This window comes from Callithrix jacchus, chromosome 1 (assembly GCF_049354715.1).
Source record: "Callithrix jacchus isolate 240 chromosome 1, calJac240_pri, whole genome shotgun sequence".
Lineage (NCBI taxonomy): Eukaryota > Metazoa > Chordata > Mammalia > Primates > Cebidae > Callithrix > Callithrix jacchus.
The window spans coordinates 73,951,001-74,023,089 of NC_133502.1; the positions used below are offsets into that span (position 1 = coordinate 73,951,001).

The 72,089-nt window shown below is 44.7% G+C and overlaps 2 protein-coding genes across 2 annotated transcripts; one reads left to right on the forward strand and one right to left on the reverse strand.

Moving 5' to 3' along the window:
- Window positions 1–1,891: 1,891 nt before the first annotated feature.
- On the forward strand, window positions 1,892–57,963 carry LOC100895811 (uncharacterized). The gene is made up of 8 exons (XM_078345290.1): window positions 1,892–1,903; window positions 8,604–8,712; window positions 12,043–12,612; window positions 13,176–13,319; window positions 41,097–41,204; window positions 41,933–42,028; window positions 55,139–55,202; window positions 55,305–57,963. Exons 1-5 carry the CDS (start codon window positions 1,892–1,894, stop codon window positions 41,162–41,164), a joined length of 903 nt encoding a protein of 300 aa, XP_078201416.1. The 3' UTR covers window positions 41,165–41,204; window positions 41,933–42,028; window positions 55,139–55,202; window positions 55,305–57,963.
- LOC100408406 (spermatogenesis-associated protein 31E1) lies at window positions 28,183–30,754 on the reverse strand. The gene is given in 2 exon segments (XM_035299730.3): window positions 28,183–29,518; window positions 29,521–30,754. Coding segments are annotated over 2 exon segments (2,355 nt in total). The 5' UTR covers window positions 30,619–30,754; the 3' UTR covers window positions 28,183–28,261.
- Window positions 57,964–72,089: the final 14,126 nt, after the last annotated feature.

Consider the following 72,089-nt stretch of genomic DNA (forward strand, 5'->3'; position numbering starts at 1 on the left):
GGCCCACCTTAGCCTGTAAAGTTGGGATTACAGGCATGAGCCACTCGCCTGGCTGAAATTTTATTTTATTTATTTATTTATTTATTTTGAGACAGAGTTTCGCTCTTGTTACCCAGGCTGGAGTGAAATGGCGCAATCTCGGCTCACTGCAACCGCTGCCTCCTGGGCTCAGGCAATTCTCCTGCCTCAGCCTCCTGAGTAGCTGGGACTACAGGCACGCACCACCATGCCCAGCTAATTTTTTTTTTGTATTTTTAGTAGAGACGGGTTTCACCATGTTGACCTGGATGGTCTCAATCTCTTGACCTTGTGATCCACCCGCCTCGGCCTCCCAAAGTGCTGGGATTACAGGCGTGAGCCACCACACCCGGCCCGAAATTTTATTTTTTACAAGCGCCCAGCTGATGATAGTTTGTTGTAATGGTACAAATGGATTAAGATGATTACCATATGTGGTAAAAAGGATTTTGCAGCTGTGTTTTGGGTAAGGCTCTTGTGATGGGGAGGTAATCCTGATCATGTGGTGGGTATTAACTGAAATCACAAGGGTCCTTATAAGAGGGAGGCAGGCAAGAGCCAGAGAAGATGTGCAGATGGAAGCAGAGATTAGAGTCATGTGAGGTCTGAGTCAAGGAAAGCAGATGACCTCTAAAAACTGAGAAAAGCAAGAACACCGATTTTCATCTATATCTTCCAGAAGTAATCTAGCCTGCCAACACTTTGATTTCAGTCCACTGGAACTAATTTTGAATTTCTGACCTTCAGAAACGCAAAATCCTAAGTCTGCGTTATTTTAAACCATTAAGTTTATGGTAATTTGTTACAATGGCAACAGGAAATGAATACAATTGAGACATCAGCACAGACCATGCACACCAGAATCTCTGGTGCTCTTTCCTCCCTGCTTCTCCCATTAAGAAGCATCTCAGTTTACAATGGTCAAGTCTGAGTTAACACCAAATTCATTTCACGGATGCACAAAAACTTTACTTCTATGATCTCTGCTCCTCCTTCCCACTTTCATGCTGCTGTTGTTACAGATTACATCTCTATACATTGTGTGCCTGTCACTCAAGATTTATAATCTTGCTTTATGTAGTGGTCATTCAAATCAGATAGAGAAAAAGAGAGAAGTGGCTGGGTGCAGTGGCTCATGCCTACAATCCCAGCATTTTTAGAGGCTAAGGCAGGTGAATCACCTGAGGTCAGGAGTTCAAGGCCAGCCAGTCCAACACGGTGAAACCCTATCTCTACCAAAAATACAAAAAGTAGCTGAGCACACTGGTGTGCGCCTGTAATCCCAGCTACTTGGGAGGCTGAGGCAGGAGAATCACTTGAACCCAGGAGGCAGAGGATCACGCCACTGCACTCCAGCCTGGGCAACAGAGCAAGTTTCCATTTTTTTTTTTTTTTTTTTAAAAAAGGAAAAAAAGAAAGAAGTTACAAACAAAAGTACATTTATACTGCTTTTTACTTTTACCTATGCTGTTACATTAACCGGGCCTTTTATTTCTTAGTGTGGACTTGAGTTTCTGTCTAGTTTCCTTCCATTTCAATATGACTTGTTCCCTTTAGCATTTCTTGTGGAGAAGATCAGCTAGCAACAAATCTCTCAGATCAGGTCATCTTTTCTTTTTTAAAATTATAGCATGCCTCAATTTCTCCTTTGAAAAATGGATTTGCTGGATGTAGGTATTATGAGAAGTCAGCCTTTAAGGTTACCGAGGCTCCTTTGTGTGTGAGGAGGTGTGAAACAGCCAGCACCTCTTTATTTCTCACTCCTGATCTTGCCGGTGGGCTGTGGCAGTTCTACTGCAGGCCACAGGTGGGTAGAGCAGAGATCTGATTCTCCTGGATTTCCAGGCTGAAGGTGAAACACTCTCTGGGACGCATGGCTCTGAGCGTAAGAGCACATAGAGTGAGCCCAAAGCAGCATGTGTGTTTGGCTCTTAGCTTGGATAGGTACATCCATATCCACTCACATGCCAGCAAGCCAAAGCAAGTCACCCAGTCCTTTGCTTCTGGAACAAGGATGTACATTCCTCCTGGGCAGGGTTGCAGGTGCAACAAAAGGAATAAATTTTTCCTGAGCTACAATACAATCTCCCACCAAAAGTCATGCAGCCATTTAGTTAACAACTTTTCTTGAATAGTTCGGTTATCATCAGTGATCCAAATATTGATAAACATGACTTAACCTTTGTCAGATGGAGAGACTGGAAAAATGTTCCCCATTCTGTAGGTTGCCTGTTCACTCTGATGACAGTTTCTTTTGCTGTGCAGAAGCTGTTGCTCTTTAGTTTTATTGGACCTGATTTGTCAATGTTTGCTTTTGTTGCAATTGCCTTTGACATTTTTGTCATAAAATCTTTGCCCATGCCTATGTCCTGAATGATATTGCCTAGATTATATGCCCAATTTATTGTTCTTTTCTGACATCCTCAAAACTCCACCTCATTCAATCATGGCTTTGAAACCTGGTTTAATCACCCCTCCTCATATCCACCCTTCAGCCTGAATTCCAGCAACACAGACTCCCAGTGCTTTAATTTGTAGTGTGGTTTTATCCTCTCTTGTTTCCCCACTACCAGGTTCCACTCTGTTCTTTGTCTTCACCTAGAATTCATCAACCTTAGAAATCTTTAGCTCCAACATTAGTATTTTATACTATTTTCTAGAAGCTTCACTAAGCTCCATTTATTCTCAGAAATTCTCTCTAAGGTGAGCTTCATGGGCAGAAAGAAGAATGAGTGAAAGTGGCAGTCTGACAGTAAAAAGGGCTGGAATAAACAGAACAAATCATTATCCTTTTCTGCACCCTTATTTCATTTGTGTGAACAAGTTTGCTTTCTGATTTGTAACCAGAACATCTGGCCAAAGAAAAAACTGCCTGTCATCTTAGCTCCAGAAAGCTGCTGTCATCTTATTGCATCCCAAGTGGCTCCTTTTGCAGGATTCCTGGAAGGATAATGTGAGCTCTGCTGTTTCACTGAAGAGTGACTTCACTGGGCCGGTCCTGTGTCCTTCCCACAAATGTGGTTCCAGATTTCATCCAGCGTAGCTCTTTACTGTGGTGCTGACTGTAATTTGGGTTTACCATTACTCCAGTGGAAGCTAAGAAGTATTTACCCTCTTTTTATTTAGCACTTTAATCAGAGTGTAATGATATCAAAGTCCATGTAAACTGCTGAAGAGAACTTTAAAACAGCATCCTGAACGAGAACACATGCCCTATTTAATCGTTGTATGAGTTTATTCTCATTCATGAAAAGGTAATTTAAGAAAGGACCACAAATTCCTCCTTCTCTCCTAAGCCTGCCACTGCAGCATCTCTATTTTCATTGTCTAGATTTTATGTCTAAACATTCTTTTATAATTTATAACATTGGTGAATGTGGGCTCAGGTCTTTATTTCTGTGACCTTAGCCCCCGAAACTGCTGTCATTCATAAAGGTATTTTAAGACCCCCTTACATCACTATTTAAAGACAGACACCTTCAACTGAAATGCATTGCAGGTGATTTCCTCATTTCAATGACTAATTTAATTGCAAATATATTTATTTAGAATAAAGTGAAAGGTTCTTCATGCAGTTATATTTAATCTGTTACTTCTTCATTAAAGAGCTTCCTCTGAGGAAGTTACCAAAGTAAGTGGCTACTTTGAATAGCAGAACTGGCACGAGCAGCCTATCGGTGGAAATACACTAACACTATGAATTAAAAAGGAAAGAAGAAAGGTCTTGTGTTTGATCAAATATTTATCTATTAATGTAGAAGTTCTCCTTGGAACTCTGGATGGTGTGATTGCTTTTAACAGTAATGAGAAGAAAGAAGCAAATTTATCAGAGAATCTCCAAATCCCAAGCAACTGTGATCCCCGAAGCCTGGTTCTCTTCCCAGCTTGCTTTTATTCCGTTAAGTGCCTTTGTGGCCAAGTCACAGTCCTGGCAGCTAATGGCATGACTCATGCAATGAACACACCTGCTCAGACTGGATTCAAATCAGGAAATATTGGACACTCTCCTTGGAACTATATTTATAGCAAATGGAAGCTGTCAAAACAAAACTGTTTATTAGCAACATAGCTTGGGTCTCCTAGAAAACAACTCAAAAGTAGTGCTCCTCGGGACTCTGTCTCTGTTGAAGTAAGAATAACTTCACTCTCAACCAACATGACAAAGATTTCCATGAGAGCACTGGCTGCTATGATACACCAAACTTATTTTTCCAGTTAATGTGTACATGTCTTTACTCAGCCAAGGAGCTGTGATAACAGATTTACCTTTGACGACAGAGCTGTCAGTGTGAATTCCTTTTGCTTTCTTCTTCTTCTATCTCATTTCAGACTCCAGGGCTTTGTACATAGCCAGGATTTCAGTTACCGTGGGATATTTCCAAATTTAATCTCCAGCCAAGGTGTGGATATTTATGAGTATTTCATAATTCAGTCAGCTTACTAGATATAACCATTTGATTTTAACACAGATACCTAAGTCCAAAACTTAACTTTTTAAAAATTTCTTTAACCTCGCTTCTTTCTCTGTGTTCTCTAGTTTGGTTAGAAACACCACTAACTAACTAAGCAAGACTTTTTCTTTTTTGAGACGGAGTTTCGCTCTTGTTACCCAGGCTGGAGTACAATGGCACGATCTTGGCTCACCACAACCTCCGCCTCCCAGGTTCAAGCAATTCTCCTGCCTCAGCCTCCCAAGAATCTGGGACTACAGGCGCGTGCCAGCATGCCCAGCTAACTTTTGTATTTTTAGTAGAGACAGGGTTTCACCATGTTGACCAGGATGGTCTCTTGACCTCGTGATCCCCACCTCGGCCTCCCAAAGTGCTGGGATCATAGGCGTGAGCCACCGCGCCCAGCTTAAGCAAGACTTAATAATCATTCTTTCTTCCTCTTCCTCCTTGTCATTGTCATTTCTACATGCCCACTGGTTTCACTCTTCCATACAGGCACCTCCTAAACCCTTTGGGACTGGTTTCCCTGCCTCCCTTTCCCAGGCCTGCCCGTCCCACTAGAGGCTAAGCTATCTCTCACTAGAAGATTACAACAACCTACTACGGTGACTCAGCCCTCGGAACATGGACTCTGTGTTGGTTGGTTGGTTCATGTATAAAACCCAGGAAAGTATTTGCTTGTCCTTTTCTTCCAACTGACCTTGTGCTCAGGACAACTGTTATGTTTATATGACCACTTTGCTGATTTTTGTTGTTGCTGCTGTTGTTGATGACCCCCTCAGGCAGGAAGTCCATCTAGGGAAGCCACTGTCTTTGTGAAAACTTCACAATGCAGCATATGGGACCAGCATCTCAGACTTGGCAAATGTCAGCCCCAACCCCTATGTCCCCCAGATCTGTATTTCCAGCATAAAGGGGCTGGTTGGAGGAAACAGACTTCATTCAGACATATCAAAGGAACGTGAATGCCGCAAAGAAAATAGAGTCCTATGACTAGTAGAGAGGGAAGACATCAAAGAAAACTGTCATCAGAGACTGCATCCAGTTGAGCAAACTCGCCTTTCAACTTAGTAAGGGTAATTACTATGCATGTGTGTGTACTCACCAGGAGTAAAATCTCCAGGGACACAGAGGAGACATTCCAGGTCCCTTGCCCTGGCCCCCTATGGCTCTTTGCACTGTGTCTTCTGTGTTAAAATGTACCTGAAATTTGTCTTAAACAGGTATGTTAGGGCACACAACACAGAAATAATTGATATGGAAGAAGAAGATTTTGCTCACAGTTCCCCAGAAACAGGAAGTGCTCTATGCTGGAGAGGCACCAGGCTTGGCCAGGAGGCACAGGAGGCAGAGGGAAAAACATGAGAAAGTGCTTTTATTGTGGTTTTTACAGGAAGAAATGGGCAAGGCAGAGTAAGCTGCTTAGAATTTTCTAGTTTAATTCCCATAAACTCTGGGCAGAAGGGCTGTCTCTAGTTATCTGCTACTGACCCTGGGATGACTAAGGCAGGGGAACATTGCCTCCTGTAGTATAAGAGTCAGGCAGAGGAGGTGGTACGGAACACAGACTATGGATTGGTTGGTTTGTGTATAAAAAGCCCACTCCCAGGAGAGTCTTTGCTGTCTGTGAAAACTATTTGGCCCTGAGAGCAGCAATCTCGCCCTAGTCATGAGTCCCTATCTTAGTCCATTTTGTGTTGCTATAACAGAATACCAGAAAGAGAGTAATTTATAAAGAATAGAGGTTCACTTAGCTCATAATTCTGGAGGCTGGGAAGTCCAAGATCAAGCAGCTGTATCTGCTGAAGCTGTATCTTCTTGCTACATGATCCCATGGTATCCTATGGTGGAAGGGTGGATGGGCAAGTGAGCACTTGTAAAGGAGAACCAGGCTGGACTCATTTGATAACAATCCACTCTTGACTAACTAACCACTCCCAAGATTAACCATTCATGAGAGCAGAGCCCTGATAACCCAGTCACCTCTTATTAGGCCCCACCTCCCAACACTATTGCATTGTGGATTAAATTTCCAACACATGAGTTTTGGGGAACACATTCAAACCATAACAGTCCCCACCTGTCAAAGTATGATAAACAAGAAAACAATAGCATCACCAGGCTTATCTTGGGCTACTATGACCAACCCCAGAGAATGCCCTGTGAACACGCTTGCCATTTGCCTTGTTTGCATCTCAGTGACTCACACTTTATAGCAGAATCTGCTCTTGCCTTGCCTAATTTTCCAGGCCTTATTATTTAGAACACTCCACTGACTTCTGACTTCCAGCATCTGTGTATTTGGGCCTTTAGGAATTCTCCAAAGCCAAGTTAAAAACTACACTGCCCTTCTAAAGAAAGGCCAGGTCTGACCAATGCCAGTGGGCTGCAGTATATGACTGTATAAATACCCCAGCTCCCTCACCTCTAGGTGTGTGCTCTTCACCATTTCCCAGTTTCCCTGTGAAATTAGATTCCAATTGTTCACTTTGCTTGCCAACTTTATGCTGTATCTTTTCTCCAGTTGCCTTTCTTTTCTTCAACATTTTCTCATTTACCTACCTGTGTTCCCTACAGTCCCATATAAACTTCTTGCACATCTTTGTACTGGGATCTGCTTCTGGGGGCGTACAAACCAAGTCATGTCCTCCTTTTCCTCTGCCTAGAATGTTGCTCCTTTCTTTTTGGCCTGAGGAACTGCTAAAGAGCTTTCAAATTGTATCTAAAAGTGTGACATCTGTAGGCAGTCTTATCTGTCACTTGATGCTGGCTTTCCCACTGCTTTGTCTGTATTCTCACAGCATTTTCTGTATACTACCTACCAATTAATATGTTGTGACTTTGTACATACATTTTTCTCCCTTTTAAGACAGGAAGTTTCATGAAGGACGATTGTCTAATTCTTTTCCTTTGTACCCAAAACAGCATGGCACATAAGTAAGTGGTGTATAAATTCTGGGCAAATTACAGAATCTCTAAAATCAAATATCCATTTATTATATACTTTTCAGAGATTCACTTCTGTCCTAAAATCTGTAATAATTTGCCTCCCTCTGCACCTTACTCTGATTATTTTATTATTACTATTACTATTATTATTATTATTATTATTTTGAGATGGAGTCTTGCTCTGTTGCAATGGTATGATATCGGCTCACTGAAACCTCTGCTTCCTGGGTTCAAGCAATTATCTTGCCTCAGCCTCCTGAATAGCTAGGACTACAGACACCCATCATTATGGCCAGCTAATTTTTGTATTTTTAGTAAAGATGAGGTTTCACCATATTAGCCAGGCTGGTCTCAAACTCCTGACCTTGTGATCTACCCACCTCAGCCTCCCAAAGTGCTGGGGTTTCAGGTGTGAGTCACTGCACCCAGCCTGGTTATTTTTATTGTAAAAAGATATGTTTGGGAACCAAGAGACAAAACTCACCATTATATATTTTTTAATATTGTCTCTTTATTGCCTGCAAACACATTGCCAAATGATAAACAAATACTGCCTCTTTTTTGGTTACAACCTTTGCCAAAAGGTGAGGATCTTCAATTGTCCAACGATCCTGGGCTTGAATGCATGTGTCACTCCAAAATTCCTATGTTGGAACTTAATTCCCAAGGTGATAACATTAATAGGTGGGGCCCTTGGAGGTGATAAGACCAGGAGGGCTCCACCCTTGTGGATGGGATTAGTGCCCTTATAAAAGAGCTTGAGAGATAATATTTGTCCCTTTTCTTGATCTGTCCTTCCACCAGGAGAGGATACAGTAACTAAGCACCATCTTCAAGTAGTATCCCTCAGCAGACACCAAATCTGCTGGTACCTTGACCTTGGACTCCCTGGCCTCCAGAAATGAGAAATCAATCTATTTGTTTATAAATTATCCCATCTAAGGTGTTTTTGTTATAACAGCAAGAAGGGACCAAGGGTACATGAAAGCGTCTATGCTAAAAGTCTTAACTCTCCAACCCCATTGAGGACTTTAAGAAATACCTTAATGAAAACATATAAAAGGAAGCAAGCAACATTTCAAGAGAAAGCAGAGCTTCTAGCAAAGAATTTGCAAATATTCCATGTTCTTATCATCTGCTGTTTATACAAGAACCAGACTTTTGATGCTCCTTTTTCATTCCCAGCAGCTGGTCAATGTGCTGAAGAGAAGGAAAGACAGTTTTTCAGGCCTATACGGAGAATTTCCTCGAGGGTCTTTCAGGAATGAAATACTTCAGGAAAGAATTTTCTATGGTAGTTTAATCACACACTTTTTACTACTAAATCCTCAGATACTCATTAACAATAAAAATTAAAGCTCACTCTAATTTTTTTTTTAGTATTTCTAAAATTAAAAACAATATGCAGTGTCCTTACTTCTCTCCTTGTGTCTGGATGGACCATTGGCTTAGTAGGACTTGAGACTGGGCCCCATGGGACGCAATGGCCACGAGGCTGAGATGGGGAGTGGGAGAACAGGGATGGGGCCAGGCTCTGAGGGTATGTGGGGCTCCTCTTTGCTGAAGATGGAGCCACATAACAGGCTGAGGATTCTTCATTTGGGGCCAGGTGTTGGGGTCTCAACTATGCCTAGAAGAGCTCAATGAGAATTTGAATGGCAACCCCAGAACTACACTGGGCTGCTGTGTGGACACACAGGTGTTTCCAGGTATGTTTTACAAGGCTGGTGCAGACTTGTCTTAGAATGTCAATATTTTAATCCAACCATTTAAAAATTGTAGCATACACTTCCCATGTTTTTGCCCTTGTGTCATGAATAAACGTCTTTTAAAATGTTTGTATCTCGGCTGTTTTGAGAAGTCAGTTCTGACAGATCTTTGCTTCCACGAACATGAGGAACTTCTTTCGTTATCTTGGTTGTGTCTGTTGGGCAGGCTGTCAGTATCAGAGTCTTGACAAAATTCAGGTTTGTGTTTTTCAAAGCATGTTTCAGGGAACCTTATTCTCTTCTAGATGTTTCCTTTAAAAGTTAAATAAAATGTCTCCATAGCTAAATGAATTTGGATAATTTTGTATGTACCATGTCAATCTGTTGGAGATTCACAAAGTTCTCAGTGAAGTAACCTATTTTAACTTCATGGAACCTGACATTTCTCAACCTGTCTAACCATTGCATACTTTTCTTGGTGATATCTGCTGACATCACTCAGGGGAGAGGAACCTACTTTGAGAATTGCTCCTCTTGATTCTGTCGGAAGGACCCTCCCAAGGTCTCTATCTTCTCCCCATTCTCTGGCAAAAAGCACAGCAGAACTGTCTTAGGAGAATAGATTACCTAAGCGAAGGTTCCCCATCTCTTCACGGTGCCTCGAGGTCTGGGTGCAGCCAGGACATTTTTGTCTTCAGTAGCTTTTGCTGTTTTGATCCAAAGTGAGATCTAAATGTACTGACAACAAATGCGTTTTTTTTTCTTTGCAGAACATAAAAACAACAAGCAAACAAACAAAACTCCTATGTGTATATCATCCATTAAATTTAATGCAAATTTTTTTAGGAATTGCATATTTTTTTAGTTACAAAGAGAGGCGTTACTTTCAGAGTTTTCTCCTCAGGTTTTAACTAATTTCTAAGTGCAGAAGAGGTGGCTTTCCAGACAGTATTTCTCTGCAGAGCTGAGGCCGAGTTTCGGCATGCACTCAGTGTTTCTCCAATCATTGTAAAGTGCCCAGTGCCCTAGGTCTTAGTCATCATGAAAATAACATAAGGGATGAAACCCTGAGTGTGTGTGTGTGTGTGTGTGTGTGTGTGTTAGCATTCAGATGGGATGCCTTCGTGCTAAGCAATACAGTTAGAAACAAGAGAATCCTCGTTGTAAATATCATTTCTATCCTAAGTTTGGACATCCAAGATGCTTGGCCAACAGACTAACACCTCAGTTGGCTATTAAGACTTCTATGCTGTTGAGGCAGCTTGTTGTTACTAATAGATCCAACCTCTTGAGAATAGCAAAAGGAGTCGGGAATTCTCTTTCCTTAACTTGCTGTTGCAGGTGAGAGTGATTCCATGTGTTATCTTATCTGAATGCCCCAGTCTGGCATATTTTTGAAGCCATATTGGAGTAATACAGCAAGTAACTAACCAATCTTATAGAACACCATCCCTGAGCAGAGAAACATGTGGTGGAAGACCCTCTGTCACTGTAGACCCTGTTCCACTCTCTTTGAGTACCAGGGTCTCCCCTGTCTGGCTCCGGTTACCTGTGGCCATGGAGAATTGCTCTGAGAAACTCCAATGGCTGGAGCTGAGTTTCTCACTGCTGGGTTGCTGCAGGCTGGCCATTCCCACTCCTGGAGGCCGCAAGGTTGTCTGACAACCTTCTCCAAACAGCCACCCTCAGTGGGGTACCAGATGATGGTAGCTACTCCCTCCTATTGCCTCTTCAGGGCAGGGCTGATAGCCTAAGCATGCTCCATTCTTCTGTGCCGATTTTTCAAAATCATGCCCACATATTTGTTGAAAGTACTTTATCAATTTTTTTTAATTACTACTTGAGAATGGCCACCTCTTTTCAGCCTAGACCCTAACAGATACAGATAGCAACATCCCTTTCTCTGACACATTCTCAATTGTTTCCTTTGTCACCTGGTGCAAAAAGAGACTTACGTAGTTTCTGATATAACCATCGATCACCAAGAATACACCCATGCTTATGTTAGTCTGCATGCATGACATATGCATGCATGTGTGTATATTAAATGAAAGAAAGGAGAGAAATTTCTATATACATATTCCTTGAATTCCACCCACTGTAGCTGACATCAAGATCAGAGAGACTGATGCTAACACATTAAAAAGAAATTTTAACACCTCATGAATCTGCATCATCCAAGGTAGTTATTAGCATTTCCACTAAACAAATGACACCTCGCTAAATCCGGTGAAAGCATTAGACAAGAAAGTTTAAATACTGTAAGATATTTGTGGGAGAACAAAGAATAAGAAGGCTGACATATGTCTTTCTAAATAAAGATGCCAACTGTAAGAAAGACAAATCCAGCACATGTTCAGCAACTCCACTGATTTGTTATGCATTTACAGTGTTTTTAGGGAATGAGCAAAATAACAGCTAAAAATCACTGGGCATAAGCTTTGCTTCCCACCCCACTGTTAACAAAAATCATGAGTACTTCCACTAGGCCAGCAGATGTGCCCGGAGTTCTCTCAATGGTTGGATCTGCTCTCTGTATGTTCAGGCCTCAGAAAGCACAGCTTCTAAGTGACCTTTTACATAATTAATAAGCACAGAGAAGGTAGAAAGTAGTAGAAGTGTTCCCTGTTCTCCACGGAGAATGGGGAAAGAGGCCTTTAAAATGGTCAATGAACATTGACGTATTGCCTTTGGCCAAGCAGTCTTGGAACAATTAGCACTTTGTTTTCAGAGATTACTGCAAAGGCCCTGATGTACTTTTTTTGTAGCAGTGGAAAAGAGATTGGACAATTGGTCCTCCTACTTGACTATAAGCTCCAGGAATGGACCATGTACAATAGTCCTCCCTTGTTCATGGTTTCGCTTTCTGTGGTTTCAGTTACCAGCAGTCAACCAGCACCCAGAAATATGAATAGGAAGTTCTAGAAATGAACAATTTATCAGTTTTAAATTGCATGCTGGGCGAGTGCCTGCCAGCGTGTGTGCCCCTACGGAAGCTGAGACTGCGCTTCCTGTGAGGATCTGGCAAGAGCAGTGGCACTGCTTGAGGGAGTCAGAGGAGACAGTGGCCCGGGCGGGGCAGGCGGGAAATCAGCTGAGGTGGCAGATCCGGCCCAGTCCAGCCGGAGGGAAGTCAGCGGAGGTGGCTGCTGCAGCTCCGGCCTGGCCCGGCCACAGGGAAGTCAGTGGAGGTGGCAGCAGCCCCAGCCGGTGGGAAGTCGGCGGCTGCAGCGGTCCCAGCCTGGATGTAGAGAAGTCAGCGGCAGTGACGGCAGCTGCCCAGCCAGAGGGAAGTCAGCATAGGCGGCAGTGGCTCCGGCCCGCCCCGGCTGGAGGGAAGTCAGCAGAGCAGGTGGGCGCCCTGGCCCGACCAGAGGAAAGTCAGCGGAGGCAGAGGCGGCGGCGGTGGTGGCGTGGTCAGACCGAGTTTCTTTGGAGAAGCCATGGTGGCTTCCACGTGATGGTGAAGGAGGCAGTTCTCTGCGGTAAGTGGCAGGGACTTGTACCCCACTGGGAATCCTCCAGACCTCCCTGCTTTTTCTCCATGGCTCCCTGCTTTGTCTGGGATGGGTTGGTGGCACTATGGGGTGCAACACTGCCAGCGGCAAGGGATGGGTTCAGGGTGCTGTCAGGTGTTATGTTGCCCCCAGTGGTGGGAAGGTGTGAGATCCACGACATCATTGCCTGTGTCTGGGAGCTGGTTGGGGGCACTATCCAAGGCTGCATCGCCCACATGGGGAGTGGGTTGGGGGCACTGTCTGGTGCTGCAGTGCTGGTGGTGGAGGATGGTTTAGGGGGTGCTACACTGCTGGTGGGGGGGAGTGCCCGAGCATAGCCTGGGTGGTCCCAGTGGTTCCCATGGAGCGGGAAGCCCAGGCACCATGGTGTCTCCAGTCTCTACTCCCTAGCCAGTTTGGGCCAAAAAGAGATGCTGTGGCCTTTGGAGGGTGGGTGTGAGTGCCTTCACTGAAACTGGCCCATGCCACCCAGTGGCTAGCATGACAAGGTGGGGGGTCTAATGCTACCACTCTCTTGTGTCCCATTCTAGGCTTTTCTGGCTTTGCCAGCCCAGCTGCTCCATGCCACAAGAAGGAAGAACTATCTGCTGCACGCTGGAGGCTGGAGCCTGTGGCACCATGGCTCGCCTCACTGCAGTGGGTGGCAGCGATGGAGACTGCAGAGTGCCAGAGAGGTAGGAGCATGGCTGGCTGCCACCAGGGCAGGGATGGGTGCAGAGGTGGCTAGGTGGCAGCCTCTCAGGTGGCCTTTGTCCCTGGGCCCCCCCCCCTGCTGTTTATGACAGGCAGAGCTGGGGTTGCCACCGCTTCTGATGCACTGTGTGCAGGTGGCAGCTACAGTTGAGCTGTAGGGTGGCAGTGCTGGTTCCCACCCTTCTGTTCCTTTTTGTCTCTGGTCCAGGGCACTGGTCGCAGGCGCTGGTTACCTATAGCCACTGGGATGGGCTGGGAGCCAGTTCCAGTCCTCCTCCTGCTGCAGGGCCTGATTTACGCACCGCAGCAGGATCTGGCCTTTAGGTCAGCATTGCTGGTGAAAGCGGGCAGGATCAGGGTTGCCACCATGCTGCTGAATGCCATCTCTAAGTAGCAGATGCAGCAGAATGCACAGGAGGCTGCAGGGATGGTCTCAGACAGCCTGGGAGTTGCTCAAGGCACCTCCCCCCACCCTAAGATCATGCTTCCTTGGCCCAAGCCCAGAGTGTGGGGTCACAGGCTCTGGGCCCACTGCAGCACCCAGGATGAGTCTGAATGTCAGTTTCCATCACCCTGTAGCTGCACCGCCGACCACCTAAATTAGGCACCATCGTGACATCTGGCCCTGGGATTCCTGCTGCTGGTGGGGGAGGACAGGGCCAGGGGTTGCCACTGATGCTGACTTGCGCCATTTCCAGGTGGCAGCTGTGGCTGAGCCCATGGCAGATTCTTGTGGGGCTGTTCCCCAAGGGCATGGGGGTCGGGGAGTGTACCGCCATCCCACCCTAGGGTCCACTTTTCCTTAGGCCTGGCCCAGAGCACAGGTTTGCAGCCACTGGGCACTGTGCAGCCACAGAGTTGTGACTGAGTGCCTCCTGCCCTGCTGCACCTGTGGGCTGACTGTGGCATTTTCTGGTCCTAGGTTCCATGCTACTGGGGTCAGTGTCCAGGGATGCCACCGCTGCTGCCCCATGCCATGTGTAGGCTGCTACGGCAGCTGATCCCAGAGCAGAGGCTGTCAGAGCTGGTCCCAGATAGCCTGAAGGTCGCCCAGTGCACCAGCCAAAGGGTCCGTTCTTTCTTGGCCCACACCCAGAGTGAGGATTACAGGCTCTGGGCACTGCACCACTGGCATGGGGAGACAAGTGGTGGGGGCTCCCTTACCTGCTGCACACAAAGCCCAGGTTGTCGGGAGTCAGCTCTCTCTCCAGCATGCCCCAGTCTCATCCTTGGTCAGCCCAGAGCACAGAGGCCCACTCAGTCCTGGCTCCATATCTGTGCCAAGCAGGCACAGAGCCCCAGAGCCTCAGCAGCTTTGTCTGTGGCTGGGCTAAACTGGTGCCTGCCTCATCTTGACCATCTGCCCAAGTGGGCACAGCCTCCAGCATTGCTTCCCAGACAGCTCCAGGGTGCTTCCTCCCTGGCCCCTTCTTCTGGCTCCCAGTCCCAACAGCAAACCACCCCCACCCCAGGCAGCACATCTGTTTCCCATGGGGCACTTACTGCTTGGCCTCCCAAAGTGCTGGGATTACAGGCATGAGCCACTGTGCCCAGCCTGTGGGAACTGTTTTAAATGTCGGCTGAGAAGAGGAAACATTGAAAAGTGGCAGGGAAACAGCATTTCCTGACCACACACCCCATACCAGGCATCTATCGGAAGCTCTGCTAGGAAAACATATTCAGAGAGGTCTGGTAACTTGCATCAGGTCACACAGCAAGTGAGACGCAGAGCGGTAGGCAAACCCAGGCTTCTGGGCTAGTTTCTCCCCCTGTCACATGGCCCTGGGCCACCTCTCAGGCACAGCAGAAACCCACCCAGGAAGACAAACCTCGAGGGCTGACAAGTTTGGAAAGTCAGGAAATCTCTCGTGCAAGGCTGAGACCTTTGACGCCCCTGGGGGAGTGGACTAGGGGAACTGGGCCAGGCATGTGAACACCAGGCTGATGACACTTACCAGCTGCCTCCTAACGAAACCCACCCCAGGGCCTTTGCCCTTGCTGCCTCCTCACCACAATCACCCCAGGGCCTTTGCCCCAGCTACCTCCTCACCACACCCACCCCAGGGCCTTTGCCCCAGCTGCCTCCTCACAACACCCACCCCAGGGCCTTTGCCCCTGCTGCTTCCTCACCACACTCACCCCAGTCAAATGGTATTTCTGGTTCTAGATCCTTGATGAATTGTCACACTGTCTTCCATAATGGTTGAACTAAAGTAATATTTTTCTTAAGCTGCTTATTGGTGATATGTACTCTCAAAGCAGAAACAGCCAAGTATGTTATTTTCACAGATGGCAGACTACACAAGTGTGTTTCCAAAATCTCTGGTTACTTGGGTTTCTAACCCTTCTCCTAAACTATGTAGATGGTATTCTAGTGTTTCCCTGAATTTTCTATCACAGAGGAAAAGCCAGGGTCAGCCTGATTTTCATTCATTTCTAAGTACTTTTCTCAGATCCCGGAATGGTTTAAAGTTTTCCAGCATTTCAATACATATTCTGCCAGGATATGTCTATGTTAGGATTTCTTTTTATAGAACATGATTTTTTTAAAGGTCAAGAAAAAATGTTCTCTTTGTTGTTTTTTTCATTAGTTTGTTGTTCTACTCTATTCTGAAAATGTTATTGTATTAATCTTGGAGTTTTAAAATTGGGTTTCACGGAGCTCTCGTCGTCATCACTTTCATTCTGTTACCCTTTTCCTCTACATTCTTGGAGGACTTCTCCAATGTATTCTGAATATCACTGATTTGATTTTCTTTTCTTTGAGGTATCAGTCTTGCTGATGAATATCTTCACGTGGATATTTAAATGCTCTTTGATTCCTTGCAAATCTTTTTGTTTTTTTAATTGTACTTTAGGTTCTGGGTTACATTTGCAGATCATGCAGGATTGTTACATAGGTACACACAGGGGAATGTGGTTTGCTGCCTCCATCCCCCCTTCACCCACATCTGGCATTTCTCCCCATGTTATCCCTCCCTGACCTCCCCATCCTCCCCTGCTGTCCCTCCCTTGGCCCCCACAACAGACCCCAGTGTGTGATGTTCCCCTCCCTGTGTCCATGTGTTCTCATTGTTCAACACCTGCCTATGAGTGAGAGCATGTGGTGTTGACTTGCTGTTCTTGTGTCAGTTTGCTGAGAATGCTGGTTTCCAGATTCATCCATGTCCCTACAAATGACATGAACTCATCATTTCTTATGGCTGCATAGTATTCCATGGTGTATATGTGCCACATTTTCCTTGTCCAGTCTACCGTCGATGGGCATTTGGTTTGGTTCCAGGTCTTTGCTATTGTAAACAGCACCATTATGAACATATGTGTGCATGTGTCCTTATAATAGAATGATTTATAATCCTCTGGGTATATTACTCAGTAATGGGATTGCTGGGTCAAATGGAATTTCTATTTCTAGGTCCTTGAGGAAGCGCCACAGTGTCTTCCACAATGGTTGAACTAGTTTACACTCCCACCAGCAGTGTAAAAGTGTTCCTATTTCTCCACATCCTCTCCAGCATCTGTTGTCTCCAGATTTTTTAATGATTGCCATTCTGACTGGCATGAGATGATATCTCAATGTGGTTTTGATTTGCCTTTATCTAATAATCAGTGATGATGAGCATTTTTTCATATGTTTGTTGGCCTCATATATGCCTTCTTTTGAAAAGTGTCTGTTCATATCGTTCTCCCACTTTTGGATGGGTTTGTTTGCTTTTTACTTGTATATTTGTTTTAGTTCTTTGTAGATTCTGGATATTAGCCCTTTGTCAGATGGGTAGATTGCAAAATTTTTTCCCATTCTGTTGGTTGCTGGTTCACTCTGTTGATTGTTTCTTTTGCTGTACAGAAGCTCTGGAGTTTAATTAGGTACCAGTTGTCTATTTTGACTTTTGTTGCCAACAATTTTGGTGTTTTAGTCATGAAGTCCTTGCCTATGTTACATATATTCCTTTTCATTTCCTTCCATTTCATTTTTCTTTCTTTCTTTTTTCCTTTTTTTTCTTTTTCGTGAGACAGAGTCTTGCTCTCTTGCCTAGGCTGGCATGCAGGGGTACAATCTCAGCTCACTGCAAGCTTTGCCTCCTGGATTCAAGCACTTTTCTGTCTTTGCTTCCTGAGTAGCTGGAATTACAGGTGCCCACCACCACTCCTAGCTAATTTTTTGTATTTGGGAAGTAATTGGGTCACGAGAGCAGGAACCTACAACACAGGGCTGTTTCCTAAATGCCGGGGCCAGTTTAATTCTCACAAGCTCTCATTTTGTGGAGGAGGAATTCCCACCCGAAGGCCCCACCACCAGGATGTGGAAAAGCTGAACCTGAGCTCAGGTCATGCCAACTAAATCCAGGTTCCTGTCACCCCATGACGCAGCCTTCAAGCCCCTTCCCCCTGGAATGATGACATAGTGGTGGGCTTGGCCATGCACTGCCTGACCCTGGCCGGCAGTGAACCGAGGAGACCACCCAGCTGGGACCCAGGGAGGAGGCAAAGAGGAGACCCCTCAGCAGGGTCTGTTTCTCCTGCCTGGGCTTGTCCTGCACCCAGGGCCAGTGTGGTCCTAAGGGGTATCTAGAACCCTCCCTTCCTCTTCCCTCTAAGTCTCCCCAGAGCTTCAGAAAAGTCCATGCTTAAAGATTCAGTGAAATCATTTTCAGAAAAAAGGATACATACATGCATACATACATACAAAAGCAGGAGTGTACAAGCCTGGGCAACATAGCAAGACCCCACCTCTACCAAAAAAAAAAAAAAATTAGCCAGGCATGGGGATGCATGCCTGTTGTCCCAGCTACTCAGGAGGCTGAGTCAGGAGGATCGCTTGAGCCTAGGAGTTCAAGGCTGCAGTGATCTGTGATTGTGCCGTTGCACTCCAGCCTGGGTGACAGAGCAAGATTGTGCCTCTAAAAATAAAAATTTTTAAAAAGGAAAAATAAATAAATAAAATTGCATGCTGTTCTGAGCAACATGATGAATTTCACATTGACATGCTCTATCCTGCCTGGGACATGAATCATCCCTTTGTGAAGTGTTCCTATGCTGTCTATATAACCCACCCATTAGTCACTTTATAGCTATCTCAGTTATCACATCAAAAAAACACTATATATATGGTCCAGCACTATCCTAGGTTTCAGGCATTTGCTGGGTATCTTGGAACAGATCCCTTGTGTATAAAGGGGGACTACTGTGTTATATTTTTTGACTTAACGGTTTCCTGGAACAGAAAATACATGTTTAGAGAAGGTTGAATTGATAAATGTGTGCATGATTTCTTGTGCATAAGTAGTTTAGATCAGTGTTTCAAAATGTAGCCTAAAGTACAATAGCGGTCCTGAGTGTTCCTTAGTGTCCCTTAGCTTGACTACTTGAAATCTGGCCAAACCTACCTCTTCTTCATTCCATGCATTGATCATTTGTTGGCCTTGAGTTTAATAAACCCAGACATCACAGACATTGCATGCCTAGGGGTTCAGTCAGGACTATCTTGGGATTCCCATTCATTCTGGTCATCCATCATGCCCTAAGAGTTACTGAGAGGGGTCTCGGCTTGAGAGAGAGCCACTGGCATTGAGATGACTTTGTGGAGGGTGGAACATGATTCATGGCTCTGATGATACACTTTAAAGGAGAACTGAGGACAGAAGACCTCAGGGCTAGTTGTGTCTCCCAGTGGGAAGAAAGATTGCTATTGCAAATTCCAGACAATCGACCCGCAGAGACTTTACATTAGACTCTGAGGAATATATATCATAGAGAATGCACCAAGCAAATGCATGCTTCGTATCACAAACTGGGCATTTCTGCTTACTGAGTCAGCTGAACTGGAGTTTCTATGGACCCCAGGCTAACCTTGGTCCCTTTAGCTTAGGACCCAGTCTAGAGGCATAGGACCCCGTTTAGAAACACTGCCAAATGTCTTCTTTTTAACTCCCCAGCATAGCCTCCACCTTGGTTGTCATTAATTCCCAGTTCTTCCTCTGGCCACAGTACTGCCCACAGTACACCCTAACTTCACAAAAGAAGCCAGAATTAGAACTGCTGATCTGCATACACCCAACAAACCAGTCTTATTAGTTCCAAAATGCTCTGCAGCCCTGGACATCTTAGCCATCATCTCTAGACCAACATTGCGGTGGTTAAGGGCCTTGTTCACTCCCCAGACTCTTCCAGTTGCTCCCTGCAGAACCCACAGACTTGAAGCCTCAACCTCTTCTCTAAATGGGTCTCCCACTAACTAACTAATTGAAAATGGTTTCTTTCTTAAGGGCTTTCCTTTCCCCTTGGTCATCTAAAGTGGTGCTGATTTCTCTCACACTCCTTTATCCCTCGCCCAGAAGAGGAAAATGTGTTTCTTCTTCCTTATTAAGACTTCATGACTATCATCACTCCTCCCTCACTACCTACTGTCTGACTTTGAAGTCCATGTCATAAGACTTGTGCCTCCTGCCACTTATTTTGGTGATTATTTACATATCATTCCCTGTTATTCCTTAAAGAACTTAGCATCTGGCTTTCTGCCCTCTCTCTATCACACCGTCATTATAATTCATCAGCATTCATTTAGACAAAAGCATCTTACACCCACACCCCTTCATTTCTGCATCTTCTCCCTAGCAATGCTCTTTCCTGCCACCTCATCTCAGAAACACAGTCCCCTGGTTAACTTCTAGACCTGATTATTGTCAATAGCAGCGTTTCCTCCAAAATATTAATTGTGAGATTCTTAACCTTTGACCACAACCTCTCGGTTTTCCAGACCACTTTCTCTAGTTCAACCATTGCAAACAATTTTTCTCCATGGAACCCACCAAGCCATTGACCATTATTGATCTATTATCTTGTTCATGTATACACTGTCCTGGCTAAATGTGCTGGTGCCACACAGCAATCATTTCTTTGGAAATAATCTCAATGCTCTTGCCTCTTTCTTCCTATGGTATACTTGCCCATGAAATCCCCAGCACTGGTTAAACAATGTGCTTAATCTGTGACAAGAACCCATGAGATAAACATGATAGAACCAAGCACACAGTCATGACATTCAGTCACATTTTAACTTCGTGTTCACCAACATCAAGTGGAGTCCTCAGCACTGCCTAGCTAGGCTGCCTGGAATTCTTCATCTGTCTTCTCTCTCTCTCAGACAACTTATCCTTCTTACTTCCCAAATCTGCAAAACTTCCTGGTATGGTTTGAATGTATCCCCTCCAAAACTCAGGTATTGCCAGTGTGGTAGTATTAAGAGAAAGGCTTTTAAGAAATTATTAGACCATTAGGGCACCTCCCTTATAATGGGCTTAGGTGCCCTTATGAAAGGGCCTCAGTGAGGGATTTTGTCTTCTCTTGGGCCTTGCCACCTTCTACCATGTGAGAATGCAGCAAGAAGACCCACACAAGACACCAGCACCTTGATTGTGGACTTCTCAGCTTCCAAAACTGTGAGAAAATATCTTTCTGTTCTTTATAAACTATTCAGTCTTATGTGTTTTGTTATAGAGCACAAAATAAGTGCAAACACTCCCCTTCCTTCTCTCTCTAAGCTTCTTTATTTTACCTCTAAAAAATGAAGTAAAATCACATCTACTTTTGGGCACAGAAACATGTTGTAATATGTCCTATCAAATTAATTAATAAATACAGACCCTCAGAGAGCCCAATGTCCTTTCTACTCTCCTAGCTACTTCTCCATTTGCCAAACCTGGATTATAAAAACAAACAAAATAGAAAAAGTTGTTTTCTTTAACCCAATTGAATGAGACTTGTTTGTTAAATTAGCATCCCATAACAATTGCTCTTAAGTTCATAAACAGTCCAGTTCCCACATTATGAATTCCAAAGGTTATTGTTCAGTCATCACCTGATGATCTCTTAGAAACATTTGGCTCATCTGGTCACTCCCTCTTTTATAAAATGCTATAGTCTGAGGTCTTCATCCTCATGGATTTGCTGCATTTCTGAAAAAGCCTCCCCAGTCTCCTGTGCTAATTTCTCCTGTGGTTCCATTTCTATAAAGTTTCACAGCAAGCAGAGTTCATTGATGGTGACAAAGGTCTCAATTGTAGTTGCCTCCCTGAGCGGCAGTTGCTCAGGGAGCCCCAGAGATGTTAGGGACATCTTATATGTGGACTTGAGATATGTACATGGGTAAAAATCTATTGAAATACTATCCAAAATACCATCCACACTTCTTCCAGAGTCTGCAAAGCCCCACATCTAGCCTCTGCCTTCCTGTTTGACCTCATTTACCATCAATTTCTGGCTCATTTACCTTGCTGGGGTGCTGGTGACTAATTGCTGTTGTATGAACATTGCAAACCTGCTCCTTCCTCAAAGCCTTTATCCTTGCTGTTTTCTGCACCCAAACTGTTCTTCTCCCAGACAGACACTTGGTTTACAGCTTCGCGTCATCTATGCCTGTTCAAATGTCATATCCAAAGCTTCCCCTAAGTGCTTTGTCCAAAATTTGCACAACCTTTGCTCACTATCCTCTTACTGTTTCCCTCACCTTGTAACATTTATCACTATTAGAAATTATAATAAATATTTACTTATTTATCATTTATCAGCTGACTTTCAAATATGTGAGAATATAAACTCCATGAAAACAATCTTTGATTTGTTGACACCAGTATGCACTGTGCCTAGTTTACAGTAGACACTCAATAAATATTTGTTGAGAAAATAAATGAACGAGTATATAAAGCTCAATTTTGATATCAGTTATTTCTAAATACTCTATAATTTCTATTGCAATTTCCTTTTCATTTCCTGATTTCCTTAAACACTTATTATCTAAATATAGATGTTTTAAAAGGCTATTTTTATATTGTTAATTTCTGATTTAATTGCATTATAATCTAAAAGATATCAATTCTGTGAAATTTCCTTTGTAAACAAGTACATGGTCACTTTTGGCAAATATTTCATGTTGAAAAAATAAGTGTTCTCCATGAGATAATGGCAGGTTTCTACGTGTTTATATATTCTCTATGAATACATATCAGATTTATTATTTGTGTTGATATAGCTTACCCCTTAGTAAAGTATGGTGTATTTGGTCTGTCAGCTTATGATTTATTTGAATTAACCTCTCCTTTGGTGACTATAGATTTATTAAATTCTCTTTGCAGTTCTGTTTTTCTTTCTGTATTTTGAAACTTTGTGTGATGCATACCAGTTCTTCTTTGCATATTCTGATGAATTTATTTTTGTTTGCTTTTGTGTACTGTCCCTTTTTAATAATTTGGGCCTTTATTTTTATATTGTCTGATATAAATACATGCACAACAGCTTTATTTCTATAAGAATTTGCTGACATTTTGTTTTTTTAAATATTCAATTATCTGTGCCACTATATCCAGTCTAACAGTAACTGTCCTGTCTTAAAGTAGATTAATCATAGCTTTATTGGGATCACTGATAATACTTTTATATTTTAAAATTTTTTTCTTTCTTTCTTTTTTTTTTTTTTTTTTGAGATGGAGTTTCGCTCTTGTTGCCCAGGCAGGAGTGCAATGGTGCATTCTCGGCTCACCGCAACCTCTGCCTCCTGGGTTCAAGCGATTCTCCTGTCTCAGCCTCCCAAGTAGCTGAAATTACAGGTATGTGCCACCATGCCTGGCTAATTTTTTATATTTTTAGTAGAGACACGGTTTCACCATGTTGGCCAGGATGGTCTCGCTCTCTTGACCTCATGATCCACACACTTCAGCCTCCCAAAGTGCTGGTATTACAGGCATGAGCCACCGCGCCTGGCCAAAACCTTTCACTTGTGTTTTGCTTTTCTTCATTTTCTTTCTTGCCTTCCATTGGCTATATAAAGCCTTCTTTATTCTGTTTGTTTTCTCATTCTGGTTTGGAAGTTATCAAATATACTTCTTGTATATGTGTGATTATCTTTAAAATTTTAACTTGCTCATCAAACTTCATATGGGCATCTCTCACTCATATTAGTGAGCCCAAAACCAAATGTACTGCATGAAAATGCTGACTGTGAACCTAGTTCCATTATTTTTCTGAACATTGACACATTATACTAGTTTTCTATTTACTTTTATAACAGATTATTACAAACTCAGTAGCTTAAATGGTATAAATTTATTGTCTTACAGTCTGGAAGCAATATAAAATGAGTTTCAGTGGGTTAAATCCAAGCTGTTGACAGGGCTGTGTTTCCTTCTAGAAGCCATGGAAGAAAATGTTTCCTTGACTTTTCCAGCTTCTAGAAGCACCCACATTCCCTGGCTCACAACTTCTTCCTTCATTTCCTGCCTTACCGTCTTCTTTTGTGTTTAGATACATTTTTTCTTGTAGTGAAACATTTAAATTTATTTCTCATTTCATTTTGTGTATATTCTGTAACCAGCTTTTGGTTATCTTGTGAGTACATTTACCATCCTAAAGTTATAATACTCTAATTTGAACTTAGGCTATCGTAAGTTAAATAATGTCCAAAAATATGTCCTTTTAACAACTTTGTCTACACTGTTCAGTTGCTGATATCACAAAACTATATTTACATACATTGCTGCCCAAAAACATAAGCTAATAATTTTTATGCATTAGTTTCTGAAATTATATAGCAAACAATGTGAAGTTACAAATCAAGGTGACCATAATCTAGCTTTTAGGCTAATAATTATTTTTTTTAATGTGTTAGTCTTGTAAATCATGTAGAAAGCAAAAAGTGGAGTTAAATAACTAGCTTTTGTAATTGTCCATGCACTTACCTTTACTGAGAACTTTACAGATTCTTTAGGCTTCATTCACTTTTCTTGAATTTTCCCTTTCTGTTCCTCAGATTCAATAATTTATGGTGCTTTATGTTCATAAATTCTTTCCCTACCTGCTCAAATCTGCCCTCTAGTAAATTTTTTGAGTTACTACACTTTTCAGGTCCAAAATTTCTTTTTGGCTTCTTTTTAGGTTTTTAATGTCTTTATTAATATTTTCATTTTGTTCATACATTGTTTTCTTGACAATTTTATGCCCTACTTTAGTTATTTGAGTGTCTCTAATACAAGTGTTTTGAATTTTAAAGTATTCCTTGTAGCTCTGCCATCAGGTCTTTTCCAGGGACAATTTCTGTTGGCTCATTTTTTTTTAAATCTTTGAGTGGACCATATTGTCCTGCTTCTTTGTATGCCTTTTGATTTTTTTTTATCAAAAATTACATATTTGAATCTAATAATGTGTTAACTCTGAAAATCATATTTTCATCCTTCCCCATGCTTTGCTACTTTAAAAAATTGGTGTAGCTTGTATCTTTGCCAAGGATTATCCTGACATATAAACTTAAACATCTTCTTGGGTCTTTTCTGAGTCTCCGTTTTCCTCTGGACATTTGTAGTGATTCCCTAATTTCCCCCCATATTTCAGCATTTTAGATGTGAAAGTAAATATATAGCTGCTCCTTATTTTTGGAAGAGTGGATTTACAATGTATATATTTGTGGCAAGTTGTATATCTGTTGGGCGCATCACTTACATAGAGAGAACACCAAGCAGGCTTCGTGTGGGCAATGAGGTTGTTTCACTTCATGCTTGGGTGCAAGCAGGCCAAGTCCAAAAAAGGAGTTAGGCAAGGGGAGTAGGAAAGGGGACTGCTTACATAGGTCGGGGCAAATGGTCAGTTAAAGGTGGTCATCTATTTTGGAGAAAGGAAAGGGGTCACCCAATGCATGGTCACAAGGGTAGGGCTACCTATTACAAGCAGGCATGATCATAAGGGTGGGGGTTATTGGTTGCAAGCAGAGGGGAGGGTACAGTAGATTCCATAGTTACGAGGGTGGGAATCTTGAGAAACCTAATGTCTAGGGGGAAGCTTTGAAAGGCTGAGCAGGAACAACGGTCGAAGTCTGCAGAGGGAGAGCAGTCAGTTGAGGCAGGAACCAGTCTTTGTGGCCGTCTGGTTACTTCGGACTTTCTGGCTCCTGAAGACCATTAGGAGGTAAACCATAGCTGTGTGACCGAGGCTATGATGGCCAGGCTTGGATTTGGAGGCTTGACAAAAACTACATCTTCTTTGGTAATAGTTTTTTAAAATAAATTTGTGGCACATTAGAAAAAATATTTTGAAGCAAAATTGCTTTTCAGTTTGTATTCTCTAAACACCAGAATTTTACTTTGAAGGATTAAAAACCTACAAGAATATTCATACCTGACCTATAAAATAAGTAACTTAGATGGAATAATTTGAATTTAGAAATTTCTTTATGCACTAAATTTGAAGTATCAATGTCATTTTATTCTTATGGATTTTCCTTAAAACATTATATTCATTATATTGGGTACTGAAAAGAGTTCAGACCCTTTATGAAAGGATGATTTTAGTGATGCAACTTGTGTATGAGGTAGATTGGGAAGCACTGACTCTGCCCATTAACTAAGAAGATTTTATGAAACAATTTGTAACAGGGCCACAGTAAGTTCCGGAAGTGTGGTCAGGCATGCCTCCTTCCTCACAGGGCCCACAAGAAGCTTTCAGGGTTCTGGGAGAAAGATGCCCAGGGTGCAGAGGCTGTCACAAGGAAATAAGGGCCAGGGTGGGGAATCCAGCACAGGGGGCCTGGCCTCACAGGGGAGTCGGAGAAGGTTTTCTGAGGAAGCTGTGTCCAAGCTGAGATCCTTCCCATTCCATGTGCTCCAGTGCAAGGCCTGCAGGAGCTCCATGAGCAAGGCCAACCAAGAGGAGCCAGGGGGATTCCCTTGGCAGTGAGGGAAGGGCATGGCCTGAGGAGCTGAGGGCAGTCTCAGAAGGATGGCATCAGAGGAACTCTCACTGTTTCTATTATCAATGCTTACAGTTTTGTATCTGTATGGGGGTTGTGACTGGGTGATATGAGGAAGGGTCTGTCAGAGGGTCAAGGGTTTGCTCGAAGTTGGACGCTGTCTGATGAAGGAGGCTTGTCTCTAAGTTGGGCACTGTCTGATGGAGGAGGCTTGTTGCTAAGTTGGATGCTGTCTGATGGAGGAGGCTTGTCCATTGTTCGATGTGTCAAGGAATCTTACCTAGAAGAAGGCAGAGGACCACCGGGAGAAAGCTGTTGCTGGTAATGAGTTAGATGCCGCTCAATTAACCAAGTGAGAGCAGTGCTTGGTATTTTAGCGGGTGATAAAGTGACCTTGATATATTTTCTCTTGGAGGTCTCTGTTAGAGTCACTGTGGGGTGGGGGGGTCTCCGTGGGGATCTCCATGTTGGTTTTGAAGGTCTCTGTGTGAGTCTCTGTCAGGAGTTTCTCTGGGGGGGATTCCTCTGGGGGATCTTCATGGGGGGCCTCAGTCAGAATCTCTGTTAGGGACTCAGGGGGTCACTGTGGGGAATCTGAAAGTCTCTGTGAATATGGGGGTCTCTTTGGGGGTCTCTGTGGGAATCTTCAAGTGTGGGGCTCTACATGGGGTCTCTGTGGGATTCCTCTGCTGCAGGTCTCAGGACCCTGTGTCCCATAGATGCTGGGCCCACACTGGAGCTGCCCAGGTCACCATCCCAGACAGAAATTGTCTCCAGCAGTAGCCTGGGCACCCAAAGGGACACCAGAGCCTGTTCCCAACAGGTGCCCTGCATGGGCCCCACCAAGCCCCCTGCATGGGTCCCACCAGGCCTGGGGACATGCCTGTCCCCTTGTCCTCAGCCTCCCTAATCCCTGCAGATATAAGGCGCTCCCTGGCAGAAGGCCCCTAGGTACAGCCCTCTGGGGAACTAGCTCCTGCCTGCCCAGCCCTTGCTCCTGCTTGCCCTGGGGATGCCCAGGAGGGACCAGAACCAGGATGGAGTGGGTGCAGGACCCTGCCCTGTGGGGACTGTCCTGCCAACCATGTGACCAGATTCGTTCAGGCCCCATGTGTTCCCTGACAGCACCTGGGCCTGGAGCCATAGATGTGCTGTGTGACCCAGGCCAGCCCTTGCCTTCGGGGTCCCCCTCCCCTGGGAGTGGCCCTGGCCACTTTTGATTATAGTGGTCACCAGAGTGCAAGGACCCTGGTTACAGCAGCGGGCAGCTTGTGGATCCTGCACTTGCAGACTTATGTTCATCTTCCCTGCTTCTTCTCCCACCTCCCACCCTGGGCTTAAGGTCCCCTTCAGTGGTTCCTGACCACAGAGTCACGCAGGGGCAGGCAGCAGCCCTGGGTGCCCCTGACATGCCAACCCACACTCATTAGTGGGCTGGGAGGCTTATCCTGGAGGCCTCTCTGGAGAGTGAGTCGGGACACCAGACGCGAACACAGGGGTGTTATCAAGGCTGAGCCACGTGCTGGTGGGGCCCCAGTCCATCCCGGAATGAGCAAGAAGGGAAGGGCCTAGGGAAGATGTCATCTCTTCCCCACCAGGAGATCGGGGAAGGAGCTGTCCCGCCTCTGACCCAGGACCAATACAGGACACCCCCACATTCCCAGGCTACCACGGGTCAGGGAGGCTGCTGCCCATCACTTCTCCAGCCTGAGGGAGCCCACCACCCCCTCAGTCCGTGAGGCCTCTACAGACCCAGCCCCTACAGCAGCTCAGAAGTCACCTTAGTGAGAATGGGGGATGCAGTCAGCTGGAGCCCAGGCGGGGTCTCTATAGGGTTTGCTGTCCTTCAAAGGCTCTGGGTCATGATCCAGTTTGGAAAACAGACACACTGTGGGGACAGGGAGAAGAGGGGGTCCCTCATGTACCTGTCAGCCTCCTCCAGGCCCAGCCCTTCTGGAACTCATTCTCAGAAGGAGTGGATGCTGAGCCCTTTCCTGTACCCTAGACAGAAGCCACCACCTCTGCAGGGAAAGCAGGTGTGTTGGGAACCTCTCCGCGAAAGTCATGAACACGTGGGGGCTGTAATCACCCACGCGGGACAGGTTTGTTCTATAGGTGTCCAGTTTAATTTGAGTAGAACCCACTGTCTCCCCCAGGAGAGGTGTGAGAAGCCTGGTCTGGTTCAGCAGAACCTCAGTTTCTGCGGCTGTGGATGGGGCTGCCCGAGGTGATTGCCACCCATGGCGTGTGGTGATGGTGACCAGCTGGGGACACAGGCTCCTTGGAATGTGGGGTCCAATTACTGTCTCTGCTGCTCCTGCTTTTGACAGGACAGTCATGGCCCTTGGGGGTGGCTTTGGGGCTGCAGGTCAGAACACACATCTCTCTGCTGTGTTCTTGGTGGCCGTAACCTCTGTGGCAGCAGGAACACAGATTCTCCTGGGAATGGAGGTCGCCTTTGTGGTAATTGACCTTTGAGGGACCATGTCCCTGCTGAAGCCCCAGTTTGCCCACCAGGATTTGTCCCACAACTCTGATGATAGCCCGGGCCTCATCAGCCATGCTGTCCACGAACAACCTTGCTGGGCCAGACTCGAGGCTCTGGACACGGTCTGACCCAGACCTGCCTTTCTGCAGAACATCTTCCTGCCCTGCACCTCTTTTCCTGGGGGGTAGACCCTGTAGAGGGTGGCTGATCTGTCTCCGGAAGTTGCTTTGTGGTGGTGCCTGTCCCTTCTCCGGCTGAGGGTGGACGTATATCCCTTCTTGTTTGTCTCCTATTTCCCTGGCGTGGGCAGGGTGGCTCCTCCCACTGGCTTCTGAGGTCCTGGGTCTCTTGGTCCTGTGTCCCGGCTCCCCTGATCTGGGCCTCCTATGGGCCTCGCCCTTGTCTGCAGAGCCCAGCGCCTTCTGGCTCTTCTGCAGGGACTTCGCTTTTGGGATCCCAGGCTCCTGCTGCCCCAGGCCTTTCCCGCCCTTCCATAGGAGGTAACATGGCCCCTGGGAAGCTGTCGTGTTCTTACTGGACACACACTGGGAGGTGGGCAGAGGGGTCTGAGCAGGTGGCATGTCTGCGGCAGAGAGCACGTCCATGTGGCGGCCAGGAAGGCACAGGCTTGTGGCGCCGTCCTGGAGGAGGATGCCAGAGGCACGGCCTGGCAGCTGCTCCTCTGGATCCACCTGCACTATGAGCTTGATCTCACTGACCACCTGCACTCTCAGGCACAGCTGTCCTGGATTCTCAGCAACACAGACTGTGGACACTGAGGGGTTACTAGTGGTCCCCAGAGCCCCTGATCTCAGATCCACCTGAATGCTTCCCGAATTTGCCTTCATGCTGGTTTCCAGGGTGACTTCCCAAGCAGGAGGCTTCTTCTCCCCCACCTCCAGGGGCTCCAGGGTGTCCTCGGCACTTGCCCACAGGGAGCCTACCTTGAGCTCCTGCAGGACAGGACTCTGCTACTACAGGGGTCTCCCAGGGATGAGGTCTCGCTCTCAGGCCACAGCTCATTCCCAGTCATTGCTGGACTCAGACTCACCTCTAGGATGGTTTCCCTGGATCCTGGGACCATCTCCCTGTGCCAGGTTCTGCCCCCAGGGCTGCATGTGAGGGGCTGAGACTCCCTGTCTTCCTGTCCAGTCGGAGACACCTCTGATCGCCCACGGATGTCAGCTGACTGGGACCCTCTCGGGGCCCTCTGGACTTCCTCCTGCTCAGGTGATGGGGGAGGGAGAGGGCCACTCATGGTGGGGACTGACTTGCTTGTTGTCCAGCTGTCTCCTAGACCATTCTGGGGAGGATTTCCCAAGAAAGTGGCAATCTCAGCTACAGATTCAACCTGAGATTCACAGGAGGCCAAGCGGGGAAAGGTGGAGTGTGGGAGGGGCAGGGGCTGAGCCTCACGTGACTGGACGTTTATGGGCTTCAGGGACCGGAAGTCTGGACCCCACCTGTGCCTCACACGAAACCTTAAAAGATGTGCTTCCAGCATCTGCTGGGTGCAGGGATGGAGGAAGGAAAGCTCCTGGGAGGTGTTCACGTGGGCTTTCCCACCTCTCCTGGATGCCAGCTTTCCAGGGTCCTGGTGGGTGTCAGACTTGGGAAAAGCACATTTGGCCATGAACTGGGAGCGATGCACAGGCGTGGGGATCCAGCACTCCTTGATCTCCCCCACCTTCCTGCCCAGATGGACTTGCAGCTTATTCTCCGAATGCTTCTTCTCTGGGTCCCCGGATGCGGAACTTACTGATTGGTTCTTCCAGGGCCTCCTGAAGTCGCCTTCTGCCTCCTGCTTGTCTTCCTCCAGAAGCTTCACTGAGGTCCTTCCTGAGCCTCTAGGTAAATCTGCTGGGGTCCTCTCCAGCTCTTGCCCTCGATCCTGGCTTGGGTCTGGCTCTCATTTGGACCTTAAGCACCCCTTCCCAGAGAACCTTCCAGAGCTCCTGAATCCTGTCTTCTGCCTATCTTCGCAGAAGTGGGCATGGTGACAGGGTGGAGGCCAGGAGGAGCCGGTGGGGACAAGCTGGTGGGAGACGGGTCTTGCATACATTTCCCATGCCCCTGGGGAGCCGGCGCAGGTGCTGGTTTGCAGACGTCACCCAAGGGGTCTCCACCTAAGGATGGATGGGAGTTGCCCTCACCTGCGAGCTTCCTCAGGTGGCTGCAGGAGACAGCAGGCACAAGCTGCAGCCAGGGGCAGGGGGTCCAGAGGCTGGGACAGTTGGCACCTGGGTCCCACAGCCCTCCGCCTCCCCCACGGCTGGCTTCACAAAGCTCTGCCTATGTCCACCCCAGGGCTTCAGTCCCCTCCTGTCCCCTTCCCAGGGCCTCCCCTCCCAAGTCTCCACCAGACCCTAGGGTTACCTCAGAGGCCCTGATAAGAAGGAGGACATGGGAAAAAGGGGACACTCCTCACCTTTCCAGAAGATAGGACAGGTCCCGAGTCTCCTCCAGCTCCCTCAGGAGGGTTTGCAAGCTGGAAGTCGGGAGGCAGGGTTATGTGGGGAGGCCGGTGGATGCCTCTTTAGGGCCACCGTGGGGGATTAGACCCTGAAGCCCACGCATCTGTGTCCAAGACCACCTGACCCCGATGGTGACAGCAAGGTGTGCACCATGCAGCACTTTGTCATTTGCAGACAGGGCTTCCACAGACACCCCCTCATGGGTGTCACACCATCTTGTGGGGAGAGTGGACTGGTGTGGTCTCTAAGAGGAGTCAGCCATAGCCGCGGTGAACAGCTGTCCACATGGACCTGGAGCCTCCTTGACCTCCCCCGCTACCCAGGCAGGGACTGGTCCATTCCCCACCCTCTTATGGGCCATATCAGGTCCGGCCCCCATGGCTTCATTCCAGCAGGGAATCTGAGGAGGCCCCGGGGTCTGACTTCCCTTCCAGCAGCTTCCCTCTCAGGCCTCTGCAAATGACTTCCTAAGGGCCAGGCGATCTCAGTCACCTCTGGGGAGTCCCAGGGACCGGCAAAGCCTCACCTTTCAGAGCTGGGATCTTCTTCCTGCTCCTGGATCTTCCCCTTCTCTTCCTCTGATCCTGAGAGGCAAGAAAGGGTGAGGGGCTGGGACCAGTTCTCACTCTCCTCTCCCCGGACCAGCTGCACTCATGCTGTGCTCATGAAGGACTTGGCTTTCTGCCTCTAGCTCAGGGAGCTCCGTGTGCATTTCTTTTACCCATGGTTACCCTGCATGAAATGTTTTCTGTTTTCCTACTTACAGAACTGCTAGGAGGGTTTTCTGTGTGACTCCACCCTGGACTCCCCAGTCCCTGCTCCTCCGATCAGGGAACACCCAGGCTCCCCTGAGCTGCCAATAGGATTCTGCTTCTGAGTCCAGAGGTGAGTCCAGGCTCTGTGGGAGGCTCTCAGGGGCTCAGCACAGCTCCAGATCACCCCACACAGAGGAGGCTGGGCCCCAGCACCTGCCCCAGGAAGGGCTGATGAGCCAGGGCTTGGGCCTGTTTCCCACAGAGCCCTCACCCCTCTCCTGAGCCTGTCCTCGCCACTGAGCCCAGTGTTGGTTTGTGCCCTGAAGCCCACCCCACAGATGGTCTGGGAGCTGGGCATGGAATCCTCTGCACACTCTCACCCCTCCTGCACTGCCCTGCCCTGAGGGACCATGAGATTTCCCATCACAAGAGGTAGCGCCATCACCAGTATTTTTCTTGGAAGGGCGGGAAGTAAAACCACATCTGAGTAACACTCAAGAAAATATTGTTTATGTCCAAGATGATGAATTAATCTTTTTTTTTTTTGAGACAGAGTCTCACTCTGTCACCCAGGTTGGAGTTCAGGGGCGCAATTGCACCTCACAGCATCCTTGACCTCTCAGACTCAAGCCACCCTCCCACTCAGTCTCCCGAGTCACTGGGACTACAGGTGCACCATGTCTGGCTAAATTTTTTATTTTTTGTAGAGACGGGGCTCATTATGTTTCCCAGGCTGCATCTTTATTCTTTTATCCCATCCTCAACCAAGGTCATATTACTGTAATAGAAGTGAAACACCACAGCTGCGTGTGCCTCAGCAGGCAGGGGCTGCCAGTGTTCTTCGTATGGCTGAGTATGTGAAAGCAACCTTGACAGCTGTTCCACAGGTGACCTCAGGGTCCCTGAGACTGGCTCTTGGAGGTGATCCAGCAGGGTTCTAGTAGCTGAGCTCGTCCAGCAAGTTCACACTGGCACTGAAAATGACTTCTGGGCTTGGGGTTTTTCTTATTCCAAATTTGGGCCCAGCCCCAGGGTGGACTGAACCGACACAGGACAACCTTCTGCACCCACAGCTGACCCCGGGAGACATGCTGTCCCCACAGGGCAGGGAAGCTGGAACACAGCCACACCCTTTGCAGGCCACACCCACTTTTGCTGAGCACAAAATTCCCTCCAGCTGGGCAGACACAGGAAAAGCAAAACAAATCAGTAGAGCACGTGGCACATCAGCAGGGAGTTCTACGGAGGAAAGCGGAGCAGGAGAAAGACAGGACGGGGGACACAGAGTGTGAGCTGGGGCGCAGGGGCAGTGTTCGAGAGAGTGATGGCAAAAGTTGTGGAAAGGCTGACATTGGGATGTGGTTCTGAAAACTGAGGATGGTGGGTGGCTGTGTGTGGAAAGGGCACATCAGGCCTGCCTCGGTCTCCCAAAGTGCTGGGATTACGGGCTGAGCCACCATGCCTGGCCCTCATTTATTAATTTTATGGCATGTTTTAAACATAGTGCTACCTGTATTTCAAAGCAACATTTCCTGTCACCATTTTTTAAAGAATATAGAAATTTGTTTCATAAATAAAAAGAAAAATTCACTTGAAAGCAGAAACCCAGCTATAAGTATACGAGCATTTTATGACATATATTTTTTTAAAAGCATTCCAGGCTGCTACTGGAAAGTGAACAGGTAAAGAATTGAGGATATAGACCTTGATATCTTCTTGAGGAATTCTGCAAGGGCTCGTAATTGATCGCCCTGCAGAAGAAGGAAACTCTCTCTTGGCTGGTGGTGATGCCACAATCCAAGGTTTTCCCTGCCTGGAAAGATGCTGAAGATCTTAGTGGAATAAGGAGGACTGAGAGTCTATTCCTAGCTCTCCAACAGCCTGGAGGAGCTGCTGCTGTTAGGCCCATGGCTTCTCCCAGTGGCTGGAAGGCTCCTGCCCCAGAGTTCCAGGGACGCTCTGGCACAGGTGGTAGTTAAAAGTGAAGGCTCGGTGTGCAGGCTGGACGGTCGCCCATCTGCAATGAGCAGGCCTGTGGGAAAGGAGGAAGCCATCCCTGGACTGCAGGATGGGATGGATCAGGGAGGGGCATTTTGATGATGGCATTGTGATACTCGATCATTCAACATGGGCTTTGAATTATGAAACTTCAGAGGGGTGTGGAATATGTGCAAATGTGTGTGTGTGTGTGTGTGTACGCACTATATATGAGATATATTAATATATATACAATTGTTGTATGTATACAATTTCTGCTTTTCATATATTATACATGAAATATCATATATATTATCATTTATATCATATACACTAACATGTATGAAAAGCAGAAATTGTTATAAGCTTTTTCCTGTTTTTCTTTGTTGAGGTATTTCTTTGGATAACCTTTAATCTTGATATAATTTCACAATTGTGGAAAGTATAAGAATAATACAAAGACCTCCTCTACTTTGCCCTATTTACTTTGTCATTCTCTCTCTCTATATATATATATATATATGTGTATATATATATATATATATACACACACACACACACACCACACATATATATTTACATTTTGTGTGTGTGTGTGTATATATATATATATATATAACATATATGTGTAATAACCTACAGATACTCTGCCCTGTTGCCCCTCAAATACTTGATAACAAGGACATCTCTTGCATGACGACAGTACAAGATAAAAACCTGGAAATTCAACATTGACGCGACACTGTGACTTAAAGCTTAGTCCATATTCAAATTTTGTCAATTGCCCCAATAATGTCGTTCATAACTATCCTCTAATGTGAAGATGTTCCTTAGGCTGTCTTTGTCTTTTATGATCTTGAAAGTTTGAAGAGACCTGTAATTCCAGCACTTTGGGAGGCTGAGGTGGGCAGATCACGAGGTCAGGAGTTCAAGACCAGACTGGCCGATGTGATGAAACAAACCCCCGTCTCTACTAAAAAATACAAAAATTAGCTGGGCATGGTGGCTCGTACCTGTAATCCCAGCTGCTTGGGAGGCCGAGGTAGGAGAATTGCTTGAACCAGTACCCGGGAGGCGGAGGTTGCAGTGAGCTGAGATCGCACCGCTGCAGTCCAGCCTGGGCTACAGAGTGAGACTCCATCTCAAAAATAAAAAATAAAAAAAGAAAGAAAGTTGGAAGAATACAGACCAATTATTTTGTTTGAGTTAGTCTGGCCTGTCTACATGATCCACGTTAAGGTGTTTGGGGAGGAATATCAGAAAACTGGCGTTCTCCTGAGCGCACCCTGTAGGGAAGCACTTAACTCTCATGCCATGTGCCTCAGGGCCCTTGGGTCAGTTTGCCTCATTTTGGTAATACGAACTTTGACTGTTGGGTTAAGGAGATGTTAACCAGGTTTCCCCAGTGTAAGTTTCGTTTTTTGTCCATTTGTAGCTAATAAGCTGTTTTATGGGAAAATATCTCAAGGCTAACATACCCTGGCTTCTGTCAAACTCACCCACTGCTCTTTCTAACGTGAATTATGCGTTTCTATGGTGTTTGCCATGCAGAGCCCTGCAGGCATCATTGCTTCTGCAGTCAGGAATTGGTATTCTCTGCAAGGAACAATTTTTCCTTTTCTCTTATTTATTATTTGTTCATTAGTTTACCTAAGCATGTACTCATAGGCTCCTATTTTATTTTATTTATTTTGATGCTTAATTGTCTCCTGTCTTAGCCCACTCCTGCTGCTATAAGAAGATACCACGGACTGGGTCATTTACGCAGTAACATTTTATTTCTCACAGTTCCACACACTGGAATTCTATGATCGAGGTACTGGCAAGGTAGACATCATTCAGAGGCCTCTTCTTTTGACTTGTAGATGGAAACTGTCTTGCTTGTGTGCTCATGTGACCTCTTCTTTGTGTTTGTAGGGAGAGAGATTGAGAGAGAGGGGATGGCAAGCTCTCTGGTGTCTCTTGTTATAAGGACAATAATCCCATCTTCAGGGTCCCCCTCATGACCCCATCCAATCTTAATTACATCCCTATGGCCTCACCTCCAATACCCTCACACTGGGTGATAGATAGGGCTTCAAAACATGAATCTGGGGAGAACATAGACCTTCAGCCCATAACATCTCCTCCAGCCAGTTATCCTATTGACTGGAGGGGGACAGTTCAGGCCAACTCCTGTGTCCTTTCACAAGCTCCCATATTATTGGGTACTTAATTACTTTCTGGTATAAGATGTGTTGAGTTATCTTGTCTCTTCTGTGTCCCATGCCTAGAATCAGGCATTTTCCAAGGATCCCTGTTTCCTTTATGGGGAGTGGTATTCAGAAGACAATGTCTGCACACTGCATGTGAGCGCATTGCTTCTGGCTTGTCATTCTTCTGGGCCCTCTCAGCAGAGAGAACTGGATGCACGTGCACACACACACATACATGCACATACACCTCACATATAAATAACACTCGTACACATCCCCACACATACACATGTATATATACACTCATGCACACACACACATGCATGCACATACACATTGCATATAAATACACTCATAGACATCCCCACACATGCACATATACACTCATGCACATACACACCACACACAAATAGACACATACACATGAACATACACACACACAAGCCCATACATACCACACACACATGCACATACAGACTACACACAAATACAAACACACCTACACTCCCCACACACATAGACATGCACACACATAAATACATCCACACCACACACAAATACAAACACACATACATACCCCACATAAACACACACATGCACATATACCCCACACACAAATACAAACATACATACACACCACACACATACACACACATGCACATACACACCACACACAAATACACACATATACACCACACAAATACACACACATGAACATGCACACCACACGAATAGAAACACACACCACACACATACACACACATGCACATACAGCACCACACACAGAAATACAACTACATACACACCCCACACACATACACACCACACACACATACACAAATATTGAAAATTTGAAAATCATGCATCTTTTCAGGATACTGTGGAGATGAATTTTCTAACTTTTTGCTTGAGTGAAACTAACACATCTTGTGTTCACTAACACATCTAGATAGGATAAATTAACTAGAAATCCATTGGAAAAATGCTTATCCTGTGCCCCTGGGAGAAGGAAGGAGGAAGCAAAGGAAGATTGTGTGGGAGGACTTTTGGCTGCAGCACAGTTTAAGGCATGTTTGCCAAGGATATTGGGCGTTCTTAAGCCACACTCTCCTGCCCAATCAGCTCCCAATCTCTCAGAGTCAGGCCAGCGTCCTATCCCTACTGAGCTCAGCCATTGGCTGGGAGCAGTGTGTGGGAATCACAGCGTTGGCACAAACACAGTGATAGATGTCAGAGTGCAGCTGTGGAAACCAGTCGTCAGTTACACCCCTAGCAGTTGGAGAGAGCGGTGCGTTCTCACGGCCACCACAGATGGTAATTATAGCCCGCAAACACTTCATTTGAAACAGTGATCCACTAAATGGGTTTAGCTACAGGGTAAACCAGAAGAAAGGATTAGTGAACAGGAAAATGAGCGAACACAAATATTTCAGATAGAAGCCCAGTGGGGGAAGGAATGGGAAATACAGAAAATTATGAAAGTACCACATGAAAAACAGTGAATATGTATAACATGGTGGTATTGGAGTACACGAGGAGAGAAGAGAGAACTGGACAAAGCCAATGTTAGAATACTGGCCAAGAATTTTTCAAAATTATTATCCAATCACAGAGTAAAGATACTCTACAGAGCTTCTGTAGTGCTTGGACGTTCTGCAAACCCCAAATCTAATAAACACAAGACCACACCAGTCTTATCTTACTAAACTGCTGCAAATTCATGACAATGGGTCAGGGTGAGGGTGGGGACACTTTGCTTTCAAAGAACAACAGTAAGACTTTTCCACAAAAATCATGAAAGTGAGAAAATAATGGAGTGATGTCTTTGAGGTGCTTAATGAAACTGTCAGCTTATAATCCTATATGTGATCCAGGGGTTGGGGTGCTGATGCCACATGCAGTCAAAAATCTACAACTTTTGACCCCCCAGAAACTTAACCCCTTAACTACTACTGACTGGAAACCTTACCCATAATATAAACAGTTAACACATATTTTGGATGTTACATTTATTCTCTGCTGTATTCTTACAATAAGGCTAGAGAAAGAAAATGGTATTAAGAAAATGGTAAGAAAGAGAAAACGTATCTACTATTAAATGGAAACAGAGTGTCATGAAAGTCTTTATCCCATTACCTTCACGTAGGGTAGGCTGAGGAAGGGAAGGAAGAGGAGGGTTGGTCTCACTGTCTTCGGGTGGCAGCGGTGGAAGAAAATCTACACATAAAGTTGGCCCTGAACAGTTCAAGCCCGTGTTGTTCACAGGTCACCTGTACTTCAGAAATGAAAGTGGTTAAAGCTTTTCACTCAAGCAAAAAGTTAGAAAATTCACCTCCACAGGCCCACACTAAAAGAAATACTAAAAGGAATTTTTGAGTCAGAAGGGATCATAGATGAGAATACGTTAATGCAGAAAAGAATGAAGAGAACCAGCCAGGCGCGGTGGCTTATGCCTGTAATGCCAGCACTTTGGGAGGCCAAGGCGGGCGGATCACGAGATCAAGAGGGAGAGACCATCCTGGCTAACAAGGTGAAATCGTCTCTACTAAAAATACAAAGATTAGCTGGGTGTGGTGGCACGCGCCAGTAGTCCCAGCTACTCAGGAGGCTGAGACAGGAGAATTGCTTGAACCCGGGAGGTGGAGGTTGCAGTGAGCTGAGATCAAGCCATTGCACTCCAGTCTGGCGCCTGGCAACGGAGCGAGACTCTGTCTCAAAAAAATACCAAAAAACCAAAAACAAGAGAACCAATATATGGCCAGTAAAAGGAAAAATCTAAATAAGCAGTGACTATTCAAACAGCAGTCATAACAAGGGCTTTAAAATATATGTGGGCATAAATGATAATATCACACACACACAAAAAAGACTGCAATATGTTTACTTTTTTTTTTTTTTTTGAGACAGAGTTTCCCTCTTGTTACCCAGGCTGGAGTGCAATGGCGCGAACTCGGCTCACCGCAACCTCCGCCTCCCGGGTTCAGGCAATTCTCCTGCTTCAGCCTCCCGAGTAGCTGGGATTACAGGCACGCGCCACCATGCCCAGCTAATTTTTTGTATTTTTAGTAGAGACGGGGTTTCACCATGTTGACCAGGATGGTCTCGATATCTTGACCACGTGATCCACCCGCCTCGGCCTCCCAAAGTGCTGGGATTACAGGCTTGACCACGGCGCCCGGCTGCAGTCATTTTAACGCTGCACCCAGCGTTAAAATGGCCAAGGGCAAGGGTTTACTCTCTCCATCCCGAATCCAGCAGGGGACGTAATGGACATAAGGTAAAGAATTCCTGGAGAAACTTTCCTGTATCCCACTCGACCCCGCCCAGCCTCCCGTCAACCAGTGCGCAAGTGCGAGGAGGCGGTGCCCAGCGCTGCGCCGCCCCGCCTTCCGCAGAGGCGAAGACGTCACTGAGCAGCGACGCGCACTTTTACGACGCGTTTGTGACCCGTTTTCCGGAAGGGATCCCCAACGGCTAACTGTGGCGACCGCCACGGAGCAGTGGGTGCTGGTGGAGATGGTATAGGCGCTCTACAAGGTGCCGCGCTATGGTGGCCCGCGACTGCACCTGGGCCTGGGGAGGTTGGGACGGCGCGTGTGGATTTATGGCCTGAGACCTCGGCGGGACTGGCTCGGTCATGCCAAGACTCAAGCGTCTCTTGCTGGAAGGACTGCCGGGATCTTCCAGTCCCAGCGGTTCAGTATAGGGAGAAACGGGCCCGGGCTGAGACCGAGGGTCTCGGTTTGAGTTCTTTTGCTCCGGGTCCCCTCGAGGCTCGGGAAAGGAACACATGTAAGAGGACGCAGGAGACAGGTCTGCAAAAACCAGAGTTTAGACGTTCGATAAAACGGAGTGGTGAAAATGAGTGGAAACCCTTCCTCTGGGAAGGTCCTAAGGAAGTCAGTTCCTTGGAACTGTGGAACAGTTAATTGGGGAAAAGATTTTAATAAATTGAAGTTTGTCTGTTTTTGTCGGAAAGAAACCAAGTTATTTAGGTGTTGTAAATAAGTTGTCATTATTCCATGTACATCAGCTGTCTTATAAAGATACAATGAGTTTAGTAGATTTTTCTTTTTATTCTATTTATTTATTTATTGAGATGGAGTTTCACTCTTGTTGCCCAAGCTGGAGTACAATGGCTTGATCTCAGCTCACCGCAACCTCTGCCTCCCGGGTTCAAGTGATTCTCCTGCCCCAGTCTCCCAAGTAGCTGGGATTACAGGCATGAGCCTCCAGGCCGGGCTTATTTTGTATTTTTAGTTGAGATGTGGTTTCTTTATGTTGGTCAGACTGGTCTCAAACTCCTGACCTTAGGTGATCCGCCTGCCTTGGCCTCCCAAACTGCTGGGATTACAGGCGTGAGTCACCGCTCCCTGCCTTAGATTTTTAAAGGAAGAATAGTTAAGAGTTTTTTTTTGAAAGGCTAGTAATTTCAGATACATAGGATAATATGAAACTAGAATGTCAGTTTTAGTGTTCATTCATTTATGAGATTCCTCGCGCTGCCCTGCAGAACTTTCTGAATCTTCTCTGAGCTATTCATTAGGCACTATCTGGTCAGATAGTTTCTCAACTTTTCTTAAGTTGATTTCTTTGTGGAGTGGGTTCTAACTACTGGCTTGGGCAGTTTGCCTGCTAGAATCCAACTATTGAGAAAACTGAAAGAGTATTTAGACTTATTCACAAAGGAATTATATTCAGGGGGATCAGCAAATTTTAAAACTCATCTTAAAGAGAAACTTCTTACTCCCAATTCTTACGCACATTGAATGTAGAATTTGAGTATTCTTGTATGTTGTACCCAAAAATGAAATAAGCACTGAAATTAAATAATCTGATAGTTGACATTGTTTTAAATATTGAGATTCTGTGTTAGATTTTATTTTTTTTTTTAGTTTTAATTTTTATTCCCAAAAAAGTTTTAAAAGCCAAAAATATTAGGGGTTTTTCATGTGAAGGAGAAATTGCCTGCCATTAGAAATGGGGAAAGGAATGAATAGAAATTAAGGGAGCTTTGAAAGTAAGTAGTAAGAATTAATAGGCTGAAAGTCATGGGGGGCAGTATATGTAGGTGTGGTAACTCTTATGTGCAGATTTTAGAAGTGTTTGTTTCATTTCTTAATTGTTTTTTACTCACAGGCTCCTGCTTACCATCTTATTTTGGAAGGGTTTCTAATACTCTGGATAATCAGACTTCTTTTCTCTAAGACTTACAAATTACAAGAACAATCTGATCTTATAGTCAAGGTAAGAAATTAAATCTGTTTCATTATTGGGTATGGGATTATAGTTGCTATGTCTTTCCAGAAAGGATTTGTGGTGGTTCAACTATATGTGTTAAAACATTTTCTGTAATGTAAGGAAATCAAAGGGAGTGAAATAATCAGGGTAGGCAAAATATGAGGAAATCTAGAAATAAAGTCAGTACCCAAATGAAGAGCATATTATGGTCTTGGATACTTTGGTAGGACTAAACAGTCTTGCCAATAGATGGGTAGAGGGAAGCATGAGCAACTACTGGAGTTTGAATGTTCATGTGAGGGTTGTGTGAGTTGCTGCAGAATAGCACAACTATTCTCGGAAGTTTGAGAGAAGGTTTCCCCAGTGGTCTTCTTAAAGGAGAGTCAGAGTAGAAAAGAATCCTACTCACACCTACCTCAGATCGAATTTGGATGTGTTGTGTATAGTAAAGGAAAAAGAATCCTAAGCATAGAAGTAAAATTTTCATAAATTGTCAAGTCATCCACAAAACTACATTGAAAAGAGCCTCTAGCAAGTGATAAGAAAAGAGGTGAGGGTGGTAAGTGCCCCAAACTCACAAGTGATTCTGTTTTTATTCTAGCCACAACTAGACATGGTTCTTCTAGCAGTGTATTCACTGTGACTTTTCCATTACAACAGACAATTTTGGTATTGCTGAAGTTGATGTAAAGTGACTACCCCTGTGCTATATTTTAACTCTTTTTCTCCTGTAGGAAAAGGAAGAACTGATTGAAGAGTGACAACCAGAACCTTTTGTTCCTCCTGTCCCAAAAGACCATCCTGCCCCTCAACTACAACATCGTTTCAGGGTAAATTGATTTTGCTACTGGAAGTACTTATATTTGGTTTCTGGTAGTAACCTACTGTATATAGTGCTTTGTATATAGTGTTCCTTTTTTAGCTGAAACAAAACATTTAGAAATTTCCAGGAGTAACAGCTTTAGCTCCTGATTTTAAATTTATTCTAGGAATTATATAGGAATTTTTTTAAGTCTCCAATTTAAACATTAATGTTTGCCCTTTTTTAAAAAAATATATATAAAATATATAAAAATATAAATATATATTTTCAAACTAATGTGCATGTCTTAATATTTCAAATGGTCAAACACTTGAAAAGCAACAGATTCCTTTTTACTCACCTGGTGGTTTTCTGATTTTAAATCTGTTGCAGGTTGCCTTCATAATTCTAGATACTGTAGTATGCTTAACTCCTGTTTTCTGATTCATCAACTATAAACAATACCTGTTGACCCATGTGGTGTAAACTTTGGAGCTTCCACTCACACCTTTTCCCTCCTTGCTTCCATTGTCTCATCTATTTACTTTTTGTACTCTTGGCTATCTTTGCTGTATTGTATATATTTTCATTAATTAAGAAATATTTTAAGAATACAGAAAGTTGATATTAGACACCTATATACCCACCACCCAGAATTAATAGGCATTAACATTTTGCTATCTTTACTTCAAATTTATTTTTACAGATAGATACAATGTTACAAATACATCTTAAGGAATACCTTCTCATCCATCACTTACTCTTGCTTCTCATACACATGACTACTGTCTTGAAGTTGGTGATTGTCTTTCCTTTGCTTATGTTTATAATTTTGCCATATACGTCTGTCACCATGAAAATCTTGTTTTTTTATTTTAAAATGTGATGCAGGATATTTTCCTGAGTATATAATTCTGATCTTATCTAAGAGGAGCTTTTATTCTTCACTGCTGTAGATCTCTGTAGTCTTATAAAAGTTTTACGTATTCTGAAATCAAACTTAACAATCTCCTTTAGTTTGGTCTGTTGAGGTCTTAGGGACTGCTTTCCTACCCTAAAGGTCTAATTTGATTGTTTTCTGTATGATGGTCAGTTGTCCCAGCATTATTAGTTGAATAATCCAGTGTTTACCTACTGCTTGGAAATCTCCCTTCTTTGGTATGCCAAATTCCCTTCTAAAGGATCTGTTTCTTGCTTTTATTTTTATTCTTGGGATATATTTGTATCTCCATATACCAGACACTCATTCATATTAATATCACAGCTTTATAATAAACATTGATTAGAGTGTCTTTCTACTTCTATGTTCTTCAAAATTGTCTAGGCCGTTCTTGACCCACTTTGCTGTGGGTTTAGATTTAGGTGATCATATTTGACCAAAAAACTGTGTTTGGATTTTTTATTAGAAGTGTGTTGAATTTATGGATTAATTTAGTAGGCTTGGTATCTTGCTGATGCTTAATCTCAGTACCTGTTTACATGGTATATATTGCTTGTATACTTGGGTCTTTTATTTTCTACCATAAAGTTGTCATAAAGAGTTACCTTTTTGTTTTTACTTTTTATTTGGAAATATTTATAGATTGACATACAGCTGTAAGAAGTAATTCAGTGAGATTCCTCATGGCCTTTATCTACGTTCCCCCAATGGTAATGTCCTGTATAACTATAGTGCACATCACTGATGGGAAATTGACATTGCATATCTTTTAATAGATTTATATCTGGGTACCAGAGAGGTTTTATTTCTATTGTGAGATGCATCTTTTTATTCTTGTTCCTTGTCTTAATGCACTGGCTAGGCTACTTTCCCTTCGTTGTGGAATAGGAGGGGTGATGATGGTCTTCTTTTCCTGTACTGGGTGCTTTTTAAGAGATAACGTATATTGAATTACAGATACTCTTTTGTTTTTCTTAGTATACTAAGGGAAAATTTTTGATAGTTTCTTAAATCAGAGTATTACATCGAATATGTTTTCTGCATCGCTTTCTATAATCATAACTTTTCTAATCAGTTGCTGTATTACATTTTACAGATAGGTTCTTTTTTGAGACAGAGTCTTACTCCATTGCTCAGGCTGGAGTGCAGTGGCGCAATCTTGGCTGACTGCAACCTCTGCTTCCCAGGTTCAACTGATTCTCCTGCCTTAGCCTCCCAAGTAGCTGGGATTATAGGTGTGTACCACACACCTGGCTAATTTTTGTAATTTTCTTTTTTTTTTTTTTATTTGAGACAGAGTTTTGCTCTTGTTACCCAGGCTGGAGTGCAATGGCGCAATCTTGGCTCACCGCAACCTCCGCCTCCTGGGTTCAGGCAATTCTCCTGCCTCAGCTTCCTGAGTAGCTGGGATTACAGGCACGCGCTACTGTGCCCAGCTAATTTTTTGTATTTTTAGTAGAGACGGGGTTTCACCATGTTGACCAGGATGGTCTTATCTCTTGACCTCGTGATCCACCCACCTCAGCCTCCCAAAGTGCTGGGAATTTTTGTAATTTTTTTAGTAGAGCTGGGGTTTTGCCACGTTGACCAGGCTAGTCTGGAACTCCTGACCTCAGGTGTTCCAACCACCTCAGCCTCCCAAAGTGTTGGGATTACAGACGTGAGCCACCATGCCCGGCTGATAGGTTCTTTTAATTACTTATGCATATTTAATTTTTTTTTTTTTTTGAGGCGGAGTTTCGCTCGTTACCCAGGCTGGAGTGCAGTGGCGTGATCTCGGCTCACTGCAACCTCTGCCTCCCGGGTTCAGGCAGTTTTCCCGCCTCAGCCTCCTGAGTAGCTGGGATTATAGGCACATGCCACCATGCCCAGCTAATTTTTTGTATTTTTAGTAGAGACAGGGTTTCACCATGTTCACCAGGATGGTCTCCATCTCTTGACCTCGTGATCCACCCGCCTCGGCCTCCCAAAGTGCTGGGATTACAGGCTTGAGCCACAGTGCGTGGCGCATATTTAAATTTAAAATTTTTGTGAGAAAAACCACAATCTACTATGCCACCAATTCTCCTCCCAGGTTTTCACTCTTTAGAAGTAACAGCTTTCTATTTCTTTAGCTCTTTGTCTGGTATTTACCTGTTTGTCTTTTTTTTTTTAGAAACTTGCTTATGTTGTTCTTTATTTTCTTCCCCCCCAGTTTTTTTTACAGTCATGCATTACTTAATGACGGGGATACACTTTGAGAAATGTGTTAGGTGATTCTATTGTCATACAAGCATTGTAGAGTGGACTTACATAGACCTAGATAGTAGAACCTGGTACACACCTAGGCTATATTGTATAGCGTATTGCTCCTAGGTTACAAACTGTACAGCATGTTACTCTACTGAATACTCCAGTCTGGCATGTGCTGCGCTACACAAGAGTTCAAAGACCTAAGAGGGAATGGTGGGGGATGAAGAAAAACGCAAAGACGAACATAGAAAAGCGGGGCCAGGCAGTCCAGGAAAGTGAAAATATTGGTTTCTCCGGCCCTGTCCTGTCTCAAAGTACTTTATTTTATATGTTCCCAACATAGCAGAGGGAGGGTGCAGTTACCCACAACAGCCTGTGGTTATAATTCTCATACTTCAGTTAACAGACCTTAACTAACAACTATCTTGCAGCAAGGTCAATGAAAGTTGGTTATCTATCTCTAGGTTCAACTGCTCTTCTCAGAGACATGTACATTCCCCTGTTATGGTTTTGCTTCTGTTGGAGTTCACCCAAAATTCACAGTAGCCTTGCTGCTGATTCACTGAGAGGGGGTGGGCTACTCTGGCTCTCTACACTTGGGCTCCCTCATAAATAATTTCTCATGTTCGTGAGAATATTAATGTGCCTTCTGGGCTCTTCTAGTGTGAATGAGTAGGTCTTAAATGACAGATCCACCCTAACATTGGAATATTGCTCTGCCTGTGAATTCCATCTGATACATTCCACCAAAGCAGGTCTGGCATTGCCCGTTTGCTCACTGTGGGCCACTTTCTGGTGCATGTTTCAGATGACAAACCAAAGAAATAGAGCCCTTTCTACCTCCCTGAGCTACAACATTCAATGCAGAACCTCTGCTGAGTGATCCTAATCAACAAATTCAGCGTGACCCAGTTCTGTGTTCCTTCCTTTATTACCCTTCTCCCACTATTCATTCTCACACTTGTCCCCTGGATTTCTGTCTTTATGCATTAGAAAACTAAAGTAGTTATTTTGGAGCTTAGCCCCTCCTTGGATTACACTTTGTTCCTCACCATGAGGGGCCTGCTGGGACTTCAGCCTGGTTATTGGTCTAGGAGCAAAGAGGGCTACTGGGCGTGGGTCTTGTCTTAGCCTTCATTCCTGTATTATGATGCTTTGCTGATGAAACAAAATACCACAGACTGAGTGTCTTAAAAAGCAGAAGTTACTTTCTCGCAGTTTGGAAGGCTGGGAAGTACCAGAGCTAGTTTCTGGCTGTTCCCATTTCTGATGAGGACTGTTTCCCTGGCTCACAGATGGCCACCTTCTCAGTGTATCCTCCCATGACCTTTTCCTGGTATGCCTGTATGTGGAGGATGGGAGGCAGCTCCCTCTTCTTCTGTTTATCTGATTAGAACCCCACATGTATGACCTAATTTAACCCTAATTACCTATTATATCCAAGTACTGTCACATTCGGGGTTGTGCCTCAACATTTACATTTTGGGGAATACACTGGTCCATAGCAAAGTTCCATGAACTCATAAATTGAAAAAAGCGCATTTTTATTTTTCACTCATCTTTGAGCAAAAATTAGCATTCTATTCAACTATGTATGTTGCCAACAAACCAGAGCACTGTCAGCAGTACCCGTGACTTTGTCACTGTGAGAAATAGGATATTGGTCTCGATATCTTATAGAATTGTTCATGCTTGTCACTATTTCAAATTTACACCATTCAGAAAACCCCACAGGAGGCACACAGAGAGGCATACTTATTATCATATTGCCAATTTAATTTTTATATTTTGATATATTCTTTATTATTCCTTTTAAATGTGCTTTATTTTATTGAGTCATTTTTAAGCATTATTCTGGAAAAGGACCCACGGGCATCACGGACATCCAAAGATGCCAGGGCTGATGATAGCCTAGGCCTCTCACCAGCAGATGACTTTTGTTTGTGATGATAAAGTCTAACCTCACTCTGTAGGGAAACCTGTGTGTTTAGGTGGTTGGATGCTGGGTTTTGTGCCATGGGTTAAAGTAATCAGAATCACCCAGGGAAGTTTTACAACGGGCTGGAAAGTTGAGGTGACATTTAAACCGTGAGGTCCCACTGATAAGAGTTTAGTGACCAAGTGCTCTGAATAAAAGCTTACTGGACATTATGCTTGCTTGGACAAAAGGCACTTAGACCAAGGACAGCATGGTCATAGTCGAGAGCTCTGTCATTGGATTAAGGAGTTTTGAAGCCTTGAAAACAAGTGGGGGATGGTCAGTCTGCAGCTGGAATTATTACCAACCTTCCTATCCTCATAGAATTACACTTCATGGAATTTTTTTCTGACATAAACGGCAACTTATTCAAAATAGACAAGTGATTATTTTTGAATTGCAATTCATAGATCAAACCCTTTTCCCTTTTGAGTAGGCGCCTCTCAAAAAAGATACACAAGTGACAAGCAAGCACATGAAAAGGACCCAACATCATCAGTCATTAGGAAAATACAAATTAAAACCAAATTGAAATAGCACTGCACCGATTAAAATAAATACAATTAAAATGGCTGATATTTCCTAATGTTGACAAAAAACCAATCCACGGGAGTTATGGTTGGAAGTGCAAATGGTACATCTACTGTGGAAAATTGTCAGCTTCTTATAAAGTTCAAGTTATACGCCTCCCCTATAACCCAGTAATTCACTCCTTCGTATTTACGCAAGAGACATGAAAGCATATCTGCAGAAATGCAAAATAATGTTAAAAGCAGCTTTATTTATAATAGCCTAAATATAGAATAAATTCAAATGTCCATCAAGAAGGGAATGTGAATGAACGAGTTGTAGTACCTCCATACAATGGAATGCTCTTCAGCAATGAAAATGTGTGAACTAGAGATACAGGCCACAGCATGGATGTGTTTCACAGGCATTAAGATGAGTGAAAGAAGGAAACACTGCAGAATGAATACTGTGTGATTCCATTTACATGAATTCAAAATGTGCCAAAGTTGGCCGGGCATGGTGGCTTACACCTGTAATCCCAGCACTTTGAGAGGCCAAAGCAGGTAGAGACAGCTCCCTCTTCCAGGAGTTCAAGACCAGGCTGGCCAACATGCTGAAACCCTATCTCTACTAAAAATACAAAAATCAGCTGGGTATGGTGGCGCATACCTGTAATTGCAGCTATTCATGAGGCTGAGGCATGAGAATTGCTTGAACCCAGGAGGAGGAGGTTGCAGTGAGCCAAGATGGCACCACTGTACTCCATCCAGCCTGGGTAGCAGAGACTCTACAATGGTGGACAATATCAGGACCGTGCTAACCTCAGATAGTGCAGGGGTGGGTTACTGACTACAAAGAGCACAATGGAGCCTCTGCCTGTCAGGAGGGATCTTTATTGCCTGGGCTACTGTTGGGGCTGGTGGGAGTAACCCTGGCTTGGGATCACTCTCTGTTCCACACAAGCTGAGCTTTGCTAGCACCAGATTCCAGCCTCAGGGGTAGAATGATGCCGCCAATAGGCGCCGCCAGCCCAGGGATTCTAGGAGGGAGGTGAGGTGAGTAGGAAGGAAGGCGCATCCGTGATGTGCTCATGAGCAAGCTGCTGGCTGAGTTTCCCAGAGTGGAGACTTCAGGCTTGGAGTGGGCCTGGGCATCTCCTCTGAGCCCACACAAGGAGCATAGTGGGTCTCCACCAGCTGAGCTCTTCCCTGGGAGAAGCTCAGGGACAACCAGAGAGGCCCATATCCAGGACCTTCAGAGTCTTCTTTCACTTTCCATCCCTGACCCCAAAGTTCAAGACGGTTCCCTCTCAAAGGGGGCCATGTGAGGGGTGTGGTGGGCAGTCAGCATCACTCATAGACTTCCAGAGCCGACCCACCTCTGACCCCTTCCCAATTCCTAGGAATCCTCGGGTCCCACTGAGAGAATAACTGTAGTTATCTTGCCACACAATACAGACCAGTGTTCCACCGCTTCTTTTTCCCCATTATTTATCTCTTAAGGAGACTTTTAGACATTTGTCATCTATTTACTCCTTTCTAAAGAGAAATTGTAATACCCCAGATAAACTGTATATCTGTGCATGTACCCTCTATCCCCAGATAAACTGTGTATCTGTTCATGTACTGTCTATACCCAGATAAACTGTGTATCTGTTCATGTGCTGTCTATCCCCAGATAAACTGTTTATCTGTGCATGTCCCCTCTATCTCCTGATAAACTGTATATATGTTCATGTACCCTCTATCCCCAGATAAACTGTATATCTGTGCACGTCCCCTCTATCCCCAGATGAACTGTGTATCTGTTCACGTCCCCTCTATCCCCAGATGAACTGTGTATCTGTTCACGTCCCCTCTATCCCCAGATGAACTGTGTATCTGTTCACGTCCCCTCTATCCCCAGATGAACTGTGTATCTGTGCACGTCCCCTCTATCCCCAGATGAACTGTGTATCTGTGCACGTCCCCTCTATCCCCAGATGAACTGTGTATCTGTGCACGTCCCCTCTATCCCCAGATGAACTCTGTATCTGTTCATGTCCCCTCTATCCCCAGATACACTCTGTATCTGTTCACGTCCCCTCTATCCCCAGATACACTCTGTATCTGTTCATGTCCCCTCTATTCCCAGATACACTCTGTATCTGTTCATGTCCCCTCTATCCCCAGATAAACTGTGTATCTGTTCATGTACCCTCTATCCCCAGATAAACTGTGTATCTGTGCATGTCCCCTCTATCCCCAGATAAACTGTATATCTGTTCATGTCCCCTCTATCCCCAGATAAACTGTATATCTGTGCATGTACCCTCTATCCCCAGATAAACTCTGTATCTGTTCATGTACCCTCTATCCCCAGACAAACTCTGTATCTGTGTATGTCCCCTCTATCCCCAGATAAACTCTGTATCTGTGTATGTCCCCTCTATCCCCAGATAAACTCTGTATCTGTGCATGTCCCCTCTATCCTCAGATAAACTCTGTATCTGTTCATGTACTCTCTATCCCCAGATAAACTGTATATCTCTGCATGTACCCTCTATTCTCAGATAAACTCTGTATCTCTTCATGTACTCTCTATCCCCAGATAAACTATATCTCTGCATGTACCCTCTATTCTCAGATAAACTCTGTATCTGTGCACGTACCCTCTATCCCCTGATAAACTGTGTATCTGTGCATGTACCCTCTATCCCCAGATAAACTGTGTATCTGTTCATGTACCCTCTATCTGTGGTTTACACGTAAACAGAGCTAACAATTTTTGTCTTATCCTCCCCACAAATCAGTTTGTGCCCCTGTGAGAATGCATGACGTTGATGAAATGGGATGCCATGTTTTAGATTTAGGCCAGAATGAGGGATGACAAAAGTCCCCAGAGGGGCTTAGAACACCAGTCCCAGTGAAGTGGGAATTTGACCCTGCAAAGCGGCTGCAGAGTCTGCATTCCTGCTTGATAACTTGTGCTAGTCCTGTAAAGCCTGAGAGGGACTGTGGCTCAATGTTTCTGTCCTCCTCCCCAAATTCATGTGTTGTCCTCCTAACCTCCAATGTGATATTAGGACTGGGGCCTTGGAAGGTAATTAGGCCATGAGAGTGGAGCCTTCTGATGGGATCGGTACCCTCATTAAAAGACCCAAGAGAGCTTGATTTCTCACTCCCTGCTCTTCACCCTGTGCAGATGCAACGAGAAGATGCCCTTACCAGAACCCAGGTGTGCTGCCGATTATTCAAATATTGTTTTTCTGGAGAAAAAAAGAAAAGCAAATACCAACAAAAATGAGATTTCTTGTTCCCTTCTTGGATTTTAATTGTGCCAAAAGCCGAAACCACATTTTATATCCAGTCCAAAATACAGGAAAAAACATGCCTACAGATGTTGATCTCAGCTTTATTTGTAATAGGATAAAATGCCTTAGTGTTTCACAGTAGAAAACTGGGAAATGACAACCTTTTTATATATAGTATTCTGCAGCCATTAAAAGTGATGTTTCTGAAAAGCTAATAACACTGAAAAATACTTATGTGATAATCTTAGGTTATAATCTAACTTAATTAAAATATTTTAAAAAGCAGGACAAAAATTCAACATTTTGTAGGATTGTTCATACGTTAAAATATGTCTAGAAAATAGAGCCAGAGGAAATAAAATCATTGCCTCAAATTGCCCCAAAGCCCGGGGAACTGCCCATGGCCAGGGAGGGTGAGTCCTGGAAGCCGAGAGGCTGCTGACTCCCAGCCCAGCAGCAGCTGGAACCTCAGCCACCAGTGCCTGGTTTCTCCTTTCATGTTAATCCAGGTCCCAGCGTCTTGTGATTGATGGGAGCAGGGACTCGGGGACTGGCCTCTCCTCTTGGAAGGCAGGAAGATGCTCATGGATGCTGGCCGTGAGGCAGCCTGAGGGCTCTGCAGATCTTTTGTGGGGCTCACACGGGGGCTGGAGCCTCAGCCTCTGAGACCTGAAAATGGAGTTGGCGGGATGGGTGGGGCAGAGAAGAAAGTTCTCGAGATGTCCTGGTTAGTCACCCTGATTCTGGGAAATGCACACTCATGACTGAATCAGGAAGAATCGAGTCTCTTGGCCAGAAATACAAGTCATTATGGCCAGAGAGGAACTAAGCACACACAAATACACATATGTGTGCACCCACAATCACAAGGACCTACGTGCATGATACACACGTGTACATGCACGCTAACTCATTATACATATGAACATGGGTGCACACAACACACCCGTCAACATACACTTATGTACAGATACCCAAATGCACATGTATTGAATCTGATCTCCCTGAATAGGTTAAATCTCTCTTCTTACAGGGCTTTTAGTGTTGGGAACTTTTACTTGATAGCACTTAGTGGTTGATATTTGTGTAATTAGTTGTTGAATGTCTGTTCTACTAGAACGGGGATTAGCCAGCTTTGGCCTGAAGCCTGATTTTGTAAATAAAATGTTATTGGAGGAGATCAGGTGCCTACAGGGTCACATTGCTGTAGATGTGAGTAACTGATCAGGATCAACATATTTTGGTTCATTTGGATGATGAACTTAACAGAGAGCTTCTCTATGCTCTGAAGACTTGCATTTTTAGTGATTTAAGACTTTTTGGGGGCCAGGAAGTGACATATTCTTTGTTATAGGGAAATATTTTTTTTTAAATGCATAAGGAGTTAATGTGAAATACTGTGTTCTTACCAAGTGAAGGCCAAAGGATGTAGAAAGAGCCTCTGTGTAACTTGAGGGATGAGTGGTGGAAGCATCCAGTTACTGCAAAGCATGCCGCCGCGGATCTCAGAAGAATCTGCACGTGTGCAGGGAGCACCACTTTCTCACGGCGGAGGGGAGTGACTGTTCTGCCTTTCTCAGCACTGTGCTCAGCTCAGGGAGGCCCTCCCTAAATGCTAGTTGATGAATGAAGGAGTGAGTCATGAACTATTACATGCTGTGGAGCCTCCTGCTTCTCCCTGTGGGACTGAGAAAGGAGAAATTGACGGGGATGTTGTGACCCTGGCCCCCTTTGCAGCATAGAGCTTGTTACCTTGTGATGTCCCTTCTCCCATCCTCTTGTCCTGTTACAGCCTTAAAAGGACCCAGACCCCCCCACACGGAAAGAGACAGGTACCTTTGCTGGTCAGACAGGGCTGATATTATTTCATGTTTAAATCAAAGGCTTCACAATTGCTCCAACCAATTTGTAAGGTGTCAAAATGCAATGGAAATAGTACATCCCTAGAGACAGAAAACAGATCTGTGGTTGCTAGGGACTGAGCAGAGTGGGGAATGGCAAGTGACTGCTCATGGGTACAGAGCTTCCTTTCAGGGCAACTCACATGCTCTGGAAGGAGACAGCTGATCCAGTGTTGTGAGAACCTAGAGCGACACAATGGCATCCCCAAGGGGCACGGTTCCTGCTCAGCTCCGAGAGAACCTTTGGTGTCCGAAAGCTCCTTAGCGGTTGTCAGTGTTGCTCTGTTCTGTTACATCCACCCTTCTGGGGAAGTTTTGCTGCCTTCCCGGACCTTCCACAGGCAGGGTTATCAATTCACCACAAGAAGACGCTGTCAGGATTCACACCTAGAACCTCAGAGTTTCCTTTTCTTCCTAAGCGGGAAACGCCTGCAGTGAGCAAGAAAAACCAGTGCAATCTCTGGTGTGATTTCTGCTGAATCCTCTTTTAGGAAGAGGAAGTTAATTTTTTGAAAGATTAGAAAAGAGACCTGACTGGGCATGATGGCTCACACCTGTAATCTCAGCACTTTGGGAGGCCGAAGTGGGTGGATCTCCTGAGGTCAGGAGTTCGAGACCAGCCTGGCCAACATGGTGAAACACCATCTCTACTAAAAATACAAAAAAAAATTAGCTGGGCGTGGTAGTGCTCACCTGTAATCCCAGCTACTTAGGAGGCTGAGGCAGAAGAATCGCTTGAGCCTAGGAGGTGGAGGTTGCAGTGAGCAGAGATTATGCCACTACACTCCAGCCTGGGCAACAGAACAAAACTGTCTCAAAAATAAAGAAAGAAAAGAAAAGGAAACCTTCAAAGAGTTTCCTAAACCAAGCCAATTTTGTGCTTTGTGCCTTGATTCATTATCTGTACATGATGCCACAGAAGAGTCAGATCTGTTCCCCAGGTTGAGGCCAAATGTGTTCAAGTTGTGTTTCTCTTACTCCCCTCCGTGAGGAAGAATGCTGGGGAGCTTTGGGAGCTGTGGAGAGTTGCCTGAGATTAAACTTCTTTTTTTCTGGCACAGAAATAGAATTGACACATGGGGAGAAAGTAACAAAAACAGATTTTTAATCAATACAATTACAATGTTGCTAATACATATAGTGATATTTATAAAGCACTAGGCCAGGAACTAGGAAAAATATGTTTTCAATGAGGCCTGTTTAATGCACACAGCAGCTTCTGGAGTGTTTTTACCACTGTTTTGCTGCAGCCTTGAGTGGTCAGTCGGCTGCCCTGAGGCACACAGGTGGCAAATCACAGAGCCGCTGGCGCCTGAGCCAGTGCTTGTCAATGACACTCTGCCCAATGGCATTCACTGCACGTTTTCATTTTCCAGTGGTATGCTGGACCTATCTGAGGATGTGAGATGGGTTACACCTTTTCTAGAGCCACTGGTTTTCCGCATTTACTCATCAGGGCAGCCTCGGTGCTGCTCCAGGCCAAAGGATGTAGAAAGAGCCTCTGTGTAACTTTAGGGATGAGTGGTAGAAGCATCCAGTTAATGCAAAGCAAGCCACCACGGATCTCAGGACAATCTGCAGGTGGGCAGGAAGAACCACTTTCTCACGGTGGAGGGAAGTGACTGTTCTGCCTTTCTTCCAATACATTAAAATTGTCATTTGAATTTTATGAGGTCCCTACATTTGTTGATCTGCAAGTTTCTTCACATTTTAATGTTGCAAGATATCTACATGCAAACATTCTTTATATCTATATGGAGTTTCGTTCTTGCCCAGGCTGGTGTACAACGGTGCAATCTCAGGTCACTGCAAGCTGTGCCTCCTACTGGATTCCAGCGATTCTCCTGCCTCAGCCTCCTGAGTAGCTGGGATTACAGGCATGCACTACCATGCCTGGCTAATTTTGTATTTTTAGTACAGATGCAGTTTCTTCATGTTGGTCTGCTGGTCTTGAACTCCTGACCTCTGGTGATCCACTTGCCTGGGCCTCCCAAAGTTCTGGGATTACAGGCGTGAGCCACTGTTCCCAGCCATAGATATCAATTCTTACTCAGTTCTTGTTGTGGTCAAAAGCGAAGGGAAGGGCAGGATGAGGGGCCCAGCAGCCACATGGGCCAAGTCAGAGGCAGGAGGAGGAGCTGGGATCTGTGACACGTAGGTGGCCTGGGGCAGAGAGAGCAGGTGGGGAGACATCGGGCCAGGAGTGGGGTGGGGAGACATAGGGGCAGGTGGGCTGGCACTGGAGTTTACCATAACTTCTTGATCTTCCCACATTGCTTTTTCAGTTTCCTGGATGATGTTCTACTTGACCTGCCTGTGTCGTCCGTGAATCCTTTCAGGAATTGGCGGGTACGTTTAGTGGGTGGGGGCCCCTCGTCTCTCCCCCACCTCCATTGCTGGGGAGGGACCAGTGGCAGCTGCTGGGGTTGCACTGACCGTTTTGGTTTTCAGGAACTGCGGCGGGCGGCTCTTGGTGTAGAAGAGCTCCATGTTGCAAGAGCTGAAGGATCCTTGTGCTGGGTCGCCTACCACTCCATCGGCAAGCCTGAGGAGCTGGGCTTGTGGTCTTTCCCCAGTACCTGACAAGCCGCCTTGACTGGCCAATGGGAGCAGCCGAGAACTGGGCCAGGGAGCACTGCTGGAGCTGGGTCAGGCTTCCGAAAGGGAAGGACACCTCCTGCGGGGCTGTGTGCACTGGGCACTCCAAGGTTCTTGGAATTGATAGTCATTCTAGGTTTCTTTGCCTTGTCAGTCCTGTTTGTTTCTGTCAGGCTCCGTCTATGGACAGTCCTTTTTAAGGCCCTGGGACTGCAGTTGAGGGAAGCGAGGTTTCCCCGAGTCTCCAGGGGCCTCGAGGTGGGCGAGGGGCCTTTGCTACAAGGGCCCCCTTTCTTCTCCTCCTGCCCCTGGTTCTCTACCTGATCGTCCACCTCCATTGGTTCTTCCGGTTCTTCTGCTCTCACCTCCCTCTTCAGGATCAGGGCTGGCACTTGTAGCAAAGGCATTCGAAGTGGAAACTTGAGTCTTAGACGAGGGATCCTCATGGATCTCTCGTGTACGAAGTGGCGTGCAGACAGCACGGGTTTCTCCCTTGAGGGGGACCTCCAAGCCAATGCAGGCAGGTCCCGCAGTAGGGTGCTTGAGTTCGGGGTGAAATTCGAGCTCGATGGAAAACAAGGCCCAAGACCTCGCGGCAGGTACACGAAGAACTGGGAACCGTGTAGGGCTCACGGGGCAGGCACACGCGCAGGAGCTGCGGAAGCCGGCCAGCCAAAAAGTCCGTATGGACAAGAGGAGACGATTGTGGTTGCTACCGCTGCCAGATCCTGCAGCGGATGAAGGAACACAAATCTGCTTAGGACATTTCCCATAGTACACAAGTTGTGCACGGACAAAAAATCACACCAAGAAATGGAGAGGGTACTCCTGAGTCACCCACTAGTCTGGGTGGGCAGCTGGGCTCTTATGACATCACAATGGGGCTGATGACAGAGCAGGGTGTGGGGCAGTGCACAGGAGCCCAGCAAGGGCACCTACAAGTGGAGTCAAAGGGCAAAGGGCAGGGCTCCCCATCCATCCAGCTGGACCCTCCTGCTCCTGGGGGCAGGTATGTGGCCCTGGATGAGCCCCGCTGTGGAGCTGTGGGGCTGTGGGGCATGTGGGGCTGATCTGCCAGAGCCCTTCCCACTTGGTGCCTGGCCCATGCGCTGGCTGGCACCCAGTGGCCATGTCTTGGCTGGCCTTGTCCCCTGGGTTACAGGACCAGACCCTGCTGGAAGCAAAGTACAGGACTAGCTAGATCCTGCCAGGCTCCCCTAGGGCCTCCTCAGTGCCTCTGTGCCGCCTGGAGCCAGGCCTGCCTTCTCCGTTGTGGTCCTGGCCTCGCCGGGCAGGTTTCCGGAGAGGATGCATGCCCCGGTTTGACTGGCTGCCGCCCCTTACCACTTCCCATCCTGGCGGGCAGGGTCTCCACTTTTTACAAATTTGCCTGAGAACTTTCCTCAGGTCATTTGGGTGATCATGACCCAGCCAGGCATTGAACGCAGGCTGTGGGATTCCACACCTGGCACTCTGACCTGTGTGCCTCCTCATAGTGGATACAGCATGTATTAATTTTCCTGTAGTCCTAGGGTACTTAGCACCATGGCATATCTGTAATAAGCACATGCACACATAGAAGGAGGTCTTCAACACATAAGTTGACCATGGCCCACTCTGGGCTCCAGTCCTCTTCAAAGATGTAGGGCAGGGATCACCAGCTGTCAGCACAGCACCATCCCACATTGCGCTTCTAATGGAGCCTTTCAGCCCAGATGTTCTTTCTCGTCTGGTCGTCTGGTGGTAGGAATCTAAGTACGTAAAGACGATGTTCTAGATCAGCTTTGGTCTATCCTGAAAGAAATTCACCAATGGCCTATTCCATATAGATAAAAGCTAGTTTCTCTAGTCTTTCTGGATGTGTCTAGAAAGCAAGTACATTATTTATTTGCAAGTTATAGTGGATCAGTGTAATGGATTAAAATACAATCAACATAATTTGGTCATTGTGAGCATGCCAGCTGGGTCCACTCTTCACCACACGTTACGATACTCTAGATTTTCTTACAGCCTAGAGAAAGGCATACTGTTGGATGTCTGGACTAGGGAAACCTGTATGAAAAACCATTCGGCCACTCCACATGCTTTTATTAGAGAATTGAAATCATCTGTATTCAAGGTTATCACTAAAAGGTAAGAAGTTACTTTTGTCATTGTGTTAATTGTTTTCTGGTTTTGTAGATATTTTGTTTCCTTCTTTTATTGTTTTCTTTATGGTTTGCTGAGTTTCTGTACTGAGAAGCTTTGATTCCTGTCTTCATTTCATTGACAGAGCTGATGTAATTCTTTCCCTTTGGTTACCCTGTAGCTTACAGTTAAAATTTATAGTTATGATAGACCATTTAAAGCTGATAAAAAGTTGTGATCACACATGAACATGGCTATACTCCCACCACATCCCATGCCAATGCACAAAATTTATACTTTTTGCCATGATTTACATTGTTCTGTATTGTGTATTTGTTAAGAACTGATTGTAAATATAAAAATAAAGGATGTTCAACTTTCTCAAGGGTGATTTGAAAGATTCTGAAGGATCATTTCAGTAATGTACAATTCTCAATTTTTATGTGAATTTACTTTTAACAGTTAGGTTGATAGTGTCCTATGTTTTTATGTATTAGTAGTTATTGTTCTTTCACTTGTGATTGAAGCACTCCCTTAAGCATTTCCTATCAGGCTGGTCTTATGGGGAATTCCGTCAACATTTGCTTGTTTGGGAAAGACTTTCTTTCTTTAATTTCTGGTGGGTAGCTGTGCTAAGTACAGTACTCTTTGCCGACAGATTTCTCATTAGCGCTTTGAATATATAATCCTAATCTCTGAGCCTTCGGGGTTTCTGCTGTGAAAATTCCTGATGGTCATATGGAGACTTGCTTACTTGTGATTTGATGCTTCTTTCTTGCTAATTTTAGAATTTTTTTCTTTATGTTTGACTTTCGACAAATTGATCATAATATGCCTGAGAAAAGACCTTTTTGGCTTGACTATGGATGAAACCCTTGAAGCTTCACAGATCTGGATGTCCCTATCTCTCCCGAGAATTGGGAGATTTTCAGCTATTAATTTGTTGAGTAAGTTTACTGTGTTTTTGTCTCTTCTCTCTGTTTCTCTTCTATATCACCAAAATCTGTTATCTGAATGGCATGGCATAAGTCTCATAGGCTTTCTTTTGATTCTTTTTTTTCTCCTTTTTTCCCTCAGGCTGGGTTATTTTAAAAGTCCTGTCTGCAAGTTCAGAAATTCTTTCTTTCTTTCTTTCTTTCTTTTTTTTTTTTTGAGACGGAGTTTCACTCTTCTTACGCAGGCTGGAGTACAATGGCGCGATCTCGGCTCACCGCAACCTCCGCCTCCTGGGTTCAAGCAATTCTCCCGCCTCAGCCTCATGAGTAGCTGGGATTACAGGCACGCGCCACCATGCCCAGCTAATTTTTTGTATTTTTAGTAGAGACGGGGTTTTACCATGTTGACCAGGATAGTCTCGATCTCTTGACCTTGTGATCCACCCGCCTCGGCCTCCCAAAGTGCTGGGATTACAGGCTTGAGCCACCGCGCCTGGCCAGAAATTCTTTTGTCTGATCTAGTGTGCCGTGGAAGCTCTCAGTTTTACTTTTTATTTCATTCATTCAGTTCTTCTTCCTAAGGTTTGTGTTGGCTGGTTGGTTTTCTTTAATGATGTCTATGTCTTTGTTGAATTTCTCATTCAGATTATGGCTTTTTAAATTGTTATTTGATTAAGTTGTCTATATGTACTCTCTTGTATCTGATTGAATTTTCTTAAGATCAGTATTTCAAATTCCTTTTGAGGCAATTTGAAATTTTCATTTATTTAGGGTAATGTTCTGAAGAATTATTGTGCACCTTTGGTGGTGTCAAGTTTCATTGCATTATCATGTTTCTTATCTCCTATATTTACATTTATGATACTGTTGACATGGTCACCTTTTCTAACTGTATAGAGTGGCTTATGTGAGAGGGACTTTCACCTGGAGAGGTATCTTAGGGTGTCAGTTGGATGGGCTGCCTCTGCTTTAGTTCTAGGAGGACACAGTAATGTAGTATCTGTGCTTTTCTCTTGCCTTTTTATTTTCTTTTGCTATTATCCATTTTGGTGATACCTGTGAGTGCCCCGGTGACCTGGACTGCAGCCGCATGTGCAGTTTGTTTGCTTGCGGGCTGCAGGAAGGCGGTCTCAGGAAGCTGCATGCCGAGCTAGTGAGAGTGTTACTGAGTCACAGGGGTTGGTTTACCAGTTTCACACGAGACTCTCCTGGAAACACTCTCTTGGCTGTGGGTTACTGGGGCTGGTCTGCAGGTTTTGTATGGGGATCTCCGGGAAGCAACAGGCCCAGTTGATGAGCACACTGATGGCACAAGAAATCATTCCACAGTTAGAGTTTGTTTCTATGATATAGAGAGCTATAGCTGCTTTCCTGGAGAATTCTGTTGTCATGACAGGGTAGCCTCTGGGATGGAAGGAGGCAGTGACCACTAGTTCATGGAGCAGAATAGACTCAGCTATGGCTTGGCTTTCCAGATGGTGCTGCATGTGGGCTCCTCCTCTGGGGCAGTATAGCCCTGTGGGCATCAAGCAGCTCCCTAAACTGAGCTCAGAATCTGTAGAGACTACAGGACTTCCCGGCAACAAAGAATGCAGGTATCCGCAATGTTAATGGGACTGCTGGAGTCTGTTTGCTTACGTTTTCCCATGAAGGAAATGGTCGTCTTGCTCCCAGCTGGTCCCGACTAGGAAGATGGTGTGTCACAGCAGGGTATTTGGATCTCCTCTCTATCTGACCACCTCTACAGGTTTCCTTGACCCACAGGTTTTCTGTTTCTTCTCTGCTGTCCAGAGTTTTCTCTCAAACACTCCAGTTCAAATGAATTTGTTTAGTCACTGTTTTTGTCCTTTATTCTGGAGGGCACAGGCATTCCCCTCCTCTCATGTGCCATCTTGTTAGGCCATCCGTGATCTTATTTTTAAAAAGTGGGAGGAATGAAATGGAAGAGAATGTAATCATGTAGAATAGAATTGAATATATGAGAGCACGTCAAGGATTATTTCATAAAACTTTTGTTTCACTTGTATATATGGGGGTACTCAGAGACACAATATAAATTTTCTATTTTTACTTAGGGTCAAAAAGTTTGAGTTTTTAGGCATATATAATATGTTAGTAGCAGCTCTATAGAATAAACCTGTTGAAATGGCAACATGAGGGAGTGGTCTCTTGTCTTTTTGGTATAAAAATGGGTCTTCTATTAATATATTTCAATCAGTGGTATAACTTTCATATTCCTGTCTCTATTCTCAGTCCCTCCACTTACCACAGTATCTCTTGTCCTCACTCTTAGGGTCAGGGTTTTAGGCCTCACCTTTCCTGCATCGGGAGAAGCTGACATTGATCCATGCTGTGCTCATGCTGGTTTTTGCAAACCTGAAGCTCCATTTCTCATGATTGGATTATGTGCTAATTTCCTCAAACCTCTGTACCCAGTTTGGTAAAGCAAATCCCACCAAACAGCGGCGATGAAGGGGCCTTTGCAAGATCACTAGAACTTTCCTTGCTTCCGGGGCCAGGCAGAGCCTGTGCCTTCCATAGAAAGAGCTGGAGAGATTGACTCACTGCTGAGGAGGCTGCTCCTCTTTCCTTAGGACTGGGAACAATTTTTGTATTTCAGATAAGCTGTTTGTTCCCTATAGAGGGTCTTCCAGATCTAAGGATTTGTAGCTGCTTTGAAATCATTTGAAAGACATATGGAGGCAGATTGCTTCAGTAAGTACACCCCAGAGAGGGCCTGCACCCAGACTTCACCAGCACCACCCAGTGAGCCTCTTTGTGTTGCCTCTGGCATTTGGCTTGAGTTTCAGGGGACTCCTTTCTGGTGGGACTCAGTATAAGGTGGCTGCATGGACATGTTTTTATCCTAGTGCTCTAGGACTAGGAAGGAAGAGTAGAGAAACAAGGAGAAGGCAGGTGACGAAGGCTTGTTATGAGCAAATTGGACCACCTTGATTTCATGAAATTCTTACTGTTTCAATGATTTGCTTAAAATTTTGTTGTACAAATTGCAAAAACAATTCAAAGGTGACTTATAGAATATTTACAAACTTCAGAAGACTGAAAAATCAGACACTAACAATTTATTGCAGTATATAAAATAGTAGATGATCTTTTGGAATGAGACTGTTCTTAGATGGAAGAATATGACTTAACATTTCATGTTCTCAAGTTATACATATTTAGCATAATTACAGGAAGCAACTGAATAAGAATAAAATTTTTATGGAAGACAAAACATACACATATATATAGCCTTAAAGAGAGATATATATATACACATATATATATGTATATATATATATATAGCCATATAGAGAGCCTTATATATAGTCATATATATATTTAGTCATATATATATATAATCATATATATAGCCATCATTAAGGCTATATATTTATATATATGATTTTAGATGTATATATACACATACACAATCAATACAATTAAATAAGAGGTACAGAAGTTTGAACAGCAGTGTTGGTGTTGGCCTCTGGAGCTCTTCCTCATGTGTACACTGAGCTGATTCTTTATCTCCTTCAGGCCTTTGCTCAAAAATTCCTTCTAAGTGGTGTCTGCCCTGGTCTCTCTTCCCACTTGAAATGGGAGCCTGTTTTCCTCTGCATATACCCACACCATCCGGACTCCTCTTTTTTTGCCTTTCTTTTTCTGCCCATAACACTTAGCAGCTTCCAACACACTTCTGAAGTATTCACTCATGTTTATTATGTGTGTCCTCCTCATCCTGTGTATTAGTCCATTTTCACACTGCTATAAAGACCTGCTTGAGACAGGGTAATTTATGCAGAAAAAAGGTTTATGACTCACAGCTCTGCATGGCTGGGGAGGCTTCAGGAAACTTACAATCATGGTGGAAGATAGAGAGGAAGCAAAGCACATCTTCCATGGCAGCAGGAGCGAGAGCACATGGGGAAACTTGCCACTTTTAAACCATCAGATCTCCTGAGAACTCACTCTCATGAGAACAACATGGGGGAAACCACACCCATGATCCAATCTCCTCCCACCAGGTCCTTCCCTGGACGTGTGGGGATTACAATTCAAGGTGAGACATGGCAACACAGAACCAAAGCTTATTATCCCCCACCAAAAGTAGAACGCACATTTTAAATATACAGATGGATAATGGCCAGACCATATATGAAAATAGAATTCTGAGCTGGGTGTGGTGGTGTGCACCTGTAGTCCCAGCTGCTCCAGAGGCTAAGGCAGGGAGCTATGACCATGACTGGGATGAGCCACTGCACTCCAGCCTGGACAACATAGCAAGACCCTGAGTCTAAATTAATTAGTTAACTTTTTAAAACTAAAAATAGCACTCTGACTCGCAACCTGCCCAGAAAACCAACCTCTTACCCCCAATAAACAACCCAGGAAGACAGCCTGCTGTCAGTCAGCCTGGTAGGAAGTCACACTGCTCTCTCTGACAATCCAGGAAGCTAAACAATAACTTCTGTAATAATCAGGCCCAAATGGCCAGGGCATAATTAATCACTCACAGCTTCTCTAATTTTTGCACCCACTTCCAACTTAAAACCCAGCAGAGAAAGCCAAATGTATTCCCCTAACCAATCCAATTGCATACCTGCTTCTAGTTAGCCACTTCCAGCTTCCCGAGGCCCACAGCCTCCACCAGCGCCCACTGAAATCTTCCCCCTCCTCCACTGTGAAGCTGCCCCATGCCTCTGCCCGCCTTTGATCTCTGCCAAATGCAAGTGATGGTACTGACTTCCTTGCTAGAGCAAGGTCTGTATAAATAGCCTTTGCCAGCTCTCACTTGGTTGTCCTTGGTTTATTTCCACACTACACAAGGGCAGAGATTTCTACCTAATTGTTTTTCCCACTGACATATCCCTATAACATTGCCCAGCACCCAGTAGGAGCTCAGTGATGATAAATGAATGAGTAACAGAAAATGAGAATTTTCATGTCTAACTTTAGGAGAATGGATGGATGGAGAATTTATGGCTTATTCAGACTATGGAAATTGCTACCTACTACAGCCGTTAAAATGAATGAACTAGATCTCAAAATATTAAAATTAATGACTCTCAAAACTGTAATGTTGGCAAAAGAAGCAATTTATAGGGGGTGCATGCTATATAATACCGTTTATACAAATGTTAAAACCTCAATGCATCATGGAAACCTACATATATAGTAAAAGTTAAATCCATGCCCAGGAATGACCCCTACCAACTTTATCAGGGTGGTTACTCCTAGAGGCTGAGGAAGGAAATGTCAGGGGTGGGGCATCTGAAGAAGGAACTTTACATCTATATATATGTTTTTCTTTGTAAGAAATATGATAGGCTGGCCATGGTGGCTCACGCCTGTAATCCCAGGACTTTGGGAGGCCAAAGCCAGCAGATAACCTGAGGTCAGGAGTTTGAGACCAGCCTGACCAACCTATTCTACTAAAAATACAAAAATTAGCTGGGTGTAGTAGTTGGTGCCTGTAATCCCAGCTACTCAGGAGGCTGAGGCAGGAGAATTGCTTGAACCCAGGAGGCAGCAGTTACAGTGAGCTGAGATCGTGCCAGTGCACTCCAGCCTGGGTAACAGAGCAAGACTCCATCTCAAAAAAGAAAAGAAAAAGAAATAAGATGAAAAGTTATGACAAATTATTAATATTTGTTAAATCTGGTGATGAGTACCTGTGAAATTATTTATTGTACTTCTCAGAATATTTGACATACTTTGAAATTTGAAAATATTATAATAATGAAGTAATGACTCAAAATTCAGATTAAAATGTGGATGCCATGTGGTGATGGCAAGGGGATGGTGGTGTTGGGGGTGACACTGCAGGGCTGAGAGGGTGCTGCCATTAATGTCCCCATGTCTGCCTCATTACCTCCCCAACCCTAGCTCCAGTGACTCAAATTTGTCTCTGACAAAACCCTTCTGAATGGTTTTGTTGGCAGAATTCCCAGGCAATTCCTTCTCTTTCCACTGCAGCCACCTCCCTAACCAGGCCCTGGGCCTTTGCAGAGAGTGTGAAAAACTGGAAAGAACTCAGAGAAGGGCAAGATTTCATGGGGCTGGAGGCGAGCCTGGCTGGCTGGGGCCTCCAGGAGGCTTTTTCCTTCTGTGCAGGCATGGCCTGGGCTCAGGTCTGATCTAGGCCTTGGGAGATTGATGGCCACATGCCCAGTGACTCAAGAGGCCCAAACCAGCCCACAGGACTGAAGCATGTTGTGGAACACACACACATACACACACCTACACACATACATGAGTGCACACATGCTGCAGTAAACATGTACACTCATACATGTGTACTCACACATATACCATGTGATTCCACTTATGGCATTCTGGAGGAGGCAGAATTGTAAGGTCCCAGAACAGATGAGAGGCTGCTGGGGGCTGAGTTGGGGGAGGGCTTGGCTTTGGGTGTAGGGGTGGACATAAAGGAACTTTTTGAGGTGATGGAAATATTCTAGATCGGCTAGGTGCCGTGGCTCACCCCTATAATCCAAACACTTTGGGAGGCTGAGGCGGGTGGATCACCTAAGGTCATGAGATCCAGACCATCCTGGTCAACATGGTGAAACCCCGTCTCTACTAAAATTACAAAAAATTAGCTGGACATGGTGGCGCGTGCCTGTAATCCCATCTACTCAGGAAGCTGAGGCAGGAGAATTGCCTGAACCCAGGAGGCGGAGGTTTCGCCGAGACCGCGCCATTGCACTCCAGCCTGGGTAACAAGAGCGAAACTCCGTCTCAAAAAAAATACAAAAATTATCTGGGAGTGTTGGCATGCACCTGTCTTCTCAGCTGCTTGGGAGGCCGAGGCAGGAGAATCTCGAACCCAGGATGTTGCAGTGAACCAAGATTGCGCCACTGCCCTCCAGCTTGGGCAACAGCGCGAGACTCCATCTCAAAAAAAAAAGAGAAATTTCTAGATCTCTGCATACTGTGGTGGTAGCTACATGATTGGACACATTTCCTCAAGACTCATCCAACTGTATGCCTGCAAGGAGTGAATTGTATGATATGCAAATTATCCCTCAATAAGTCTGATTTAAAGAAACCAGTTTTTGTAACTGTGTAAAGGTGTATTCTGTGCTCTCCTGTGAAACCCACCTATTATCCTTTTGTGCATTTCCATATCCAGGGTTTCTAGTGGGCATGAGCATTCTTGCCTACATTTATTACAGTCACGTACCGCATACATAATGATGTGGAAGCCAATGGTGGAGCACTGTGCTACAGCCATCCCGTAAGATTGCAGTGGAGCTGAAGAATTCCTGTCTCCTAGTGACGTCATGGTCATTGTAATGTCTGAGCACAACGTTACTGATGTGTTTGTGGTGATGCTGAAGAAAATGGTGCTGCACTGCCAGTTATATAAAAGTCCAGCATACACAATTATGTACAATACGTAATACTTGAAAATGATAATAAATGGCTTTGCTACTGATTTATATATTGGCTATGCTCTAATTTTTATTGTTATTTTACTCCTTCCACATCTTAAAACAAATGTTAACTGTAAAACAGCTTCAGGCAGGTGCTTCAGGAGGCATTCCAGAGGCATTGTTATTATGGGAGATACTGACAGCTCCAGGCTGTTATTGCCCTGAAGATTTTCCCTAGGGACGAGATGCGGAGGTTGCAGACAGTGATATTGATGATCTTGACCCTGTGGAGGCCTGGGCTAATGTGTGTGCGTGTCTTGGCTTTGAACAAAAAGTTTAAAAAGTAAAAAATAAACAAATTTATAAATAAAGGCCTATAAAATAGGATATATACAAAGAAAATATTTTTGGGCAGCTGTACCATGTGTTTCATTTTAAGCTGTACCATGTGTTATTACAAGAGTCAAAATGCTTAAAAAATTAAAGGATGTAAAGTAAATAAGTGACGGTAAGCTAAGGTTATTTATTTATTTATTTTTTGAGATGGAGTCTTGCTGTTGCCCAGGCTGAAGTGTGTGGTGGCGCCATCTCCGCTCACTGCAACCTTCCTTCACCTCCTGGTTCAAGCAATTTTTTTGCCTCAGCCTCTCAAGTAGCTGGGATTACAGGTGCGCACAACCACACCCAGCAATTTTTTTGTATTTTTAGTAGAAATGGGGTTTTGCATGTTGGCCAGGCTGGTCTTGAACTCCTGACCTCAGGTGATCCACCTGGGTCAGCCTCGCAAAGTGCTGGGGTTACAGGCCACCACACCAGGCCTAATTATTTTTTTATTGAAGAAAGAAAAATATCTTTATAAATTGAGTGTGCCTATATGTACAGTGCTTGTAACATCTACAGTAGTGTACGGTAATGTCTGAGGCCTTCACATTCACTCACTCACTCACCCAGAGCAACTTCCAGTCCTGCAAGCTCCATTGCTTCTAACTTCCTATATAACTACAATTTTTCATCTTTTATATTGTATTTTTACTGTACTTTTTCTATGTTTGGACAGGGTTAGATGCACAAATATTTGCCCTTGTGTTCCAATTGCCTACAGTATTCAGGACAGTCACATGCTGTGCAGCTTTGTAGACTGACAGCAGTAGACCACGCCATACAGCCTAGGTGTGCAGCAGACTGTCCAGCTAAGTCTGTGCAAGTCCATTACACTTTATGACGTTCACACGATGACAAAATCACCTAACAACACATTTCTCAGATTGTGTTTCCATTGCTAAGTAATGCATGACCAGAACTTGTTTGAAACATCTGTGGTTGCTGGTCATGGTGAGTGGAGAGTAGGAGGACATGAAGGCAAACAGAGGCAGGTGGCGGGGAACAAGAGGAGGGAAGCAGGAGAGGGGAAGCTTCCCTCTTAGAGCGGATCATGCCCTATTCCATCCATTCTTTCTTTCCAGTTCAGTTTCCTGGAGCCTGCCTCTGCTCTCCTAGCCTAACTTTTTTTCCCTAAGATGTTCTTTTGCAATTGTCATCCCTGGTGAAACTTAAGGACAAAATGCAGAGGGACGTCAGTCCTGGGCATGGGTCTTCTTTGAGATCTGCGGTTCTATGGTGGTAACCACAGGTTGTGCTTTACAGTTCTTTACTTCTGATCTTGACCCTGTGGAGCCCTAGGCTAATGTGTGTGTGCCTTTGAACAAAAAGTTTAAAAAGTAAAAAATTTCAGCATCAAGTGAAATAAATTCCATAACACTGGTGTATTAGTCAAGGCTCTCCAGAGAAACAAAACCAATAGAATATAGATATATAGGCAGATAGATAGATAGATGATAGATGGATAGAGGAGAGGGGGTTTATTAGGAAAATTGGCTCACGTGATTATGGAGGCTAAGAAGTCCTATCACAGGCTGTAAGGTCAAGACCTGGGATCCTGGTAGTGTGGCTCAGCCCAAGTCCCAAGGCCTAAGAATGAGGGAAGCCAAGGGTGTAACTCTCAATCTGAGGCCAAAGGTCTCAGAACCCAAGGGATCATTACTGTTAAGTCCTGGAGCCCAAGGCTGGGGATTCTGGAGTTGAGGAGTGTGTCCCAATGCCAGCAGCTAGGTGAACACATTCTCCCTTTCTCTGTTTTTCTTCTTTCTGAGACCCCAGCAGATTGCCCTGTGTCCTTCCACACTGAAGGCACAGCTTGCCCACCTAGTCCACACAAAATCACACTCTAAACCTCCTCTGGAAACACCCTCACAGACACACCCGAAAACAATGTGCCACCAGACTTCTAGATATTCCTTAATCCAGTCATGCTGACACCTAATATTAACTGTTTGACTGGTATTATCCTTTTGCTCTGCTACTTAACTTTTGCTGACTAGGTATGTATGAAATGGCACCTCATATAGATTTTTAAATTTGCATTTTTTATTTGGCATTAATTTGTGTTTTCCTGATTACTGGAGCAGTCAAACACGTTTTCACAGTTTCTGGTCATTGGGGTGTTTTTCCATGAATTGAGTCTTCCCATGAATTGAGTGTTTTCTGGCCATTTCTGTTGAGTATTTGCTCTTTACATCTTCTGAATACTAATCCTTAGGTGGCCAGATGAATTGAAAATATCTTTTCTAGTATATTGCTCAACTTTTAACTTTCTTTAGAATATCTGTCTTACAAAATCTTTTTTTGTTTGTTTGAGACAGAGTTTCGCTCTGTTAGTCGGGCTGGAGTGCAGTGGCGTGATCTTGGCTCACTGCAACCTCCGCCTCCCAGGTTCAAGTGATTCTCCTGCCTTGGCCTCCCAAGTAACTGGGTTTACAGGCACGTGCCACCATGCCAGGCAAATTTTTTGTATTTTTAGTAGAGACGGAGTTTCACTGTGTTAGCCAGGATGCTTTCGATCTCCTGATCTTGTGATTCACCTGCCTCAGCCTCCCAAAGTGCTAGGATTACAGGCTTGAGCCTCCGTGCCTGGCCTACAAAATCTTTTACATTTAACACAATGGAGTTAATTAGCTTTTACATGATGGCTTGTGTCTTGTTCAACAATTCTTTCCCCATCCTAAGGTCTCATAAATACCAGACAATATTTTCCTACAAAAATTTAAAGTTTGGCTTTCACATTTAGGTATTTAATGTAGAATACATTATTTATCTACATGGTATGACGTAGGAAAATAAAATGCACCTATTTTTCTATAGGATAGGCAATAGTCCAGCACCATCTATTAAAAGTTGATGTTTATGAATGCGATGCACTTCTGTGACATACCATCGCAGTATGTATAACATAGGAAGAAGTCTGTTTGCAGACTATTTTCTCTATTGGTTGATTCTTCTAAACACATTTTAAAAACAAATGCTTCTTGGCTGGGCGCGGTGGCTCACACCTGTAGTCCCAGCACTTTGGGAGGCCAAGACAGGTGGATCACTCGAGGCCTGGAGTTGGAGACCAGCCTGGACAACATGGTGAAACCCTGTCTCTACTAAAAATACAAAAATTAGCCAGGCATGATGGCACACACCTGTAATTCCAGTTACTCAGGAGATTGAGGCAGGAGAATTGCTTAAAACTGGGAGGTAGAGATTGCTGTAAACTGAGATTATGGTGCTGAATTCCAGCCCAGGTGGCAGAGTGAGACTCTGTCTCAAAATAAACACACACAGGCACGCACACACACATACACACACACCACAAATGCTTCTTTAAAACCAATATATTCTATTTTTAATATTTTATGCTTTATGCTGTCATGTGTGCAGATACATTAAATCAGGTTGAGAAATTACATTCTTGTATCACAATAGATGAGTCCTAATCTACTAACCTTATCATCTGGGTAGCAGAGCTGAATGCAGAAGGATGCATGACCAGTGTTGTTTTCTCTCACTTCTGAGAATTATCTTAGGAGGAGCTGGGATTCTTGAGGGTCACCCTCCTAGGAAACCACTCAGTAAATAATTTGATTGATAGGCAGTTTCCATTTATCTACAAAATGAGATTACTCTTCATACATGAGACATAGTCCTGCAAGTCCTAAGAGAGTTCATCGTGCATCCTGTTATTTTTCTTTTCTTTTTCTTTCTTTTTTTTTTTTTTTTTTTTTTTGAGATGGAGTTTTACTCTTGTTGCCAGGCTGGAGTGCAGTGGCGTGATTCGGCTCACCACAACCTCCGCCTCCCGGGTTCAAGCAATTCTCCTGTCTCAGCCTCCCGAGTAGCTGGGATTACAGGCTTGTGCCACCACTCCTGGCTAATTTTTGTATTTTTAGTAGAGATGGGGTTTCACCATGTTGAACAGGATGGTCTCAATCTCTTGACCTCATGATCCACCTGCCTCAGCCTCCCAAAGTGCTGGGATTACAGGCATGAGCCACCGCACCTGGCCCTGTTATTTTTCTTTTAGAACTTCCTAGCTTTTCTTGACGAGGCATCCCATCATAAAATTTAGCATTGCAAAGCTTCTGAATTGTTGGGTAATGAATTCAGTCTTCAAATATTACATGAGGGAATCATTGTGGTGAGGGGCAGGGCATATCTTGGATTAGTTCTATTGTGTGAAATAAGATGTACTTGAGAAATCATCATTTTTTCCTTTTTCTATTTGATATGTTTTGGGAATTAGTTGTGACAGTGTCTGTGGTGGGCAGAACCTTAGGTGACCTCCCCTGGGGTCCCCACATCTGGATGTTCACGCCTTTGTGTGACCCACCCCTACCTTAGACTGTAGTGTGGCTTGCTTAAAGGTGATGGGCCGTCACTCTGGTGGTGAGGGTATATTAGATTAGACTCTGCTGCCCGCTCACGTGCTCTGGTCCCTTTCTCCCTGGCTGGCTTTGAAAAAGCAAGTTGCCATGAGTCAGTCCCAGACACGCAATGACACAAACTTTGTTCACCACCCGCCCCCAGTGAGCTTTCACAACCAAACCCTGCGGACATCATGATTTCAGCCTGAGAGACCCTGAACAGAGGCCCAGTTGAGCAGTGCCTGTACTCTGACCCCCAGAAGCTGCGATATGATACATGCATGTTGTTTTAAGCAGCAACAATATTTGCAGTAATTGTTATATAGCAATAGAAAACTAATACATTGACTTACAGATGATTTCTGAAAGTCACTTTCCTAGCTAATGCATAAGTTGGTTGGAATGTTCCAACCAATTCCACCGGGTTTGTTTTATCCAGATAGGAGATATGAGAATGTTTATAGTAACTCTTTCCCAGGGCATATTACATTAACTTGTAGTTGAATGCTCACACGTGGTTCTAAAACATGCGCTAGTTCCTACTTTCCCTTGCCTGTTTTATTTGTTCTCAATGTCAGATGACTTGGGCTTGCAGCCCCAGCAGGGAAGGGTTCTTGTCTTTCCAGGTCACTGCTGTATCCCCCAGTAACCAGCGAGGTCTGGGTACACAGAAATATTGGTTTAGGAAATATTCGTTAAAGAACTAGGTAAATGAACCCAAATAGTTGTTATCATATTCTTAATAGTGTTATAATTCTCTGTCTCAGACTCTAGGGTAAACGTTTTATGTACATTATCTCCCTCGATCACTACAACAGCCATGCTGGATAAGTGGGACCAGTTTCCTTGGACAAGTGGAGAACTGGGGTTCCCAGAGTTTAGTGACCACCAGAGGTCAAACAAATTCAGTGGCAGCACTGGAGATCGGACAGATTCTATTTAAAATACTTCTCTAATTTAAGTATATTTAAGAACACACACACAACGCACATATATATACACACACATTGACATATACATGGACCTAATATATATACAGCACATATTTCTATATAAATACATATATTTGTCCTATACATTTATAAATAAAATTTTATTTTATTTTCTAAAATTATATATACATTTAGCACAAGGATTGAAATTCCTCTCCGTCTACACTGATCTCCCTCTCGAGGGAGTGCAGTTTGACAGCCCGGCTGCCCAAAGCCTTTTCCTGCCTGTGCGGTCCGCGCGGTGCCTCCACGGGCTGTAGATGGCGCTCGAGTCCCGGCAGCGCCCGCTCCTCTGCGCCCTGGGAGCGCCTGTGTTGACTCCCGGCGCCCTGGGCTGGTGGGAGAGCGTATTTTCTCACAATACAGATGGGTGGTTCCATTATGGCCGCTTCTTCATCTGTGAATAATTTCATGTGAAGAGAAGTGCTTGCACATGTTTTAACTTCTAACCGCG

Excerpts from the sequence above, each read along its gene's own strand:
- LOC100895811 (XM_078345290.1), top strand. Across the intron at positions 8,713-12,042 it reads TCAGGAAAGAATTTTCTATG|GAAGTTCTAGAAATGAACAA; the intron begins GTAGTTTAATCA and ends AAATATGAATAG. Across the intron at positions 12,613-13,175 it reads GAAGGAGGCAGTTCTCTGCG|GCTTTTCTGGCTTTGCCAGC; the intron begins GTAAGTGGCAGG and ends GTCCCATTCTAG.